The following is a 68,744-nucleotide window of genomic DNA, read 5'->3' as shown; positions in this document are numbered from 1 at the left end:
TCTGTGTCAATGGCGTCTTTAGAGTACTTAGAATGCATATGCAGTTATTAATAGAAAGATCTGTAATGTAATGTTTCTGATTTCTTTTAGGGCATTTCCGGAGGCAGGCTGGGATTTCCTTTCCAGTTTGTTTTTCTCAACATACATCAGAAATAAAACAAAAACAAACAGACAACAACTACAATAACAACAAAACAACAATACATATAAAACTAATATGATAGATCGAATTAGTTCTATTTCCTTCAGTACACTGATTTTTTCAATCCATTTAGGGGGTCACATAGTTTTTCCTTTATTATTCCACTTACACCCATCCCTAAATTAAATGGTAATTCCCGAAATAAAACAATAGCATGATCAAGGTTGAGCAATAATGGAGGACTATTTATCCGTTCAGAACAACTGCAAGAATAAATATTCTGAGAAAGATTGATCTATATAACTAAACACGGAAGATACGTGTTGATGCAAAAGTTCTTAATCCTAAAAACTTACACAAAAATAAATGCTGGACTACTGCGAGTAATCAGAATACCAGAAAAGGCAATGCAGAAAAACGCTTTTCTATCTGCTTACACTTATGCCAAATGAACTACACTCTATGTATTGCTTATACTTATGCCGAATGAACTACACCCTATATTAATTTCAATTAGAACCGGAAGTAAATCAGATTAAAATCAAATCTACACATTCCTACTTGTAGATCTGACAGTCACCGATTCAATTTCATGCTTTCGTGACCTTTGGAATTTCCAGTAAACTTATTTTTAGTATCCAATCAGATACAATATTGCAAATTTGTGTTGGGGGAATTATCATCAGCAAGGACATGTTCTGAATGATGTGCGTCACTTTCAGAAATGGGAAGATTGTGATTTGATTGGTGATCCACAAGTCAACAGAACATGGCCTCTTTTTGGTGTCAATCAGACCTCCAAATCAGTGGCTTCACTGGGGGGGGGGGGGGGGGGGGCGGACCGCACCGAGTGGCACCATCAGAGGGGGCAACACCAAAATGACTGTCTATACAATTTTTGAATTTTTTTTTCAGGAAGGAGGTCCATGGGGGTATCACTATGAGTTACCGCACTGGGTGACACCAACTCTAGTGACACCACTGCTCCAAATAGGATTAGACTTTAATCAGATGAGTTGCACGCATTCGTCTTTAGTCTTCAGTATACTGAAGAAAGCAAAGATGAAGGTTTCACTTTCACTGCCTCTTTGTTATCCCGAACTAAAAAGATTATCAGAATTGCCACTTTGAACCATTTCTGTGCAAAATATCCCATGTCCGAAAATACAGAATTGGACGATCTAGGTAGATTTCGGTGTTAAGGCGATTTTATAGCTAGTAACTTGCAAATAACACATTTTAAGAACACGCTTCAACAGAGAGATAAACTGCAAAATTTAATACATTACATATTCCTCACTGTTGCAGTAACTTTTCTATCGGATAAAACTATAAATAGTTTTAGACATGTATATTGTGACCTTCAAAGAGAAAGACACAAGCTAAGGACAAAATAAAAACAAACAACCCAAAGTGGGATAGTTCCAAGTTTTCTTCTTTCTATTAGTGTTGTTTCCACTGATGAAGTCAAACCAAAACAGGTCAACACGCAGATCGTTAATATTCTATGTATAATACAATATTGAAAGCATGCCAATTTTATATCTAAGCCCTTTTGAGCAACTGTTCCATAAACTAGTGACCATCTTTGTTTCTCAATATTCAACAAATTTCCATTTCGCATGACTTACTGTACTCACAAACTGTTGTCGTACCAAAGTATCACAATAAATCTCACATTAATCGTTTACAATCCTGTGTATTGATGTTAAGATAAGGTACTGTTGGCTTCTTTCATTGCGTGATGGTTTGAAATAACAAATTGTTTGACTGAATCGATAAAACCTTTATACTGGATATGCTTAAGCTCATAATTACTATATTTATTAAATAATGTAGGCCAAATATTTTCAGTGGTCACTAGATATCTTTATTGGGCTATGTATTAAAACAAGGTATTTAATCCTACAAATATTTCATTAAAAAAAATTAAACAAATACCGTGCTGAATACATTGATATTAAAATGCTGATCCAAGCTCTGATGGATGTCGGAATGGGGAACGGAAAGTCGAAACATCTCTTACAAAATAAAAAATCTCCTGATCTGAGTAGTTTTCAGACCTTCTCCTATCTTCCGAATAATTTTTCAAACACATTTTACTCCCCAGTCCGCATAATTTTGTATCAGTTGATTTCGTTTCATGTAAAATTTTACAGCTCCGCACAAAATATACACGTTTCATTTACTGCGTAACAAAATTTGGAATCGACTGTGACATTACATTCAAGGTCTTAAGGACACCAAAATTTCCGAGAACGGTTGGTGACGTCAATATGTATTTTTTGCTACTTTAAAAACTTGATTCTTTTTATTTTCTATCATAAATAGTGTTTGATGATGATAATTAAAACAAACAACAGCAAACAAAAAAGCAATAAAAGTGTGTATTATGTTAAAACTGGATTAGAGGTATTTGTAACCTGAAACGTTTGTCAAAGTAGCTGGCATAAACTGCGTTGCAAATCTGAACGTTACCGCAATATCCTGTGGATGCGGGGTTGGGAGGGGTTAACGGAGAAAAGTAAATGCAATAATTTGCCTTTTTCAAAACATGTAATTTTAAAAATTAGATTGATAGAAAGATAAAAAGTATCAAGTATGTATGACATTTGCTGAAAGGAAAGTTGAATAAATATTATTTGAATTTACCTTAACTTGAAGTCTTCATCAGCCATCACATTTTCATTATTTTTATACATAACAATTATTTGGAAAATAAAAATAGCACTAAGGTACGATATCCCAGACTAAATTATATACATATATATATATATATATATATATATATATATATATATATATATATATATATATATATATATATATATATATATATATATATATAAAGAGAGAGAGTCATCAAAATTTGAAGAACGGAGCGCGGAACAAAGCTTCGTTTTCCTATCTTTTCGACCTATGGCAATTTCTTCCGTAGGGGACACACACACACACACACACACACACACACACACACACACACACACACACGCACACGAGTAGAACATGCATTTACAGGGTTGTATCACGGCGTCGTGCAAATTTGCTGTAAGCAAGTGTTCGATAAATGTCGAAACATGATAATGTGAAAAGGTAACTTGAAAATGGTGCTATACGGTATGACTATTTGTGACTAATGCTAATAATTGAATGCGAGTACAACTGTTACTAGCAAAAACGATGTTTATGTAAAGTAGTTCAGTAAATAAAATGGCATTTCCGTAGTGAACACTTCTAGTTTTCAAACATATTTCCGATTTCAAACAGGAATCCATGATCTGTTACAACTTCGTTTCATCTATAACACGGTCATATAAAAATCAATATATTTTGTCATAGTCAATTACGTTGAGCTTTTAGACAGAGGTCATCTAAAAATCTTACATCATTTTGGCATTAATCGCATTTACAACTATCGCAATAGCGTTATTTTAAACTGATCAGTTGCATTATCAAGCATTATATTCGATGCCACTTCACACACACACACACACACACACACACACACACACTTATAATTTACAAACTGCTGTGCAAAATTAACATTAGCTTTTTTGATTTTCAGTTAGTTTTTGTCAAAGTCAGTTACAAAAAAGAGACAACTAAGACCAACAATAAACACAAAAGAAAGCGTTTAATTTACAAAACTTTGCATTACTATGTCTAATTGAATTATTATTTGAAAAGTTTAGATGTAATTTTAATTAGTTAGCACTCCTATGATATTATAGCAACCTGAATATTATTGATAAAGAAATGTTTTTAATGTAAAGATGTTTAACCGTAGATTATATCAGTAATAACCATAGCAATAATAAAATGCCAAAAAGAAAAATAAAGTAGGTACAAAAGTGTTCCATTATGTAATTAATGTTTATTTTACTTTTTCTATGTGTAAGATGAAATGACATTATGAAATGTGTATACCTGTATATATTTTACGTTCATGTATGCACCTGTTGAATAACTGCAGTCATCTTTCTGAGAGAGAGAGAGAGAGAGAGAGAGAGAGAGCAAGAAAGAAAGAAAAAGAGAGATAATCCATTTTAAATCTGTGTGTGAGTGTGGGTGTATGCCTGAATGTGCATATGTAACTGTGGTATAACAAATCCTGTTCTTACGTTGAAGACTATGGGTCTTTCTTGATGGCATGTGCTACCCTCGTTAAATCAGGCTTATTATTATTATTATTATTATTATTATTAACCGCTCCTGTGTCCTAGTGGTTAGAGCGTCCGCCTCCGATGCGGGAGGTCGAGGGTTCGATTCCCGCCCGAGTCATTTCAAAGACTTAAAAAAATATGATACTAATAACTATCTCGCTTGACGCTCAGCATTAAGAAGTTAGTTTTAGGACTGATCGGCCTGGTGTCAGGATAATGTCACTGGGTGGGACATTATGCTACATGTCTGCGGCATGATGCCCCAGTGTTAGACATCACTATAAACTGTCACACTGCAGACATCGTAGCGATATAACTGAATTTTTTAAAGCTACGTTAAAAAGTCCAAATCACACACACACACACACATTATTATTATTATTATTATTTAACGCGCAAGATAGGGCATATGAAATACAAATATAAAACTAGCTACGGATTTTACATTAGTAAAAAAAGACCATTACGGGTGCGGCTAAGCTAACGCGTGGGAAGAACATCTACTTTTCAGCGGAGATTTGTTAATAATTTCGATGTAGATCATTGCTTTTGTTGGTCCAGTCTTTTGATACTTAGATTTGTTTACCGTATTCATCGTGATTGATGTCGATAGCACTCGCACAGCAACGACGGTATGTTATTTTATATGTTTCTTCCATATCGATGTGTTAGGTGGTTATGGAGGCCACATAAGAGATGACAGCATTTACCTATTGTTTTCGTCCGATGTTTTTCACATTCTTACGTATACTAGGATTAGAGATTGATACACCTATTCTTAAGGTTCGACTGATGGTTTTTCTGCGATGCAAGAGAGACAACCCAAACGCCCCGCGCAATGTATTGAGGAGTTATCGTTCAATGTGTTCATTGCTATCGCATTTTGGTCGTTTTTAGTAGCAGACTTGACGAATTTTATTTTCTCTATTTATTGCAGTATTACATTTTCAGATATTCTGGAGTCAGATTAGTGTAGTAATTGCCAAAAAGTATTCACTAATTTTCTTCACAGTCTGACTGGTTCAGGATATTGTATATTTTCATATATAATGTTCTATTCCTTATACCTACGAGCTGGTGATACATTATTATAAAAAAAACCACAAAAAATAGATCCCCTAAAAGCAAAAAATAAAATAAAAGAAAAAATTAGAAAGAAAAAAATAAACACGAGCGGCTGTGTAATCTTTAGTTGTTCATTTTCAAAACATCACAAGTTTCGCGGATGTAGTACAGTCTAATGCTGATACTTTTTTACAATATACGGTATGCACAAGTTCAAAACTGTTGTCTCCTTAAAATTGATCTAAATATAACATGTATTACGGTCTCATGAAAATGTTTTTATTTACCATGGATTAACGTCTTCTTCTATGCTCATACACATTTCTTTCTTTCTGTCTGAGAAGTTTCTTCTGAAAGTGTTGTTCATGGAGTAGAGCGTGGTTTTATTTAAGTTCCTCTCCATAATATTACTTTTTCTGGACCAATGACTGTTGGCGCTATGTATTCCTTGCCCATAGAGGTTGTTCATTTATTGCAAGGTAATGACTTAGCTGGAGATAAGGCTGTGGTTAATCCAGTTGTAATTGATAGACATTGTTTGGATGATAAAGGTTGATCCTGTTGAAAATGAAATCCCTGATTTATATTCTGTTTATGCAGTTAATAGAGCTATGACAAAAAGAGCTCTGTAGAATGAAGTTGACCTGGATACTATTTATTTAACTGACACATCTGTTGGTCAATCTTTTGATGAAGCCATCTTTGCTCCTGTTGCTGATCAATCAAAAAGTATTGCTCACTGTGATTCTCTTTTAACCGATCTTTCTCTTATTTTGAATCAGGGTGACAAACGACAGTTGTCATCGAACAGGGTAATGATCATGATATCTCCTGTTTGTTTCAGAGATTTATTAACGAAGGTGACTCTACAGGAGGTATCAAGTTGATATGTTTGAAAAGTTGGGTCCTTTTGGGAAAACGGAGACAACCTGAGGGTACCCACTGATGACGAGTGGTAAGTGAGAAATCAAATTGTGTTACTTAAGTCATGTAGACAGGAATGTCTAAATTTATCCCATATCAGAAATGATTGGCATTAATGTATTCACTTATTGTTGCTTGGTGTTAGGGAGTCAGTTCAAGAGTTCATTGGATTTATACCTTTTGAACTTGATTTCGGTCACACTGTTCGTGGACCTTTAAAGTTGTTGAAAGAAAAACTTCTTTTAATCAGAAGAATGAGATATTAAATTGCTTGATTATGTCTCTTCTTATTTTAAATACAAACTATCAAAATCTTGTGAAATGGTAAGAAATAATCTTCAATCTACCCAATGGGCCCTGGTATGCAAAAGGACGCTGTCCATATGACTTTGTTTTCATAGTGGGAATAATGAGTATACGATTGTCAGAAGAGGAGCATAAGTATCTTACTGGTGTATACAAATGGTTGAGGTCGGATAGGTATGTTGGACTGGAGTCCGTCAGTGAAACGTAGCACAGAGAACAAATTTTGTGTTTGATTCTGGATTGAATGGATAGCCAGTGTAGGGTACAGAGCAGCGGGGAGGTGTGCTCTGATCGTGGTACTCTAAGTATGATCCGAACAGCTGTGTTTTGAATTTTTTGAAGTTTCTGGAGCAGATATTGAGATGAATCAGACAGAATTGAGTTACAATAGTCCAGTCTTGAAAGTACTAATGAACACACAAGTGTTTTAGTGGCATCAACTGAAAGATATTTGCGAATTGAGCTGATGCGTCTCAGCTCAAGATATGCAGCCTTGCATATGTTCATGACATTTTGGTGCAATGTGAAAGTATTGTCCAGAGTAACACATAGGTTTCGTACTGATTGTGTGAATTTAATGTTGGTGTTACTGATATTTTTTTTTTGTTGGTATAGAATGTGAATGAGAAAATCTTTGTGTTGTGATCAGAATGGCCTCAGTTTTATCATCATTCATCTGCAGCTTGTTACATGTCATCCATGATTTCACATCAGAAATGCACCTCTCTACAGCTTGGATGGTAGCATCAACTTCAGTTAGGTGGCTAGATTTGTATATTTGGGTGTCATCAACGTACAATTAGTGAGATACTGGATGGTGATCTTTGACACTTGAGAGCGACTGAGTGTATAGACTGAAGAGAACAGGTCCAACAACAGACCCCTGTGGAACACCGCAACATAGATCAACTGGGCTGGAGTGTATTCCATTTGCAGATACAATTTGTGTCCTGTTGACCAAGTAGGACTTGAACCACAGTAAGGCTGTGTCATGAATGCCAAATACATGCTGGAGACGGTGAAGTAATATATCATGGTCTATTGTGTCAAATGCTGCAGAAAAATCAAGGAGGGTGAGGACTGTAATCTTTCCGCTATCCAACGCAGAGAGAACGTCATTAACTACTTTTAGAAGAGTAGTTTCAGTACTGTGGCAAGGGCGATATGCAGATTGTACATTGCTAAAAAGACTTTGAATTCAGATGAGATACAAGCTGGGATAGCACAACCTTTTCTAAGATTTTTTATATGAATGGGAGATTAGAAACTGGGCGGTAGTTCTTTAAATCGTTATGGTCTATTGTTGGTTTCTTCAGCAAAAGCTTTACAATGGCAGTTTTGAAAAATGATGGGAATTCCCCGGATGAGAAAGAGGTATTAATAACATCAGTTAGTGAAGGCAATACTGGATGTAAGCACTCAAGCAGCAGTGATGTTGTAACTGGATCAAGTTCACATGACTTTGGTGCACTCTTCATCAGGATTGTACGTACGAAATCCATAGAGACAGGTTCAAATTCTGTATCCCAACTGTATGGTGACGACGAGTCAGTTGAAATTGTGGTGTCAAGCTTATCTTTAATGATTTGTACATTGACACGGTAGAAATTTGCAAACATGTCCGGTGTAGCAGGCCAAATTAACTCCTGCCCAGATTAAATCCGGGTATAGTTTGGCCCAGGCCAGAGTATACTCCGGGGGATAAAGTGTCCTAGGCTAAACTATGCCTGTGGGTGTAAATTAGCCTGGGCCAGACCATACCCCTTCAGGCCAGAATATGCCCCACTTTTATATTAAATTAATATTTACTTTTCAGTTTTCAACCATGGAAGAATGCCAAGTCTCAGTTCATTTCTACCGAGGCATCCAAAACTGATATTCGTAACCGTGCCTTTTCTTCTGCTTTTATTTTTTGCGTTTTTTTTTGTTGTTTTTTTTTTTTGCTTTGTTTTTTTTTTTGGTGGGGGGGGCATTTTTGCTACTATTCGGATGATTGTTTAATGTAAGTGCAAATTAGCAAAACAGAAGTCTCTTCAACTAAAATCTTTAGAAAAAATATGAGACTTTAGCAATATTATGTTGTTACTTCTTGGGTGTTACCATCTGAAGATATAAATGTTTTGCCACTAACTGGGTACTACCGTCAGAAGATATAAATATTTTGCCACTAACTGGACACTACCGTCAGAAGATAAAAATGTTTTGCCACTAACTGGGCACTACCGTCAGAAGTTATAAATGTTTTGCCACTAACTCAAGATATAAATATTTTGCAGCTGATGTTGTACTTCTGCAAATAAATACACACTTCTATTTATGTGAAATGTCTAATTCATTCTTTTAGCTATGAAGATAATAAAAGCTTGATCTTTTTCAAATTAATTGATAATAGTATACAACTGGCGTATGCAAATTCACCGATGATCCTTTGCATGCATTGTGGGTATGTTAATTAAGTGAAGACATTAAGATTAAAACTTTTGGGTATCCAAATTAAGTTAGTGAAAATATTATGTAAGCGACATGTGAATGTAAATTAAACGAGGACATTAAGTATACAACGTGTGGTCATGCAGATTGAAAAAGACATTATGCAGGCGATGTAGGTATGTGCAATAAGTGAGGACATTAATTGGGTGATGTAGGTATGTGCAATAAGTGAGGACATTATGCAGGCGATGTAGGTATGTGCAATAAGTGAGGACATTATGCAGGCGATGTAGGTATGTGCAATAAGTGAGGACATTATGCAGGCGATGTAGGTATGTGCAATAAGTGGGACATTATGTGGGTAATGTAGGTATGTTCTATAAATGAGGACATTATGTAAGCAATGTATGTTTGTAAAACAAGTAAGGACATCACATAGGCGATAATCCATACGAGCAGCTAGTATCAACCCTTACACTCTGGGATGTAACCGGTTAGGGGTTCATACACTGGGGAGGGTATCAAAACATGTAAGCCCAGGAATAAGTAATTTTATTGTAGTTTTCTGTATATTATTGCTGGTAATTTCTTATCGTTCTGGTCTTTACTTGTAGCAGGAGAACATGAACAACAATCATCACCGCCTTTTCTGAGTTTACTGAGGTATGTTTTAGCTTCAGCTTAAAGAAATAAGAATAACATTGTGATTTAAAAACTAGAACATATTGATGGGAGTGTTGGAAATATAATAGTCAATCAATACACTTGGACTGGAAGAATGTGAGGTATATATTGTATCATGATTCTTGATTCCTTCTTCAAGTTTTCCACAAAAAGCTCAAATTGTTGGGCATTGACACTACCACGATAATGTACCACAGGATTACCACTGTATTTTGTCATTGAGCTCTCGTTTACAGTTATAGTGGTTGTAAAAGCTATTAAACGTTTATGACTTAGTCAAATTTAGTGAATTTCTAGAAATTAACAATAAATAAACTGGTTGTTCTAGTGACAGCTTAAGAAATATTTGATCTATTAGCAACTGCCATAATGTAATCCGCGTATTACTGTCCGTCAGACATAAAAACATTATATGGGTTTTTGTCGTGTTCATTTGAAGTCATAAAGGCTTGACTTGACAGCACTTGGTGTAAAGACCAAAGCATAGAAACAAAACATCAACCATTCTACTATAAACAAGCAACTATATTCAAAAGAGGTATTTTTTACGGCTGAAATATATTAAGGAAAGCATATCCTACATAATCGTGACATGACAAAAATTTACAAACCTGATACCTATGACTAGAATGCATATTACAATACATAAAACTCTTGGACTTAATCTGACCAGTTGTTTAATCTAACGGATTTATGCGACTTTATTGATCTGCAGGGAACTTTATTATCAGAATGAGAGTCCTATAATTTATGTGCATCTGATATTGTTAGGATTAAGTTATAGATTTTCGTTTGTTTGGTTTTTTTTAAACGAAGAGGGGTACGGACAGGTAAATTTAATTAAGAAAATGAGACATCCATCTTATATAAAAATGTGTACCTTACAGTCGGCTGATTGATACTGATCAATGATTGTCTATTTTGATGCAAATGCTGATATTTAATAGCTATATATTGGTCCATAACTGAGATATACGTGTGGTTAAAATGACATCACCAAGTAGATATAACCACGTTCACTAATTATCACAAAAATACTTCTATTCGACAAATTCTCCAACATAAATAATTAATAAATAGTCCCGGATCTATAGCTGAACTAACCTCATTGTAATAAAACAAATGTTATTTAAGCAGGCCCCACTTGTATATTAAATTAATATTTACTTTTCAGTTTTCAACCATGGAAGACCAACTGTATGACCAGCTTTTGAGATTCTACACTGCAACACAACAAAAGTACCCCCAGTGGATTTACGATCTACCTCCAGAGAAACGTGTGAATGCCAAGTCTCAGTTTAGACAAACAGCTAAGCCTTATCGAGCAGAAGGAGGGATTTTTTACCATGGGAAAAGGAAGTTCTCACTAAAAGCCGACTGCCAAATATTTTGAAGGCCTGTCATGACAACTTAATTTCTGGTAGTCATTTTGGCAGAGATAAGACGTTAGCCAAAATCTCTGACCGTTCTTACTGGAAAGGAATGAAGAACGACGTTCACCAACATGTCAAAGCCTGTCAAAAATGTTTTGTCATAAATCCCAAAATCAGCAAGGAGGCTCCACCACTCAACAGTATACCAGTGCCTGGAAAAGTATGGAGCCTAGTCAGGATTGATATGATCGGTCCCCTTCAGGAAACGTCAAACGGTAACAAATATATAGTTGCTGCCACTGATCATTTCTACAAGTGGACTGAAGCAACAGCTGTTCCAGATAAGAGTGCCAAGTCAGTAGCAAATATTTTGCACTCCGTTATTTGCCGCCTTAGCTGTATGGAAACTTTTATTAACGACCAGGGACGAGAGTTTGTGAACTCGATCATCGACAACCTGATGGAGCATTTTCAAACAGATCACCGCATTTGATCTGCCTACCACCCACAAACAAATGGCCAGCGGGAACGTGACAATCGAACACTCAAAGAATCTCTGAGTAAGCTTGTCAATAACCAAGGAAACAACTGGCACCAGTTCATCCCCAGTGTTCTGTTTGCGTATCACACATCCGTGCAAGTCTCAACCAAGTGCACTCCGTTTGAGGTCATGTATGGACGGAAGGCCAAGCTTCCTATAGACATCAAACCCTCAGAAGATGACAATGTGGGCCCCATGCTCCTTTCAGATGATGCCAACTCTGATGTGCTGGATACGTTGACAACCATCCATAAAAAGCTCCGTTCAACAGTCAGTACCAACATCCACTCTGCCCAGGAACACCATAAGCGTGCCTTTGATCGCCGACACAACAGCAACAAAGACATCACTGCTGGTTCCACCGTTTATATCAAGAATCATTGCCGTATTCATCGCATGGTTTCAAAGATGGAACCACGCTGGATTGGACCCTACACAGTTGTGGAATCCTTGACCAAGGGACGAATAAAATTTAAGAACAATAAGACTGACAAGATACTGAGCAACACCTACCACGCCAGCAGCCTTAAGATTTACCAGTATGAAGAGGTTTCTCCACCGCTCCAGTCCCCCGATGATTGTCCCAGTGACTCTGCCAATGACTGCCCAAAGCAAAAGACACTCAAAAGACCACTTGAAGAACCAGACAATGATGACATCTATATCTCAGTGAAACACAAGCAGACCAAGACTTTCAACCCACTGCCAAGTTCAGGAAGAAAGTATCTTAGCACCACTCTTGGCCTTACGTTTGGTAAGGTTGTGTTACTATGGACAAACAAGGGACCTTGGACAACCACGGCGTATATATAAAACCAAAGGTGATGGGAACTGCTACTTCCCTGCCATCAGCTACATCTTGAAAGGATCAGGAAACAACCACTCCCTTCTCAGAGATAAAGTCATCCACCACATGAACACTGACGTGACAAAAGAACTACAGGACTACTTGAACCAAAATTTGAATGAATGTGTAAACACCTCTGGCATCTCTCGTGATGGAGTCTGGGCAACAGATGCAGAGATCATGGCCACAGCGAATCTACTGAGTTGCGACATCGCCATCCACACAAAAGTCGGTGACTCCATGAATTGGTTGACTTATCCAGCAAGCTTCAATCTGCAGTCAACAACAGAACATGCACTTTATCTCGAAAACAAGCATGATCATTTTGATGTTGTTATCAGTGTTTCACTTTGAACATTTATATTATAGCGAGGACTTGCCAGTCTTAGTAGTTGAAGTTTCAGGACGTCATGACTTTTATTATATTATGAATAGTCAAATTAATTGAACATTATGTTACAATTGCATTATAATGTTTTAGATATGTGGTTTTATTTTAATGTATAAACACTCTTGAGAAGTGTGGTAGTAATTTTTGATCTTTGTGGAAGTCTACTATTTTTACTGATTAAAGTTTTTCTGGTTGACGTAATAAAAGTCTATGTGTTTAGAGTTTTAAGATTTTAATTCAGTTCGCTTTCTCACTTAACTTACCTGACAAAGCTGAATCCTCAATAAAATGTTGAAAAATTAAGTAATTCTTGTGTTTATCGCTCAACACTATTGATATCATGGGGGTATACTTTAGCCTGAGAGGTATGAATTGGCCTAGGCCATAATATACCCCAGCGTATAAATTGGCCCAGGCCATAATATACCCGGGTATAATCTAGCCTAGGCCGCTTTAACCCCAGGTATACTCCGGACTGGGGGTATACTATTGCCTGTTACACCGGAAGGTCAACTGGAGAGAAGGTAGTTCGAAGTGGTGTAGATTTGTTTCTTGACATTAGCTTGTTAGTAATCTCGAAGAGCTCTTTGCAGCTGGAACTTTCCATGATCTTAATAGTGTAGTGGGCTGATTTCGCTGCATGGACTATATTTGTGACATTCTTCTTAGCGGCTTCATAGATTTGCTTATGAATAGTGAGTCTGGTGGAAAGCCAAAGCCTCTCAGCTTTACGGCGGTCTCTTTTAGCAGTGCGAAGCTGGTCCCTAACATTGCTATACCATGGAGAACACTTTTGATTTGATACTCTGCACTTGGTAGCTGGGGAATGTTTGTCGAGCAATGAACGCAGGCAGTTATCGAGTTGTTCTGCTGTAGGAGGTAAGCAAGTTGTTAGGCTTGCTTGGATGTCGTGCATTAGTTTGGTTCTATTTATCATACGGAGGTTTCTCTTAGTAGCAGATAAAGGTGGAGGGTTAGGGACTGATACGTCAAGATGGCATATAATGCAGATGTGATCTGATGCAAAGTCATGGGATACAAGGGAGGACCGTAGAATGTTATCATCAGGTCGATGAAGAATCCAGTCCAAAATGTGACCATGTTTATGGGTGGGTTGGTTAAATGACTGTTTGAGGTTGAAAACTTTAATGGAATCTATGAGTTTTGATGTGTTTGGGTTTCCGGGACAGTCAAAGTGAAAGTTGAAATCTCCAAGAATAATCAGGTTGCCACCTATCAAATTTCCATACTCCAGGAGATTCGGAAACTGCTCCAAAAAGAAAGATTCAGCCAGCTTGTTTTTTCTACTAGGAGGAGGGCGGTATAGGCAGAAAAAATGGACTGACCTTTGCTCATGTGTGTGTGTGGTTTGGACTAGTTCAAACGATGTGTGATCGAAACTGAATGTTGTGGTGTGGTTAAGACGTTTGATCATGGAGTTCTTTGTGATGACAGGAATTCCACCTCCGCGAGAGTTACGGGGGAACGACTTGATGGAGTAACCAGTGGGTGTTAGATCCGCACACTTGGGCTCATCGCCTGATGTTTTTAGCCATGTTTCTGTCAGGAAAAAAGACGTCAATATTCTGGTCGTTGATAAAATTAACTATTGCTGTGCGCTTTTCCGGTGGTCCTACTGACTGGGCATTGAATAGTGCAATACGCAGAGGTATCTATTGGATAGTTGACACAAAGGTTGACGAATTAATAGGGAATTGAATTAGGTTATCTAAATTGACGGTCGAATTTTTTTTAAATTGTTGAACCGAAATAAGGGAGATAACCTGGAATTATTCTTCCTGTTTTACGCCGGCCAGCTTTGAAACAACGTTTCTTTTTTCGCTTTTGTTTACATTTAGGTAATGATGAATGTAGTTCCAGTTCGTTTAGTCTAGAGCACAATGTAGTGTGGACAGCCAAGGAGTGATCATTTAAAGCAATTAATGAGGGTCCATCATAGCATAAACGGGTTGACTGGCGAGCATCACGTGATGGCGGTTTGTTCAAAAACAGTGGAGCAAGACAGCTGAGAAAAAGTCTAATCGTTCTCATTTCCAAAACAAGGAGATGAAGAAACACATACGAATTGTACAGCCAATACATAATGAACAAAATAGCGTAGATGAAGACAGGCAACAAGCACAAATATCATGAAAAAGGCACTAAAAAACGGAAAAGCTTCTTCACGCCGGTTAAGCGATAGCGGCCATCATGTTTTCAATATTTCTTGCCATTTATTTACCACCACCATTTATATGTTTATTATATATATATATATATGTTGAAAAATGAATCTGTTCATGTGTCGGAAAATACATAGAACAATTAGTTAATGTACAGAAGATCAGAAAAATATCCAAACTTGAATCATTCGAGCGCTTTCGCATCATCTTTATGCACGCTCTTCAGGTGAATACATTATTTCTTCACAATATTTTTTGTAAATATACAACTTTACGTCATTGTAATATAATGACGTCATTGTTTTTACTGCGAGATATTAATAACGTTCGTACACACACCCACACACACACCCACACCCACACCCACCCACACACACACACACACACATATATATATATATATATATATATATATATATATATATATATATATATATATATATATATATATATATATATATATATATATATATATATATATCATACCTGAACACAAAATTGATTTTCAAATAGCTTCAAATGACATGAAGGTGCAACAGTGCATTGATACAATGTAAAATTTGATTCATACAAATTAAAATCATTGAATTTTTTTTAAAGTCATTATGATACGAAAATGTATTAGCGAATTGGTACAGTGTGTCACTAATTCACTGGTCTACAATTTTTTAGAATTCGTCTGCTTCAGAGATAAAACATGCTATTTGTTACGAACTTTGTGTACTGAATTCAAGTATGACAATTTAAACAACTGTTTGGCTACTGTTTCCAAGATATTTAAGTTTTTACATTTTATGTCTATTTATATTGTGTAGATAGTAAGTTTTAATCATAAATTGTAAACATAGGTATTTTCACGTGTTTATGGTTGCTTTACATGATAATATTGCACCTGTCTCCTTTATGTAACACTTATAATCATGAAAAGGTTATATAAATAAAATTTGTTATGAAACAAAAGGCACAAAACTATTGCATATATATATAAGTACATAGTTTAGTCCTTATTCAATGTCTTCTCGGCGCTTCGCGGCTTGTTTCTTGTATAAATCAGTAGAGCATCTCTTGTCACTGTCCAGCAATAGTCTACAAGTAGTGATGGGCTCCATTTGCCCAGGCAGCGTTTCTCCATTGTTGAATTGTCCTGGTGAAATCGCTCGCCGTGCTCGTCGCTCTCTGCTCCATAGTTTGGTGGAAAAACAATCTAGATGAGAGTGCAAAAGATGTATCGTTAGTGACATGTTGCAATCAAGGATTTTGTATGCTTTGAGGAGGTTTTCCACCAACTCTCTGTAGTTGTCTGCCTTGATGTCCCCCGAGAAGATTTGTTGCCACTAACTTGAAGGGTTTCCATGCCATCATTTCCTTGCCAAGCAGTGCACGGTCAAATACATCATCTCGAAGAAGTTTACGAATCTGAGGACCAACAAAGACACATTCCTTTATCTTAGTTTCACTTAACCTTGAAACGTTTCCACGGAGGTACTTGAAAGTTGCTTGTATTTTGTCCATGGCCTTGACAATGTTCTTGACAATGTTCTTCATCAGACACTGCTTGATGTGCAAGAGTGATAACACAGTCTTCCTTGTTTCCACAAGTGGTGGATGTTGAACACGTTTCCTCCCATGCTCCAATGACTGTCGGAGTGGCCAATCACGCTTGATGTCATGGGAATCTCTCGCACGACTATACCATTCACAGGAAAAACAGCAGCACTTTGTGTATCAAATCTGCAGAATAAGCTAGAGAGCAAGAACATTCAAATCGTCACAAAGCTGTCACTGATGTTGTTCATAGTTTATGCACCTCAAACGTTGTTTCATATTTTCATAATTTTCCTTCATATGGACTACATGACCAGCATGAATTGATGGCACAACATTGCCATTATGCAGCAAAACAGATTAAACACTCGTCTTCGATGAACAGTCTCCATTCATCAGAATCATGCTCGATTTTGAGGGCAGCCATCACACCATCGATGTTATTGCAGGCTACAAGATCACCTTTATGAGGAAGGATGGGACAAGACCCTTTTGACGGTCAGGGAACATGGAGACCCTAACATCATCTGCCAGGAGATTCCACTGCTATAGTCGGGAGCCCAACAGCTCTGCCTTACTCTTGGATAGTTCCAAATCTCTGACCATGTCATTCAGTTCACTTTGTGTGTGGTTCAGAGGAGAAGAATCGAAGAAAAAATGGATCATGTGACATTAATGGTTGAGAACCAGACGTTTCATCCTCTTTCTCGTCTGACTCAAGTGAGAATGATTCTGGTGCATCAGGAACATGCAGTCCTTCTCTGTGGGGTACTGGGCGGATAGCTGATGGAATGTTTGGACAATCCACAGTCCACCTTTTCTTCTTTGACACACCTTTCCCATTTGCAGGCACCATACAGCAGTACCAATGATCTGATGACTGTCTTCAAAAGACATAGATATCCTTTTCCTGTTTAACTACTGGCGAAGATTTGTTGCACAAGTATTGCAGCATATGTGTGGGCCCACATCTTGTTCTGATCTCCAATTTTGCAGCCTAAATAAAGGTGAAAGGCTTTGTTAACTATAGAGGTGTTACTGCGCTTTTGTGATGCAAAAATCACTTCACCATAAACATAACAGAAATTATCTGCATTGTTCACAAAAGTACGAGGCATCTCTGCTAACTTTGGCTCAACAGAAATGTATCCCTTTGTTAAATCAAACACTGCCAAATAAAACTGATTTCTAGTGCTTAGTTATAACTGTACCATCTTTGACTTCATAATGCAATTCATGTCATGTATGACACCATGCCAGCATCAGATTGCATCATTCATTGTTTTGCCTAACCCAGTCATAGATTTGTTCATAAATCCAGTCAAAGATGTATGCTAGTCATTTCTGGTATAAATTTAAATCCCTTCCCGTTATGACACTTATCCTCCGACCCAGTATCATATCTTTAAAACTAGAGCCAGACAACAAGTTTAAGCATCTTTCTCGATCTCAGTGACCCAAAATTAGAAAAGTTTGACCACATTTGTTTAGTAAGCATTTTGACCGTAGACCGGTGTTATCGTGTTTAAATGTTTATAACGAAGTAACTTGAGTTATTAAGGTCTGGATGTAGAGTACATATAAAAAAAGAGTTTCTTTTCTTCAATTAAAGATTCACAATTAGTTAATACTTTATATAAGGAAAATACTTTGAAATTTCCTCCTGACTGGTTATGTATGTGCTAACTGACCTTTAAAAACCTTTGTTCTTCTGTTTTTGTTTGCTGTGTACTGTCGTCTTCTTCCATAGCTCATTTGTCGTCTGACCTATGTAAAGGTTTCACTCTTCACACATATTAATGCATAAATCACATTTCTTGAATTGCAGTTCATGTTATTTTTACCTTTAAATAGCTTACCCTTTTTAAATTTGTATTGAGTTTCCTTCTATTATATTTGAACAAGTTTTGCATCTTCTCATACTACTTTTGGTCAAATTTAGATCCAGTTTTAATTTGTTTCAGATATTTTTATTGTATCCCACTATTAATAATTTCCTTTTTTCCAAGACACTTGCCATTTCCCACTACGTCTGAGTATATATATATATATATATATATATATATATATATATATATATATATCACAAATATGAAAACTTCTTTCTTTGAGGGCAGGTCCTTGCCACCTACAACAAGAGAAGCATTATGAAACCACATCAACTGCTTCCCAATGACGTTTTGGTTGCTACGACAGTCTGATATTACAAATATTCAATCTGACGAGATTTGTCAACATCGTGAAATAAAGTTTTCTGTTCGCTTTCACGTTGTGTTTGCAATGACAAGTGATACAGAAGTTGAGTTGCTTATTTTATTTCCTAGTCAGTAGAAACTTTTTGACAACACCCCATTACTGAATACAGCATCCTCGTGTAGAACTCATCGCAAAGATGAGGTGACATCATGCTTATATGTTGCATAACAACGTTCCTGACCATTGCACACTTTCTGATCATATTCGTTTCGAGTGTATCAACTTCCACCATGTAAGGCAGAATAAAGGTCCAATTGTACAAAAGTTACATGCTTATATACCTAATGGAGTTGTTGTTCAAAAGTTTCGACATTGCATTGTATTCATTTGTTTGTTTATTTTGACATTAATTTTAAGATGGCAACCTAGTTGGTATCAAGCTACTGATGGAAGAGCCATATCGCCATCTAATTCCTTAACATAAAGGGAGTAAGAATCTTAACACCTATATACATGGATCTGAAGGCAGTATTTTATTATCGAATATACTCATCGGATAAACGAATCGACAGGTATGTAAATAAAAGTTGTGCTGTAAATAAGGTACACCACATAAATGAAGCAAATAGATCAGTAAGCGGCACCAAGTTTTACGAAGTACTAGGCTTGGATTCAGCACTGTATTATGCACAATCCACGCCACATATTGTGGCTGTCACATCTCACGATGGACCCGTATGTCAGCAAACTAAAGAATCCTTAACTAGTGGACGTATAACAAACATATTGCAACACTGTATCCATTGTTATCTTATGCTGAAACCTATTGTTTTCGTCAGAATCCTAACAAGCTTATTCCGTGATGTTTATGAAACAAATTAATGGCTCTTGGTTTTGTGTGCGGATATGTTTTTTTCCGAATCTTGTAAATCTATCCAAAGGAATCAGTAACATGAAGGTTAAATCTGGCTATCCGTTTAATAGACAAACGACTTATGAAAATGTTTTCGCCATCGAAATGTTAGCATTAAAGTTATGTTTCCATCCAACCTGACATTATCTTGGGGAAATTTTCTTTCTATAAAGCTTTAACAATGACACAAAACAATCCTCTTGTTGTCTGAAGTATATTCAGTGTAGGATCTAATTTTGACGACACAAATTTATGATATCGTTGCAAACTGGGTACTGTTATTTTTTGGTTTAGAGTGGTCCACTAGAAATCAACAGGCACGACTGGTGTTCGGCATATAACAAACGATAACATTAATCCCTCCATCTAAATGCAAATAAAATATTTTGTTTGTCTTTATCACCATTGTCTGATATAGAGCAACAAGAATGACCTGCTTGTTTAGCCTTTTTGTAAATATATTAATAAAGGTATGGTCTACTTTAAAAGTCGGTGTTATAGTTCAGGCATCATGCCTGCGAGGTTTTGGGAATTGTCTCTTTCGCGTTACGTATGCATAAACTATGCATGGAATGATACCCATTTCCCAGGTGGACTAGGTACCAATAACAGCAGCAATAAATTGTCGAATGGACAGGTGGTCATTCTAGCTGGTATGTATTATCAGATACGACGCGTGTTCAGTATGAAAGACCATGCAAAGTATAATTTGTATACTGGTGGCAAGACAATTTCCTAGCTGAAACTCTCCCTAACTACCAGATCGCTTTTCGACAAATCGAACTGGATAACATCATTCCATCTCTCAATAAATATAACGTTCGATGTTTATATGTAGTAATAGTGTCATGATATTGGCCAACAGGAATGTTCTGTCCGTTTAATCTTTCAATGAATTATTCAGAAGGTCCATGCTCGGTCGAAATATAGGTAGTATAGCTATGTATCTTGCCTGAGCGATTTGAAAGTATCCGACTAGCATCTATCCTAACTAAAGCAAGCAAACCATTTCATATGTTTGTACGGATGACTATGATTAAATAATTATGCAAATAAATGGTCTAAATGAGAGGTCATTCTTCAAGGTCGAAACCATCTGCAGTCAGAATACGGTTTGCCCAATAATTTAATACAATGTTGACAAGACTAAATATGCTGTCCCTCATACCTCATACACACTATTTACTAGAAAACAACGATATTTTCACACATCCGGTGTGTCAAATTTCAAGCAGTCCACTTAAAATTGCAGTTCCATGGTTACCATGGTAACCTTCTGTCATTAGCCGTATGTGTAACTTAGTAAAAATGTTAATCCGCATCTGCCCTGTTCTTGTTGACATTGTTTATACACGGGGACCATATTAATGTTGTGGGAATATATATTAAAGTGATATGCGTGTTAATGCAAACTGAGATAAAAGATTGTTGCAAGTTGTTTTAGATGTGTTTCTACTCGAAGGTCGATGGTACCATATGTAATTACGCCGAATTTAATATTACGCTGAATGTCGGATGATGCATGCACATAGTGATGTTGGCGCTGATAATGCTCAAATAAGGTGATGGTGACGCTGATAATGCTCAAACAAGGAAGCTATGATTAGCGTGCATAAATGACTGTGCCGGATTCCTATAAAACCTAGAATAAGTTTAATCATAATATGAGAAATATTTAAGTTTTAACTAAATCATTATACAATATCTGTCTGTCTTTTGAAAGAAGAAGAAGATGATGATGATGAAGAAACACTATGTTTAAAAACATTAATTGAGAAAAAGATAAGATAAAATGATATAAAATATTCCAGATTTTCCGTTCCAATGATTGGTCAATTACATGTTTAACGGTAAATATTTTACTGTTATGTAAAAGTAAATATCCATTTGAACAGGAACATGTTTAAGATAAAAAGTTACAAATACTATTTAAACTTTTTATATTGTTCTTTCTTCAAACTTATTATGATACGTGAAATTCTATGTAACCATTCTTCTAAAGGAAATAAAGTATACCAGTCTCGCTACTTGAACTTCTTCCTTGTACTACAATTGTCATTAAGACTAAGTTATTATTATTAAAAGATCAGGATTACATGGTTCCATTTATGCAAGATTAATAACACACGTAGATTGGTGTTACAACAATCACTATCTATTATATATATTATTTTCCACCTTGAGCATAAATGTACACAATAAATATTACAACGATGAAATTTAAATACTTACAGCTTAGAGCATATAAAAAGAAATATAAAAATAACAATAAAAAAAACAAGAATAATTATATTTGCTACGAAATATGTTCACTTTAAAACACAAAAATGGTTATATATCATCATATCATGTGCAGAAGATACATTTTATTTAACATGACCCAAAATGGTATAAAGATACTACAACAACCTGGAATGAATGCATTACATCGAATATGATAGCGCTTGAAGAGTTATCGCCAAGGACATTATAAATATTAATAATTGATAAGTTCTATCACAAATTCATTATTATATAGTAATTTAAATCAACTAGCATTGGTGTTCCGAATGAATTTCAATCTTGAAAATGATATCTACCAGTAGCGTGGAACAGTGTTGATGTGCAAGCATTCTATGTGTATCATAATGAGATAATATAAAATGTAATTGAACGAATTCACATTAATTCCAAATAGTGATGCAGTCCTAAATGAATGAGCAATTTGTAATTCCAGTAAAGACTGACCATGTGATAGGAAATGATTGATTCTTTGGTAGACACTATTTATATTAACAACAATTAAACACATGTACAGTCCATATTGAGAGTCATTTGACATTAAAATAATTTCTAGAACATTCTAAGCTGTGCACAAGGCCAGGTCTTTTCCCAAAATGTAGTAAAGAGATATATAATATCAGGTTGACTATGTTTATCTCAAGGGTAATACCAATATCCTGGAGATATGAACACATGTTTACTTCCAAGTAAAAGTGCGTTTAAATATAATCTAAATTCATAGACAAGAATAATTTGCAATATGATGTTTACTAAAAATAGTCCTTGAAGACCCAAATTCCTACCCTCAAATAATGGCAAAGGTCAGTCAAAAACACAAAGTAAATATACATAGCAGTAAGAAAAATAATCTTTGAAGTTACTACATAGGTGACATATTCCATAATATTCTCTGTCTATAAATCTGCAATTCATTTCAAGCAAAATACATTTACAAAGCTGGTTAAGAACTAATGCTCCATGAGCTTTTGAATTAAGGTTGACATATGCCCTCTGTGACATCTGTCTTAAATCGTCCGCCAATGCTGCGATCGGCTCCCCAGTCAAGCGCATATGGGATTCCAGTTGTGACAACCATCTACTCTGTTGTCTTGTATTGCTAAATCTTTGTCCCAATTATCGAACTAACGCTTTGTAAGATCTCTTTTCCTCTGTAGATAAACTAATGTAAAATGTTCTGGCTGGTCCTCACAAGCTGGCTGCCAAAGGTAGAACTTTTCCGATTCTTTCCAATGCCCAAGTTCTGCGCAGATTTCAAAATCGTAATTATATTCTTCCCAATCTTCAGTTCCACTAAATGGTTCTCGCTTAATACTAAAAACAATACTTGTTCTGCTATTTCTAGGTCCACTGGCGGTTAGCCTTGCTTCGTACTTCATTACATCTCCCCCAACTTCGTTATCATATATTGCATCACAGCTGTCGTGGGAAACTTATTTTCTTCGACATATATATCTCCTTGGCAAATTTCTATCAGGTCTTCGTCTTCCTGTCTAAATTCACTTTCTGGGTCGCAACTTTGTGCCATTCTCAAAACAATGAACACTAGAGTATCTACCGGTATTTCGCCCTCCATTAGTATCTCAAGTAATTGTGGTTTATATATAACACCCTTAATGTTGCCACCACACTTCGAAAATGGACTTAGATTCGATCCTGGATGTCGCCTAGAACTATGACATCCCACTTCCGACACCAATTTTAACAGATTTGGGTGGGTATGGGCTAACTTGTTTAAATGTATCAATACATTTAAAGAATACTCAAAGTCAGGCTTTTTATTTCGACTATGAAATTGTGATAATATGCTTAATACAAGAAATATTTATATGTGACCGTTTGGAGAAACTTGAAAGCAAACCATTAGGCAGGGTTACATTATTTCAATATTACAAGAATATACATTGAGACTGTGGCTTTCTAAATGTATATTTATTGTCTCCTCTATTCTTGCATTCATTCATTGAATAACTTTAGTGTTATTAACTTGCCTTTCTCTGGTGTTTTTGCCTGTATAAGTTCTGGATCACATTCGCTATATTCCAATATGTCAACTTTATCTGAACAAAAATATCGAATAAATTGTCGTATTGATAACAAATATAGAGTGGATACTCTAACATACTTGAAGGAGTTCAAAATAAGCCCGAATCATCTATTGATAACAGCAAGTTCTGACGTTCAATTCCAATAATTATTTAAAAAATTAAATACGTGGAGGAATATCATCTTCTAGGAATTATACAAAAGCCCTGTTTTTCAAAATGGATAACAAACTACAAAATCACTAAACAAAAATCAGTGCCAGAGCTTGCATAAAACATTTTGATGGTAGCACAAACTATCATTCCATGTAAATTGTGCATTGTTCCAATAGTTACATGTTGCTTGAAGCAATTTCATATGCTGGGTATGCATCTGTACAGGATTATTTCCTCATTCAAATCCTTTTATTATCACAAAAGATAAAAATATAAACCAATTACTGAAATATATGTTACTGAACATCTACACGACCTATATAATGTTTGTTAGAAGTATTAATCATTCAAGTAAGAGATCTACGGTCGATTGTTGGAAGTTTGCATCAAATATTTTGCTAGCTTTCAATGTCAAAATGATAACTGTTTATTGGAATAATATAGTGCCTTGCTTGATAGGTCAGGCTTGCGACTTTCTGAAATGTGTAATCTATGATAGAACATGACTTAGCATTTCAGCAAAGATAAGTATCAGTTTGGACGATCCTAACGAATATATGTTACACAAAATCCTACAATTATATCTGTCTGATATGTTTTAAGCTTGGAAGCGGTATTGGTTTGTAGACGACACTTTGATTTGCATGATTCCCCTAAGATATACTTGCTATGTATATTTACACTTGACTCTCATGAATTTGCACTGATAATTGTTTGTCTTGAATTGTTTTCAGGCACATATTGCTAAATATACCCAATTATAGCCATACGAATTATTAACGGCTGGTATAGTACTGCGAATCGGAAAAAAGTTAACAAAGCAAAATTATATTGTCATTGTTAAACGATGTTTCTTGCTTGTTTACATTGCTGGTGTTAGTAAACACAAAACTCAGTGACTGAGATGGTGCAGTGTGACGCTGATCAATCATCAGTCAATGCAAATTGGCTGAAGAGCGAGGGTAAACATCGTAAGGGTTTTGCAGCACGCGTTTAACAATAGGTATTAGCTACTTCACAGTTTGCTTCAAACGGATATATTACAATACATGATCTACTTAACCATGCACCATATATGTGAAGCATATATTAGTTTCCCGTTCTAGTCCAACCTAGTCGTTTAAAAAGCCGCTGAATATCTGACAAAAATATACGTTTATTTTAAATCATCATGATGTAATAATACCTTAAAGTGGGGCATCGTTATGTTTCCATCGAACGAACACCATATGAAAGTTATTAATGCACACCTTTCGTTTTCTGAAGGGATGTTCTATTGAAAAACTTGACGTGGCATATTCAGAAATTTGTTGCTAACAAAGAAACTCTCAATATGATTTGCTTAGGCATTATTTCACATTATCAATTAATTAGACTCTGCAGTATTCACTCAAGACTAAACAGGTCCACATTAAAAAATCCTTGTGGCTTCTGCCGATATATAACTATGAGTTCGTAAATAAAGCCTGTTTCCACAAGAGTATGATATAATAATAATGATAATGTTAATAATAATAATGAGGACTTTGTATTGCGCCTAATCTTTAGAAGCTCTACGCGCTTTACAACATTAGACAACACATAGAAGATAAAAACATATAATGCTATGATTACAAAAACAAAGTCCATGAAATTAGAAAACATTACAAAAACATGCTGAGAATATTTAAGGTAGGAAACATTATTCAGTCTTTTAGTTTGTTCTTGCAGTCGAAATAAGTGAGTTTTGAGAGCCCTCTTGGATGTGATCACTGTGTCTTTGTGTCTAATTTCAGTGGGCAATTCATTCCACGTTGCTGGGCCCTGGTATGCAAAAGAACGCTGTCCATATGACTTTGTTTTCATAGTGGGAATAATGAGTATACGATTGTCAGAAGAGGAGAGTAAGTATCTTGCTGGTGTGTACACATGGGTGAGGTCGGATAGGTATCTTGGACTAGAGTCCGATAGTGAAATGTAGCACAGAGAACATATTTTGTGTTTGATTCTGGATCGAATGGATAGCCAGTGTAGGGTACAGAGCAGCAGGGAGTTGTGCTCTGATCGTGGTACTCTAAGTATGATCCGTGCAGTTGTGCTTTGAACTTTTTGAAGTTTCTGTAGCAGATATTGAGATTAAACAGACAGAACTGAGTTACAATAGTCCAGTCTTGAAAGTACTAATGAACACATAAGTGTTTTAGTGGCATCAACTGAAAGATATTTGCGAATTGAGCTGATGCGTCTCAGCTCAAGATATGCAGTCTTGCATATATTCTTGACATGTTGGTGCAATGTGATTACATATGATATATATATATATATATATATATATATATATATATATATATATATATATATATATATATATATATATATGATTTAGGCATTATTTACAATCTCCAGCAGGTATTGGTATGACAGTATCTCTAGGAAAAGTGTACAAGATTGTGTGGCATATTTATATAATATTTTTCAGGAATGCATTTGGAAATGAACCTTACTAGTGTCAGGAAAAGCATTTACAGGAAAGACGCCGCTCAGTGATACATATACACTAAAAGGGAAATTCTAATCAAGTTGATACGCAGACTGAGCTACATTGGTGCATCTGCTAACCAAAATATGCTTCAATCCACTTAGAATAAAATGATAATGGTTGACGTATTAAATACATTCTTCAGCACAATTTAAATTGTTCTGTAATAACTATACACATAAACTAAATAAAACATAAGTGTGTTAATAAAGTGTATTTAATATATCGAAACCTTTGTTTGAATACCACAACCAACTTGCATCCAATATCACATTGATTCGATGTCTCTCAATCTTTAGAAACGTATGCTATAACCATGCTAATTTCTGACACATTGGATATGACCCAGGTGTTCGGTATAGTAAGAGATGTGGTTCGTTGCAAGAAACAATCGCATATAGGACATATTTATATGTGCTTTTCGGTTTTATACTGGGCTGGAATGTTGCCAGAGTAAGTTATAACTCATCTAAACATCCTCCATGCTAGTCTGTTTATGTGTAACGAGTGACCCATATTAATTTAATCTTTCGACTCGTTTGATAGAAATCTTAAAAATTGTACCAAATCGTTTGAAGATTGAATTACAGTGATGTAAGGCTGTATTTCTTCGACTTTTAGCGTACTGATATAGATGGCAGCTAGAAACATCAGCATCACTTTGTGCCGAAATGAAATTGCATGAATGACACCCTCCTCGTTTGACTCGATAGACACCAGGCTGATGCTGACACAAAAGTCTATAATAAACTGACAACTGTCTTCGGCAGTCAAGTTTTGCTTCTTGAATATATTATCAAAATCCTGCTTGTTAATCATAATTCCATCTTTGTTGTCAATGAAGATCTTAAAAGCTATTTCGCCTAGAAATTTTACAATCTTTCCGCAGTGAATTACGAAATGCTTATCTTTGAGCACGACACTGTTTTCAAAACCAAATCTATAATCATCTACACTGGAAACAAGTGAAAGAACTTTTCCTTTTATTTGTTTCTCTAAGACATCAAGCAAAAACTCTGATCTTTTACTCGGTAGGATGCAATTCATTTTCCACGCTTCTACGAGGAAGGGGAAGAAGATAGGCTCTGTCGTAAACTCGTCTAATTCATTTGATTCGATTGATCTGAAGAACCCATCAATCACTGCTTGTGGAAAACGATCATCTTTTAAAATCTTTTGTGCACGCTTTATCATCTCTTCTTTTTTCAAGCCTTTTAAATGAATTGCGCGGTCAACTGCAGTTCCTTGATAGTACCTGCCCCATATCGAAGGGGTCGATGTGATGATAACTATTGCGTGTTCTAGAGCCTTATCAGATAAAAGTTTCTTCACGTTGGTAGAATCTTCACTATATTCGTCAAGACCCTGAATGATGATAATCGTGTTATGATCCTTGATGTAATCGTAAACATCAATGTGAAATTGATCAAACATAGAAATATGTAGATATGAAAGCAGTTCATTGATATTTGCAACTTTCTGGACCTTACCCAGGGATATATTGAAAAGAAGCTCATATTCTTTTAGAAATGTTATATTATCATTCGACGTCTGATCATTTGGATCATGCGCCTTACACCACTCTTGTGTAAGTGTATTACACCACGTCGTCTTTCCACAACCTACCTCTCCCTGAATTAAGATCCTTTTTAGAGGGTGTTCATTTCTTTCAAAAACATTTCTGTATATATTGATATCCATATCCGGCTCCCATCTAATAGCGCCATCATAAATCTCAGTTTGTAAGTTTATTTGACTATCAGCCTTTTGAAATTGTGTTCGATCCTTGTAAATACGAACCAGCTCCTTGGTCAAGGATTGTACCGCTGCAGATATAAAAAGGCAACATAATATAGCCCATTGTAGATAAAGTACTATGTAAATAAAGTATGCAATCATCTAACATTTATATGCATCAGCTAGAAGAAACTCGTACCAAACATTATTAATTTGATGAGGTTAGGAGCAGATTCAATGTTTAAGATCTCTGATACTGGTAGCATAATATTCTTGGAGAGAAAAGAATATAGAACAGGTAATTGATGTCGTTAAATGAAACATAGTCAATTTACACTGCTGTACTAATTTTTAAATGCCATGCAGAAATGCATATCCAGTATCCATTTATGGCTATTTTATGCATTCCCTAGGGAAACATATGTGACAGATTAGACATTGAAAATAATGAAAGTTCGCATTGCATGGTTATTGATTTCTGTTTGCATATTTAGAGTCGCATGCAACTTACCTGCCCAGCTGGCATGGAGTAATATATGTGAATTATGTTCGCTAATAAACAATAGGATTTTATCTTAACATTATTTTGTATTAATCTTTCAACAAAATATCTAACTATAAAGCATAACAATACAGTATATAAAGGGCATTTAAGTCAATCGACTTTGAATGAACTAAATTCATATAAACATATCTGAATGCAATACATTTTATTTCATTTTTTTCTCTTTTTTTCTAATTCCAAAATATAGCGTGAAGTGTTCTGATTCATTGAAGTTTTAAATGTTTGGTTTTTATCCAATCCATGAGAGGTGATTTAAATTTTTGGAACATTGATTTCAGAAACATCTCCATGTTCGAAAATTATTCCTATATAATGAGAACACCTAAAGGCTATTTGCATAAAGGAACGCCAGTTCTTAAAGAGACGATCTTCATATTTGCGCACATAGAACTGAAATGGCTGGGAGGGGTCAAAGTTGCATATGACTATGTTGTGTTGCTTACAGAAAGTGTGTTTGTGTGTGATTAGGATTTTTCACGAATCTTTAACAATGTTTCAGTCATATCGCTACGATATCTGCAGTGTGGCAGTTTATAGTGATGACTAGCGCTGGGGCATCATGCCGCAGACATGTAGCATGATGTCCCACCCAGTCACATTCTCCTGACACCAGGCCCACCAGTCCTAGCACTAACCTCTTAATGCTGAGCGCCTAGCGAGGCAGCTGTTAGTGCCATTTTTGTAAGTCTTTGTTATGACCCGGCCGGTGTTCGAACCCACGACCTCCCGCTCCCATGATGGACGCTCTAACTGCTAGGCCACCGGAGCGGTCGCTTACAGAAAGAATACGAATTCATGATACTGTATCTTCAATCAGTCAGGAAATTATTTGTTGCACGTTGCTGGTGACAAAACAAACATGTGAGATAAATATTTTACTAGCTTTCTTCTTTGTTGATTGCCTCCTTTAGATAATCAAGGCCAAAGTGAAAAAGATACAGGTTTCATCATGATATAATTTCATGTAATATTGGGAATATATTTTTGTATTCTTTGTCATTTTTTCTTCCAAATGAGGCAATACACAGCTTGAAACGCGTGTATATTTCGAATAAACGTCAGTCTGCTTCTTGATGTGGGTATCAGGTATGGTTGCTTTGAGAATAAATGAAATGTTCGTCATTTCCGAAGTTTGTGTTTTGAAACAAGCTCACATTTGCTACGAAAACGAAATAATAATTGTGTTGTTACATTCGTGATATCAAGAAACATAACTAGTTTAATTTGCAATTCTTTATTAGTACACATATAGCATAAAACATTGTACGGCAAAAGAGATAAACATTTAATGGTGTATCTCAAGGTAGGAATTAAGCTTTTGAAAAAAATCTGATATTTGAAGTTTTGGGACCTTTTTATTATAAAACGTCGAACAAACGAAAACATAAAAGGGACATCAATGAATGAAACTGGTCGAATGCTTTAGAAATTATTCAATAATTCTAAGGTCTGTAATTTACTGATATAAATGATTCAATCATGCTACCATAGAATGTGGGGAAATATAACGAACTGAAGACGAGGATATGGATGCAATAACGTAGGCGCAGATGTTAAAATTTATTCAAAGAAAAAAAATATTTTAAAAAATCATGAAAGATATAAAATATTTAGACTTGTCTATCATGTTGGCAATAAGAATTTTCCTTTATTTCGTTATGTTATATTTTGATAGAACATGCTGCTGGAAGAAATATATATATATATATATATATATATATATATATATATATATATATATATATATATATATATATATATATATATATGTACTAACCTAGAACATCCCGAAGAAGAGGTATGCGATCTGTCAGAAAATAGAAAATGCACAGTTCTAATACGTGGTAATCCAAACAAGCAAACAAACCGTTAATACGTAAAATGTAATATGACAAATGTATTTCATAGGAACATCAATGCAGTTGAATTAAGGTGAATCAGTCAAGACACTTTGCGTTGTTTATACTTCGTTTATGTAAGATGGTTTTTTTTGCATGCCGGCTACTACTAATAAAAGCAAATACAATTACATCAAAATGAAAATAACAGAATGAAAAGGATTATCATGTATCGGCCGATCAAGCAATTTGTTAAAAATTCTGAACTGTATTTTTTTATAGTGATGATATAACAGATAACTTAATTGATGAAATGAAACAAGAAATAATTACTTACCGCGAACATTCTCTTCCAGTTCGTTGAATTCTGTCGGAAGATAAAACATAGATAATTATAACATATTCTAATAATTATTTCCGGCAAACAACTTTAATCGTGCATTAAGAGTCTTCAGTTACTTTTGATATCAATATTTGATCTTTGTTTTTTACTCTCTCTTCTTCTAAACTAGCGCTATTAATAACTGACCTATATTTGCAACATTATGTTACTTCTAGCTCTTAACAGGAGTTAATGGTGAAACATATAATGATTGCTTTTAAAGTTTGAGAAAAAGTGCCACAGCTTATATAGATTAAATCAAAACTTTAATTTGCATATTTTTTTATTCACAGATGCAAACAATAACACACACACACACTCTAAGATATATATATATATATATATATATATATATATATATATATATATATATATATATATATATATGTATTCTTGTAATTCCACACTTGCTTTTAAAAATTAGAATAATATTCATTGGAGATATTACCATAGATAAAATGCGATAGTAGAATGATCGTTACCTTCAGCGTCCCTTTTGGTCTTCTGTAACCGTTTTCGGAACCAAACTGCCGGGAAAACAGCTGCAAAAGTGAAAAGTATCGCCAACGATATGCCGATCCATGCTCCCACTGGAAGTGAAGCCTTTACTTCAACTGTTTGGGTTGCTGAAGGAAAAAATGGCAAACAATATATATTTAAAAGTCGCAAGTGAGATTTTAAGATTGTTTGGTTTAGTTAATCTTGATAACCGATGAATGTGAAACAAAGTATTATAAACATTCGTAACAATTGCTATTAAAATCCTTCTATAGTAGGTTCGATACTACCAGGAAATAATGTCATTAAAAAGTATTTAAAATTCTAATATGGCACTGTGTCTACTCGACGTCGAATTAACGCTTCGAAAACTGTAGCTTCTTCTTTAATTTTTTAATGTCATCAGGGCAAAATAATAAGTATTGTTCCCGATTGGACATATTGCTTTTGAGAAAAAAAGACGATTTAATTTCTCATTAGGTCAAACATTTGTGAAACATTATGTTTAATATTAAATACAGGATCTCATGCATGACCCATATTTGCCAACAAAATCTCATCTTAGCATTTAATTTGTGCTGCAACTATAAGTCAGTTAGATTTCACGACAGCTATAATAATAATGTGTACAAATAGGTCCATGATTTAGTTTTAAGTTAAGACTAGATAGGCTACGGCAAAGCTCTAACTAAGCTTAATGGTGATGTTCAGTCGCATATATTATACCTTAGAACAATGAAAGAAGCTACTGCTCTGTTTCAAACCAAAATGTAATTAGTTTTGGCCTCAGATGTACTCACTGAGGTGTGTATTTTATATCATTTCATGTCTAAAGTGTTCTGCCAATATCAACCGCAACTGCCATACGCAAGTTCATAGCTGACATACAACTATTAGGATTGTTATATCGATGTACACTTAAGGTTTAAGTGTCTAACGATTGAAAATTGATTTATGTCGTTTCTTGTGTTCATATAACGTTGTTTGAGATAGTTTGTGAATAACACACACACACACACACACACACACACACACACACACACACATATATATTATTTCGTAAAAAAAATTTCTTGTGTAATAACATGGATTGTACGATACAAGTCACTGCTTCTTTTTCAGACATAAGAAACCTAATTTAAAAAGAACAGAAAGACATTCTTACGTTGTTCTGTCTGTACTGTGTACGACATACATAAGGCTTCCTTGTCACCCTTAAAGCAATTGGCAACAGCTGGTCCAACTAAGCAAACTTTATACATTCCGCCTCTGTCATCGTCACCAAGAATCAATGTCACATTCCTCACCTAAAGTTTAAACAAAAAAAATGAAACTTTAAAGAAGGGGATACCTTTTGACTCACGTCTCTAAAGCCACATCTTCACAATTATTCTTTAAAAAGATACCTTAGTTCAATTGAACAAATCACATTATTTATTGTAACATCGGCAAAAGATTTTCCAATTATGCTGTACAAAATATAATGTAGTGGGCACTGTGAAAACGGCCATATGCGATGTATATTATTCGAGACAATACTATATATATTGTGTCTTAATATATCTTAATTGTGTCTTGAAGACATCCTCAATTAAACATACATAGAGTTTGAGGAAAAGGGCTTTAGTAATTGTGCCAAATAAGAGAATATTGCACATTGAGAATATATCCAACGGACAATACTACACAATACTACACATTCATGTTTCATCGTCAGTGTGATTTGTATCAGTTTGAATTACATAAATGTACGTACTACGTATGCTATAAATAGGATGCAGTAGTATCAGATCATTTTGAAAGCAGTAAGGTGTATGCCATTTTCCAATTATTAGGATAATGCAGAATCCTGAGGCAATTTTCCCAGAGCGCTTTGATTCATTATATTCTTAATATCACTAATGCAAACGCAATACATTGTAAATATTTACCCCATTAGTAAATATAACATTACATACGAGTGGAGCAGGAAGAATACAATATTAAGCCGACAGGAAAGTAAGAGTGATTTGAGTCGATCATTTTTGAATTTCATGTCAGTCTTTGTTGCTAAACTTATATCAGTACCGTTTACCATTTCCCATCTATCGCACAAGCTATCAATAAGGGAGCACATATTAATTCAAAATAAATTGTACTCATACAACTTGAATTTTCCATACATGGATTAATGCATTATAATGTATCCTTCCACAATGTAGTGTAAATGCACAGTAATCACACAAATACAGTTCAATAAAAGCCAGACATTCTTTGTCACAATGTTTTTGCTAACTGGTAGGGGATAAAATGAGACAAGGCAAAATATGCACCCTAACAAGACCTGGAATCATCTATTTAAAATGCAGTTGTATAGTATATCATTGCCTACATAGCTTAGACTTACAATATTAAATTGCATTAAATAGAACAAATGAATTCATTAACTATGTATTAGTGATTTGGATGCCCGTAATTTCGATATAGTGAAATAATACCGATTTTTCTATGTTGAAACATAATAATCTGAGAAGATTGCTATCCAGGTCGAACTCAAAGAAACAAACGTTACACTTAACTGATTATCCATTTTTAGACTGATTACTAATTGTACAGATATACAAATATTACAATATCCAAATATGAGTATCACGATCACAAGTTTCGAAGACAATTTACCTCTTTATTTCTTGAGATATTCCAGTTCATTATCGGTGATGGTTTTCCGCATCCTTGCTCAGAGTACAGAAATGCATGAAGCTCGTCATTGGTGGCGTTAATATCAGGTTTACAACAACCTGTTTCTTTCAAGGGAGGAACTGTAAAGAAAAAATAATTACTTATTCAGTCTTTTGAAAGCCACGAATTCAATGAAAATTTAAAAAATAAACAAGAGAAAATAAACAAATACAACAATAAAAGCGACCAAACTAAACAATACTACATTCAAACAATAAGTTATTCTACTTACGTTGGTGCTGAGTCAGTTATTTTCTCCTTCATTAGCCCTTGCATCTCCTTAGCAATTCAGATTTGAAAGTAATGCAAAGATCACCAAAGATATAACTGTGCTAAGGTCATAATGTACATATATTTACAGATAAACATTTGCAAGTCTAATCTCATAAGCCACGATATATATATATATATATATATATATATATATATATATATATATATATATATATATATATATATATATATATATATATATATATATATATATATATATGTGTGTGTGTGTGTGTGTGTGTGTGTGTGTGTGTGTGTGTTTATTTTGGATTTTTAACGTAGCTTTAAAACAAATTCAGCCATATCGCTACGATTGCCTTCACTAACTGATGTTATTAATACCTCTCTCTCATCCGTGGAATTCCCATCATTTTTCAAAACTGCCATTGTAAAGCCTCTGCTGAAGAAGCCAACACTCGACCATAACGATTTAAAAAACTACCGTTCAGTTTCTAATTTCCCATTCATATAAACAAATCTTAGAAAAGTTTGTTCTGTCCTCGCTTGTATCTCTTCTGAATTCAAACAGTCGTTTTAGCCATGTACAATGTGCATATCACCCTTGCCACAATACTGAAACTATTCTTCTAAAAGTAGTTAATGACATTCTCTCTACTTTGGAAAGCGGAAAGATTACAGTCCTCACCAACCTTGATTTCTCTGCAGCATTTGACACAATAAACCAGGATATATTACTTTACGGTCTCTAGCATGTATTTGGCATTCATGATACATCCTTAATGTGGTTCAAGTCCTACTTGGTCAACAGGACACAAATTGTATCTGCAAATGGAATAAACTTCAGCCCAGTTATTCTATGTTGTGGTGTTCCACAGGGGTCTGTTCATGGAACTGTTCTCTTCATTCTATACACTCCGCCAATAAAAAGTGTTATAGATCATCATCCAATGTCTCACCAATTGTACGCTGGCGACACACAAATATACAAATCTAGCCACCCAACTGAAGTTAATGATACCGTCCAAGGTGTAGAGAGGTGTATTTCTGATGTGAAATCATGGATGACATGTAACAAACTACAGATGAATGATGATAAAACTGAGGCCATTCTGATCACAACACAAAGACTTTCTCAGTAAAATCCTTTACCTCAAACAACAAATAACAGTAACACCAACATTAAATTCACACAGTCAGTACGACACCTAAGTGTCACTCTGCACAGTACTCTCACGTTGCACCAACATGTCATGAACATATGCAAGGCTGCATATCTTGAGCTGAGACGCATCAGCTCCATTCGCAAATATCTTTCAGTTGATGCCACTAAAACACTTCTATGTTCATTAGTACTTTCAAGACTGGACTATTGTAACTCAGTTCTGTCTGGTTCATCTCAAATATTTACTTCAGTAACTTCAAAAAGTTCAAAACACAGCTGCTCGGATCATGCTTAGAGTACCACGATCAGAGCACACCTCCCCGCTGCTCTGTACCCTACACTGGCTATCCATTCAATCCATAATGAAACACAAAATTTGTTCTCTGTGCTACGTTTCACTGACGAACTCGAGTTCAACATACATATCCGACCTCACCCATGTGTATACACCAGCAGGATACTTACGCTCCTCTCCTGACAATCGTATACTCATTATTCCCACTACGAAAACGGTCATATGGACAACGTTCTTTTGCATACCAGAGCCCAGCAATGTGGAATGAATTGCCCACTGAACATAGACACAAAGACACAGTGATCCCATTGAAGAGTGCTCTTGAAACTCTCTTATTTCCACTGCAAGAGCAAACTTAAAGACCTAATAATGTTCCCAAACTTAAATATTTTCAGCATGCTTTTTATGTTTTTTAATTTAATGGTGTTTTCTTGTAAGAATATCATTATAAGGTTGTTTTTTATGTTATAGGTGTTGTCTAATGTTGTAAAGCGTTTAGAGCTTCTAAAGATTAGGCGCTATACAAAGTCCTCCTCATTATTATTATTATTACTATTATTATTGCTATTATTATTATTATCTCTGCAGTGTGGCAGTTTATAGTGATGGCTACCACCGGGGCATCATGCCGCAGAGATCTGGCATCATGTCCCACCTAGTCACATTATCCTGACACCAGGCCGACCAGTCCTAACACTGACCTTTTAATGCTGAGCGTCTAGCGAGGCAGCTGCTGATACAGTTTTGTATGTCTTTGGCATGATTTGGCTGGGGTTCGAACTCGCGACCTACCGCATCAGTGGCGGACCCTCTAACCACTTAGGCCACCGGAGCGGTCCATATATACGCCACACAACATTTTTAACAGCAAACTCCTTCCCAAGCTGAAGGAAACAGACGGATCCTTCAATTTTGATGTAATAACCCTTCCAGTGTCATAGATTCGCATCTGTCAGATACAATACAAATTGTTGATGAACAAGGAAGTAGGAATCTAAAACAAAATGTCATGCTAGAAGCTTGAAATTATCCAAAACGATTGAATGTTTTTTTATTTAAAAATGAGCTAGAATTATTAAAGGTTATATATGTTATTACCAATGATAATACCACAAAATTATACGCCCATTGTATACGTGGTACAAGAAAAGTCATTGATTTCTTTATATTTGTATCTCTTTATGCCTATGACATTGCAATCTATGATCATTGTACCCTGTTTATCGGGCGCACCTACTGACCCCAAGGTTGCATTAAACTATACAAATAATATAATCGTATAATAGTCAAACCAATGATCTATCTTTACGTATGTATGGGAACAAATATGTTATAAACTTTAAAGATTTTGTTTTAAAATTTTGATTTCCCTAGTACTAAATGGAAACAAATTAAGAATTCTGAAATATTTTACTATTACAATTTTAACTATACTTCCTGATCGAGCAAGTAATGAGTTTGTAAATCAGATGAAAATTTTCAACGATGTATTGGGTAATGTAAATATTAAAAGACGTAATATAATTCATATTAACACAATTTCCTTATAAAAAGCTTAAAACCGGAAAACCATTATTTAAGATAATGCTTTCTGAAAAGATATAAGCAACATTAGACGTTTTAATATATTACTGGTTTCATTTCATATCAAGTTTATATAGTATCACGAAATGTTTAAATTCAAAACATGGCAAATTTTTGTTATTAACAGAACAGATTTATATCAGTGAATAACAAATCAAGAGCATATATTATCGAATATTATCTCTACTAGAATTTAACGTTCATAAGACTAATACGATATTATGAGAATGATAGCAGATAAAGTCAGATAATATTGTTTCTTTTGTCCGTAATTTAAATTGCTTAGAACAGAAGATGATATAAGCCAATAGCGCAGAAGTTTTCTTCTGAAATCACTTGAGTCTCCATAGAGAAAACGCAAAATGTACTTGACATATATGACTTGTCTCTTTTTGTGTATTGTGCCTGTATCGCTTGTATACGTTGATCGTTGACGTGCTATTATAAACTTAAAAACGTTGCTTAATTGAAAGTCGGGGTCATTAGACTTGTCCATTACAAAGCCAGACCAGACCAGCATTTATCATATATATATATATATATATATATATATATATATATATATATATATATATATATATATATATATATATATGTGTGTGTGTGTGTGTGTGTGTGAGTGTGTGCAATTTTAAACCAGGTGTTTTCTTCATACTTTTATTTTTGTCTCCAGCATTTTGAAATTATCAATGGGACGCAAACCATAAAACGAAATGTACTATAGTACAGCATTTATGCAAATATTTTGCATTCTTGTATTCAAACTTCCGATGGCAAGCCATATGAAACAATTTATGATTGGCTTATACATGTCGTTCTTTGCATTTTCTTTATCGTTAGTCCACATGGCATCGTCTCCAACTTTGATTGGAATAGGGTGACATTTCAAGTAAGACGTGTGCCTTACTAAGGCCATATTCAACCAGCAGCCAGATAGCTGGTCATTTAAAATTTTATCCACGAGTACCTAATTGGTTAAGGTGAAACTTGTCCTTAGTGTAGTATTAGCTGGTACCACATATACTAGCATACTTCAAAGATGAGGAAGGACCCAATGTGTTTAAGACGGTATACCACAAAGATGTGATCATTGTTATAGTACAGTATTGCTTATTGAAACTCATTAAAAATCAGTAATTGACTGATGGGACCAGCATTTCGATTATGATGATTCATACGCATTCTTTTTCTAAGAAGCACAATAATAATAATCAAAATAATTTCATTTGTTCTCCGACTTCAAGATATAGTAAGTTTCTGATGTTGTGTGTAGCCCATAGTATTGGGATCACCCACTACAAAGTCAATAAAGGGAAATGCATGCTTTCATTCCACGTTTATGGTCTGCTTAGTTTACGAATGATATCTATGCTGCAGCAAGTTAAACTGTGCTAGTCTTTGGGTTTCTATTGTATATATTTTTAAAGCTCTTATCTTGAATTATTTGATTTAATATATAACACATTTCATGAAGCTATACATTAGTAAGGAATCGACATCTTGCCAAGAAAGGGAAAATATTTCTTGGAGTGCTTTTTGTATTATCTTCAGTCTCAGTCAGTTTATATTTGTGATCCGTGAGACATGTACGTTGGAATATGAATTAAAATATCTTATATATTGTCAATTACGTAGTTTGCTGTTTGATTCGGCTTCCTATAAACACTGCTGATAAGCATACATACATCTCCATACTATCACATGAGAGCATGACGGAAAGACATGAGATGATTATAAAACGATGTACATTTATTTTTAAGTCTTTATTGAAAGTGCACTAATTTGAAACATTGCGTCATTATTAACTAAAGAAAATATAATGAGCGGCCTGATCAGATTTTTATCAGGTAAGTATCGTAATGCTTTTTCTATAGTCAGCACTAGTCGTAGTCTAAACCATTGAGTTTACGAGAAGTTACGAACATGTCTTCTAAATTACTGTTTAAATGATCAGAATGGTATTACAATTTATTACCATGTAGGTGCGACACTTACCGTAGATATTGAGGTTCAGAGCTAACCTTGGATCGGGCTCTGAACTGAGTGGAAAGCTGGGTATTAATGTGTAGATTCCCTCGTCACTGGTTGTTACACGTCTTAGAATGAGAGAATCGTGTCCATTTCCAGTCAGTATGACTCTATCTGTGTAATCAGGTTCTATTTTTAGCCCATCTGTGTCTTTCCAGTAGGCTATTCTTTTCGCCGTCTTGTTCACACCAGTGAACCAAGTTTTGGCCTTGATATACTCCCCAGGTTTGAGATCATATTCCCATGTCAGTTGAGCATCGTCATGTTCACAAGAGGTGATATTCCTCGAGACGTTTTTCCACGAGAAAGCTGAAAAGTAATAAGATTTGCACTAGTATATGCAATGTGTGTTTCTTGCTTTTTGATAAGGAGCCGTATATTTGATAGAGAACGTTTGTGCGATTCGGTAAACTTAGTGGAAACCGTAAATCTAAGACCACTATGTCCAGAACTAACACGAAAATATAAAATGGAAGAAAAAAAAGACAAAAAAAAATTAGAAAGATATGTGCCTTCACAATTTGCTGCATATCTTAAAGCTAGATGCTTAATTTATTGTCTCATATTGACACTGTGCACCAGATGCAACCGAATTTGAACAATACAATTCATTACCATGCAAGTAACAGCATACCAAAAGACTTGTTATATCAGTGAATTTGAGACTATATAACCATTGATTTCTTATGGATTTTTATAGTTCCTAGTCGTCACAGGGAACTTACGTCTAGAAAAACAAATTCATTTTCAAAGATCTACATAATACATACGCTGCATAACGGCCTGGACTCGTGAATATAACAAAGTTTAGAAATATATGGCTATTTTGAATTTTTTGGCTGGGTTCATCCGCAAATTCAAAGATACACCATTTATACTGGGAGCTACAAGATATATTTATATTGGTAGATACAATCAGAATTGCCAAATACATTTTTACGGGCATTTTCGAATTGTCCCTTTTTGTTTTAGAAGTCCATGCGAACGGATTTTATAATACGCAACAAGGGATCAAATGGACACTTTATAAACTGTATAAGAGAAATATTACTGATCCACTAAGAAAGATAACACAACTTGAAGAATGACAAGTACAAAAACTATCAGTGTGAATAAATGAATGAACCAATGAATCAACGGATCAATCAATGAATCAATCAATCAATCAATCTGTGAGTGAATGGACTTTTACAATTGCATATATAGAGGTGGATACATCAATTTATGTTCGGTACAAAACAGCTATAGAAACTAAAGAAAATTTAATGCAATCGTCAACGAAATAATAAATATCATAAAAGCCTTCACGTAAAACATCGCTGATTTAAAGTCGTATTTTAATTTTAATTTGATTTTCCTTTCGGTTTATTTCTCAAACGTTGCTTAGATCACACTTACTCGAATGGATTCATTCTGGTATTTTCATTATTGTTATTGAAGATGTTCGTCTAAAGTGGACGATGTGGACGTGATTACTACATGACAAACGAAACTTTGAAATAAGCCAATGCATGAACATGATATACGCAATGTTCACATCAAACGTAATAGATACATCATTGAAAATACCATTCTGAGCATTTAAACAGTTATTTAGTAGAAATGTTCGTAACGGTTCGTAAATACAATGGTTATGACTACGACTAGTGCTGTCTATAGAAATAGCATCGTAAAGCATGTTGTGGCTAAGCGCAATAAACTCAAATCTATCAGAGAAGTACCATTTTAAAGACAACATACTATATTCAAAAAACAAATGCAACTGAAGGTTTCGGTAAAAATGTAAGAGCGTCAGAGTCAATAAGCGCAGACGACTAAGAATTCTTATTTCCGCTGGCTGAATGGACTGTCACACATCAGCTGTTTTTCAATTTTCCATGTTAACTGCATTGACTCAATGCTTCGAATTTTGGCTAGCTATCGTAACTATACTAAAGTAGATGTCATTACCTAGCTGGTTTCCCTACAAAAATCATGTAAGTAACAAATGGTAATAAAGTGGTAAAATATATACTTAAAGTTTTTCATTTCATCAAAATTTATTTTCTAAGTTAGTTCTGCAAATCTGTTTTAAATAAGGTATATCATGGTTCCTAAAACTTGACTACACATCACAAAATTGTATTGTAATTTCGATTACATTTCCAACTGCACACAAAATGAAATGAACGATTTATTCTATAGCGTCTTTTGGACAATTTAAATTGAAAGAGTTCATATTTTTACCACTTTCTGGTTCTAAACAATCAATATTATAACAGATGCAGCCGATTGAAGCGTGGTCCCTCTCTGCTCAAATCAAATGTGCTTCGTGCGAAATTGACTCCGCAAATAATTTGAGTCCATAACAAGCAGAAAAGGAGTATTGAGTAGAATCTACAAAACTCCATCTATTTCAGACCACCTGGAAAAGTTGTTGCAATGAGCATTTGTTCATGATATGACTGTAAATTGCAATTTTAAGTAGACCAAAACGACAATTCTTTTTTAAACTAACGTCGAACAGCACGCGACGAAGTTCAAAGGTCACTGTGCAGTGCTATGCTGTTATTGTGTACTGATGACGTTACAGTTGTGAATTCATTTTGGAACACTGCAGAAATTCAATTACTTTGTTTCTTGTAGTGTGTATTTTTATAGAGAAAAAAAAAAAAACATGAGTATATAACAAAAGGTTTATTGTATTTGTATTGGAAAGTATGAACCCCTTTTATTCGTAGGAATACTGCACTCCCGAAGTTGTGCAGTATTACACCGAAACACTCGTTCATGTTTGCTCATATAAAGGCAATAACCTATAAATATATACAAGTTTTGATTAGATTGAGCCTTGTGCTGTCAAACAGGGGGCATTCATAGTCTTCATTTAATAGTATGCTCTTGCGTTAAGAATCTATTTGCTATTTTATATTGCTATAAAAAAAGAAAAGCAGTTATTTTTTGCAAAAACAAACAATATTAATATTTGTTTAAAATAATATTTTGTATGATGTCCCTAAGATTGTCATTCTGAAAGAGTATTTACGGACGATGATCTTCTGGATGCAATATCAGTTACGGAATTAAAACTTCATAACATGTGCTTTATGATAGAACTTTGATGTACAAACACTTTTTGAGAAAGCAAGTGCTTGAGTGAAAGATAGCTGACATACTAATTGTAATTAGTCCTGTCAAATATTGTATTGGTGGTGGAGATGATGGAGATAGAATGATAATGAGTAAAAGCAAGAATCGTTTCAAGAAGTTCATCTTCAGTGCGTTAAAATGAAAAATGTTCCTAACGGAACATGACTTTGTGAAAAATGTCAAAACCTAGTTTGCTTTGAAATGCTTTTAGAAATATAAAATTATATATTAACGATAGCCTTTTAATTTGTGTCCCGAGGTCTACGCGCTTAAAATAAATAATAAAAAAAGAGCGAAAAGCAACAAGCTTGGTAAAATGCAACAAATAATTTATTTCCTTAGAATACAAAGTGAAAATTTAATACAAATACGGTACTACGAATTAAATCCCAAATATACCTAGAATTACAGACACAAAACCAAGAAAATTAAAGTCCTGAACAAAATTCAGCAGATGTCCGAATTAAATCCAAAGCTGAAGGCGATGTTGTGTATGTGGTAGCTCGTAGAGTGTTGATGTGCCATCAGTCTTTGATAGAATCATAATGATATAATTCAGGTTTGAATTCACTATAGATTCCAGTCGATGTCTCTGCCGAAGAGATTTATCAGAGCACATTTATATTTTCAGAGACAATAATCACTTGAATTCAGTAAATTGAAGAAAAACGAGTATATCATTAATTGAAATACTAGACACAACTTATAGTACAACTTGATTGTGATAGGTCTTAAAGCACAAATGATGGTTCGCTCCTACAATGAAATTATGTAGTCCTCCACTTGACCTCAGGTCACAATTAGAATTGGCTAGCAAAAACAAATTATTACCTAATAGAAAATATCCTTCTAGAATAATCCTGATGTCAAAAAATAAAAATAATAGTTATTATTAAGAACCTATTGCTAATATTAACAATATAAAACTGGGACTAGGTCTAGCTTGTGCAAAACAAAACTAGACCTAAACCCAAATAAACATATTTACTTCTATTAAAAATAATTATGATTTTAACCTAATACAAATATATAATAATTTAGCTATGTATTATTTGTTAACATAATAAAATGAAAGTCAATTCAGGTCAAGCAGAAAGTAAATCCAATTTTAAAAACTTTCTTGTGCAACGTAGAATGTTACAGTACAAAAGCAAACAAACAATGCAAATTAAAACTACATACCAATTTGAATGATAAGCAAAATGATTGATTTCAGCCAATGAAAATTGAAAATAATTACATGTTTCGTCTTGTTTCTGTATTCATTATTTTATGCGTATGGTTATTGATGAATAAACTTGTTTATAACAGAATGACACTGATGGTGAAATTTCAATGTTTTTGCTTTAGGAATAAAGGGAGACAAATCACGTATCATGTTTCGTGCGGATGACATGCACAAAAAAATTGCGATGTATTACGATATCCGTATGCATAAAATGAGACGTTCCTTCATAATTATGTGGGAGAAACAATGATGTTATTTGCCCGTTTACTGGCTATGGAATCGAAATGGCGCACATAGAAGTACATACCCTTTGTGACGTCGAGTGAAAACAATAGACTCAAAAATTAAACGGATATACATAGATAAATAAATACGCACATAAATAAATAGCGTTTTCCATGTATATGCTATGGTTACGACTTTATGGTCATAAACTAAGTAACACAATGAAGTAAAAACCAACAAGTTTCGTAAAACACAGCAAAGAATTTCATTATCAAACTTATAAAATGAGAATGTTAGAGGAACTTACACTATTATGAAGTGAATCCAGAACACTGCTGATAAGGTTCTGTGAAAGTTCTAACGAATGAAAATGTTCCGTATAAATTTCAAAACCGGAAATGTACTAGTCCGCCAAGAATCGTGAAGTTGTAAAGTCTTGAAGTTATCGATGTGGCATCGTCCAGAATAATATCATAATCCGATAATAAGAACTTTTTACTTCCACTGAGCTGTCCAAACAAATGGTTTTCCGCTCGAACATTTTCAAAGTATAACATCAAAATACGTCTGCAGACTTACAAGAGGAACACAAGAAACAGTATTTAACCCCAAATAACGTATCTTGTTGTTCATTTTACCTCAAACGGGTCTATTTATGTTACCTAGGCCAACCAATGAGAAGTAACTGAATTCTTCAAGAATCGTCTAACTACATCAGTCAATGAATATTTAAGCCAAAGACGTCTTTAGGTCTTATTTTTAAGAATATTATTAGTAATTTTGAACGCACGTTATCATCTATTTATAGATCCTACGCAATTGTATACTCTTTACAGACAAAGGTCAGGTAGGCAAAATCATATTAAAGATATTCTGTACAATTTACACCAAGGAATAAAAATTTCAAAACCTTAATAAGATCATGTACCAATTGGTACACAATTAGATATAGATAAGAGCATTACTGATTTATGAGTTGATTCATTATTCTTAAATCAGAAAAATAGCAGGGAAAGAAGAAGTTAAAAAGCAATATGCAATCGATATATTCCAAGGTGATTTTAAAGATTTTGCCTTTACGTCAACTACCTTACACTAGCTGTAATGTATGTCAACTTGTACCTTTTCACGTATCCAAAAACATACATAATACAAATAAAAAAATTATATATATATCCAATCAGAATATTAGCTTATTACACTTTCTTACAGATCAGATTCGGAAATAATCCGTTCATTACGTTATTTAAAAACTGGATATTAGATTAAATACTGACTGAAAAACACATTTACCAGATCGGTGTAGCAGCATGAATTTAATAACCCTTCATCTTTCAGCTTTGGACACACGAAGACGCAGTGATGTTTTTATAATGAGAGAGAGAAAGAGAGAGAGAAAGGGAGGGAAAGTGAGAGAGATTCTAAAGAAAGGGAATCCTTGCTTCATAATGTTGCCGTTTCCAAGAGTGAGCTTTGTTTCAATGCAGATTGAGAGGTTATATCCAACAAGAAAGGGAACGATAATCACAGATTCATAGTATAGCATTCTGGTCACTTCTAGTAGTATGTTTCAGTAGACGGCGTTCAAAGAACTCACATTTTCTTTTTTGTAAAACATTTCGCTTGCACTATTTATATTTACAGTATAACCGAAATAATTAGATTTCCGAATAAGCCCGTCTCCTATAAAAATTTTGTCGTGTTATAAATATTATTATTTAAACATTGTCTAAACCGATCCCCCGCGAAGCGAGTGAGTACTGAAAAAAAACAACAACAAATATGGTACAAATATAAAAACTACTTGAAAATTACCCATCGCTGGTCTGCTGATGCAAAATGTAATTAATGACTGTAAATAGCTATCTTTCATAGTTATTTAAGCATGTGTATTCACACAGACTGATTTTAGAAGATAGATCCGCTGGGACCTAAATGATACTCTCTAAAACCACTACAGAGAATGAGTTTCACAGCAATCACCGAAACGTTCAAAACAGCTTGCAAAATTCATTAGGTTCAGCGGGCTATAGTAGCGATTAATTTATAAACTTTGTAAGATTATCCGTTAGTTCATCCACTCAGTTTTCACTAAAGTGCTTTAAAAGTATCTTCTGGTATGTAAAGTATCTTGTAGTAGCAAGTGAGCAAAACTAAATGAAAAAGCAACCGTGAATCACATATTGCGACTATATGGTCTTAACGTAAGTAGTAGAAAAGAGTGAAAAGCAACAAACTTTGTACTATTCAAGAAATACTTCATTTCCTTATAAAAATGAGAAAATTTAATATAAAAAAGAAATATATGGTAGTGCGAATTAAATCCCAGAAAAATCATAGAATTACAGACGCAAGTCCTAATAATACATGTTCTGAATAAATGTTAGTGGAAATCAAAATTAAATCTAAAGCCGAAAAAGTGTTGATGTGTCTGTAGTAGCCTGTATCGTGGTGTTGTACAAACAGCTTTTTCTTGAATCACAGTAATATAATTCCAAATTGTAATTTAATATAAATTTCAGTGAATATCTCTGTTCAAGAATATTGTTTGTGATCAGCACTCTGTATATCCAGAGAAAAATCACTTGAATTAATTTGAAGAAAACATTCCATCCCAAATGAATTACTGACATCACAATAAAGCAACTTGATTCAGCTCGATCCTAAAGCACGAATAATACTTTTATCAGTAACAAGATTATATAGTCGACTGTCTGAGCTGAGATAACAATTAACATTTTTTTCTTCTTAACAATAAGATTACCTAACGAATAATAAATCAATCCTAGTTATAATTAGCAGTGTGTTACCTAAATAATAATATGAAATATGCAGTAAACAACAGATAGATATGGCAACTCATAACGAATTTTCACTCTTCACAACAAAACAAAATCAATAATTCAAGCCAGATAGAAAATGAAATTAATTTGGACATGTCCAGCATACGATGTCACATTATCAATACCATATAACGATATTAAGAGACAAATAAAAACCTAAATAAAACGATGTAAATCAAATATACCACCTCATAAAGAAAACGAAATCTTTATGCAGTAAAGCTTTCTTTTATCTATTAATCAAGTGTACATGTCATAAAAGTTTTCATAATACGAAATCTTAGGAATAACTCAAAGTATACATTAAGTAATGTTATATTTATATACACATGAAAGCATATATGCTATTAGATCAAACTCCATTTTCATAGTCTCTGAGTTTTGTTCTTCATCTTGCCTATGAAAGTAAGTGGTTCTGTTGCAATATGAATATCAGAGCCAAAGATACCTTTTCGATTGTGGAATAATTTCTCTGGTGCTAATTTAATTTCTTAGAAAAATAGTACAGTGGATGATCTACACCTTTTTTGTTATCTTTAGTCAGTTCTGTATCAACCCCAACATCACTTGTTTCAACAGACATTTTAAACGATTTGCTGAAATTTTGAGCTGAAAGAACTGTTGTTCTCTTAAGTATGGCCTTCAACTTATTTTTCACACCAAAGAAAATTGACTTTCTTGCTCAATAAATTTGACAGGGATTCAGCAATTATAGAAAAATTGGAACAAAATTTCCGCTAGTATCAATCCATACCCCAAATAGCATCCTCTGCTTTTCACAGACAGGCACAGGAAATTCAGACATACCACTGACCTTAGCATATATAGGAATAACGTGTCCATATCCCACAACATGTCCTAGAAATGTAACACAAGGACGATAAACGTACTTTTCAAAAATTGTGAAATTTGCATCAGCGAGTCTGTTAAAGAATTTCAGAATAGTCTCTAAGTCATCATTCCAGTTTCGTTGTAGATGATGATATCATCGACGTGAGCATCACAGTTATCTAGACCAGATGTAATCATGTTCATTAAACGTTGAAAAGTACGAAACGAAAAAATGTCATTCCAAAAGGCATCGATTTATATTGATCAAGTCCATCTGGAGTCACGAATGCCGAAATTTCATTTGCCCTTTCCGTCAGAGGAATTAGCTAAAATCCTTTCATAAGGTCAACCTTGGTGACCTAGTCGCATTTCTAATTGCATCCATGCAGCCATATATTATTGGCAATGGGAATGAATCTATTCATCTTTGTGTAGTCGGTGCACATGCAGAAAGTATTATCTGGTTTCGGTAGAAGCATACATGGTTAACTTCAATTACTTTTATTCATTCTATGAAATCATCATCTTGCAAATATTAAATTTCTTTTTTCTAATATTCGTGCTTGATCACGGGTTCGAACCGGGGCTGAGTCAAACCAAAGACTTACACAAATGGTACTAACAGCTGCCTCGCTAGTCGCTCAGCATTAAGAGGCTAGAGTTAGGACTGGTCGGCCTTTTATCAGAATAATTTGACTGGGTGAGACATCATGCTACATGTCTGCGGCATGATGCCCCAGTGCTACACCTCAATATCAAATGCTACACTGCAGACAGCGCAGCGAAATGACAGAAAAATATTAAGGCTACGTTAAAAAAAACTCAAGCTATTCCTGTTTGAAAGGAGTCATCGTCTGACGATGCTATTTCACGAGTGTGTTACCTACAATTCCACCTTCGTGTTATATTTTGTTTATTCTTGTAGTAATATCTGGAAACAAGTGCGCATATTCAGGTAACGTCTGTTTTGGTTCAGGATTTTCTTGTTGCTGCAGATGTGTGTGTATCCGTTCCAGATTATTTACAATTTATGAATTCTTAAGATTAGTTACACGAAATTCATTACAGTCCGATTGCATTCCATCACCTAAATCCTCGCGGTGTCGGACAGGTACAACTAACTGATTGCATGATTAATCTGGCTATCTCTATCAACATACTTTTTAATATATTTATAAGTCAAAGTTGTTTTTATTTTCTCCTCACATGAATGTTAATGATATAATTTAAATGAGTTACTTTCTTTTCAACTGTAAAAGTACCATTATACTTAGAGTGCAGAGAATTTTGTGGTATGGAACAAGAAAGCCAAAACTCTTTCACCTGGCTCAAAACTCATTTCCGTTGTATTTTTATCATATTTTAATTTCATTTTATACTTGAAATAGTAGATGTCTAATTCATGCATAACCTGTTGGAAAATTCCAGACATAAAATTTGAACCTTCATCAAATTGGGCAGATTTCGGCAGGCCAAACTGAATAAAAATACATTATCTACGCTTTCAATATTGTTTTAGTTTTGGTATTCCTCATAGGAATTGCCTATGGTGATCTTGTGGACGCAAACAGTATGGTCAACAAGTATTGGTTGCTGACTTGGTCTTAGGTAAGTGACCGAAACAATCTATCATATATTTGCTAAATGGTTGTCAAAAATAGAGATAGGTTGTAGATTAGCCTTATATATCTTTTCATTTGACCCATGAGTAACATGGAATCATTCGGCATGAATGGTTAATAATTTTCCATAACAAAATCTGACTTGGGTTCGTTTGAGCCAACAAATGTAATTCGTTATGCTTTCAATACATGACCCTGACCTTGACATCTTAGAAAACGTTGCATTTGGATTAGGTATATCTTGACTCTGCTGCTTATTTTTTATTTTGTAGCAATCAGAAATAACGTGCCCCTTGCTGTACTTTGTACACGTACGAAGAAATAAGCATTTCTGATCAATCTTTCCAGAAACTTGATTTGTTAAACTGTAGGTAGTTTGAAATTTGCAAGTGCTCTTGTTAGGCTGAAATTGTTTTTTACTAGAAGACTGCTGAGCGGCTGATATAGTGACAAAATAAACATTGTTAGTCAAGGAATAATCATAAGCTGTACGAGCAGCATTTTCTAAAGTTTCGACCTTATGCTCATCAAGAGAAGTCTTAACTTCACCAAAGACTCACTTCTTGAACCCTTCAACTAAAACGTGTTTGAGATTTTCGTAATCTTTACTAACCTTCTTGGCAAAACAACACCTATTAAAATTGCCTTTTATCTCTTGCAAGTACGACACGAATTTGTCTAATTTATGTTTTTAGATTTCCTAACTTTTTTCAATTAGCATCAGGCACCACCTCATAACCATTCAAGTTACATTCCTTAACCAGATCGTTATCTGTGAATTCATTTAAAGGCATTCTGTATTTGATAATTAAGATATATTAAGACTGCTAGCATTCTATAGTATTGACATATCAGCAAACTCATGATTGAAGTTCATTTGAAACCACTGGAATTCATAAGGAATACTTTATACTTTTGGACTTTTGATGCAACTTTTAGGACTATTCAGGATTTTAATTCATATTACTGTAAATTCCTACCAAATATTTACTTTGCATTCGGGGAAAAATTACATTTTAATATTTTACAAACTGTTTGCTATTCGCACTTTACTTTAACTTAATTAAAGAGCATATATTTGTAACTGGATCCAGCAAGGGATCACGTGTGTCAGGGATTGATTAAGATAAATGCAATAAACTGACAACGAACAGTGCATTTCAGTGATATAATACTTATTGCAATTGCTCACAACCCCAACTGGAGTTCCAAAGCCAGGAAAGAAAAGGAATCTTACTGGATACGCCCCCTAAGAACATTAAAACCAAGCGGCTTAAACCAAGAAGACTAGAAAAAGACAGCGATGAGCAAAAAAATTATCTTTTGCACCCGACATATTTAATTTCATTAATTCTCTAAATTTGGTTAATAACATATAATTACTACTATAACAATGAAATATCTTGGATATAATTTGAGCTTACATAAATTTATATAAAACAACAGATGTCGTTATGACTCATGGATTTCTAGGTCAATCAAAATATTTTCCAGCATCCACAACAAGTTGAAATAAACTAGCTGAAACATAATAAATTTAAAGGTTTAATTCCTATATAAACAACCATTTAAAGTTTTGAGTGCACAATGTTTTTATGTGTTTTATTTGTTTGTCTTGTCTATGTTTTGTATTTGCCTTTGAAAAACTCATTAAGAGTCGAAAGCGCCCAAGCAAGTTAGATACTAGTTTTGCACTGTTCGTTGTCAGTTTATTGCACATATATATATATATATATATATATATATATATATATATATATATATATATATATATATATATATATATATTGTAATAACTTTGGAATATGCGCATTTGGTTATAGCGCCCCGTTTTAAGGAATTCTTGGATTTTTGTGATTACTTGTCTGATTATTGAAATTCGGTGCAATAGAGATATTCCTTTGCCCGAAATAATTAGCCAATTACTAGGAGCAAACGTCCCGGAGTAAAATGTTAGTCAGTTTCCATGATGGCATGGTTCACTAGTAGTAAATTCAGGTTATGTAATACTAAAGTCCCTACTAAAATCTAGTGGTGTACATTGGTGGTGTGACTGTAATGACAGTATTTACGGTAGGAAACCGGTAAATTACACTATGGGACCAATAGGAAAGGACTCGGCAGATACCGTTTATGTCGCCATGGTGGCAAATGTAGTGCAGTTATACTGGCGAAATGTGCCCGAAACCTTGGGTTGACTCGCCTAGGGGGGCGGAATTAAAATAGTTCCTTGTGTTAAGGGGTTAGTTGTATAGTTTCTACGGCGTAAACTGCTGACGGTACGGAAACCTAATGAAGAGAAACCATGCAAATGTGCGGTTGATATATATTTGGCAGGTTGTGAGATATGTGGTCTTGCATTGATTAGAGTAAAATTTGTATATAAAACAGACACCTCGGACTTTCTAATTTACAAATGAAGTTGTATGGAAGTCTTTAAAAATTTGGGGTAAACTTATGACTTGTAGCGGGAATCGCGCCAGGGTTTGATACCGCTCGGTCAAGTAAAGACCACTGGCTTGAAACAATAAAGATATATATATATATATATATATATATATATATATATATATATATATATATATATATATATATATATATATATATATATATATATAAAGTTAACGCTCACCCATGCGAATTCGAGCCATTCAAAAATACTAGAATTACATCTTTTAATTAGTTCTGGGAAAGAGTGAAGAAGACAGGAGAACATAAGTGTGCCTTCGACACAAATTAATATCGGTTGTAAATTAGGAAGACGTAGAACTTAAGTTTTTAGATACAGCATGAAAATCCCTTGAGATATATGATCCTCTACACTCCGTAGTGAATCGTCCTTATTGGCATAGACAGATCTCACTTCAACACTTACCTACTCGCACACATTTATCAATTATTTCTAGCGTCAATACACAGGAAATAATATATTAAACCTACCATTGCGCACAATAGATGAGTTAGATTTGTGCGTAAATGACGTCAGAGACATGTGATTACTTTCCCAGTCGATTTATCAAAGTTTCCTTGTTTTTTCGATGGACTGCTAATACAGACACATTACTTTCTCCAGAACCTAATCTGTTCACATTTTAGTGTAAAGAAATTAAAAGATATGATTTACAAGGTGTATGATGTTCGGATGTTTTTCATTTACCAAAGTAGTTCCCGTATTGCTTTGATTATGTGTCCCTGTGTATAGCATGCGCACTGCTTACGTTCTGGTTTGTGGACCAGGTGCATTCAAGCCGTATAATAGGTTCAGGATCTCTCCTTGGATAGAAAACTACCTGTATCATGTAACAGTAACCCAAGTAGGCAGAGATCATTTTGCATTACACCACAAAGGTTCGAAATAAACCAGTTCGTTTCTATGCATTACCAGCAACAAATAGATTGAAAATGAAAATCGAAGTTGGTAGCTTGTTAACACGTATTATGCAAAGAGAAACAATACACATTGATGCCTTTAACTTTTTCATTCGGTCACATTAGAAACGTGCGAAACACATCATGGACATTGGTTCAGTTTGAACAGTAAATGGTGTCATATTTTAAACAGCGACTTACTTTAACTGAAATCTTAGGAGCTTGAATATACTCATGATTTAAATATACAAGGTATTTGGGAGTAAAATGAAATATATAAATCATACGAAATACCGTAAGGAGGAGCAATCTTTTTGGGTATACCATGTACTAAACTGAAAGAGCGTCTGCATTAAGTCATCACCTGTCTTATATACAGTTATGAAAGTAGGCATGTTGAATACCTTAATACCAAGAACGAAAGGACGTATGAATTACCAGAATGTATGGCTCATTGCAATTGTTGTTTTTTTGTTTTTCTTTTTTGTTTCTTTTTTTTTGTTTCATTTTTTGCTTTTTTTTGCTTTTGCTCTTGTAATTTTCTTTTCAAGTGAGCAAAATACACATGAAACGGCTCGCATAATCAAGACTGTGAAATAAAGGAGACGCACAATTCCTATAATGAAAGCAAGGCCCAGACAAGGACTGCCTAGATATCTACGTGTAAATGTAAATTAAGATATCAATGTAAACGGAAAGAAGAAACCACATTTTTGAAGTCATTTATCTCTTTTATGCTACTTAGTTTAAGACAATAGATTCCGAACACTATAATAGCACTAAAGGTAAACGGGGACCCGAGTGGCCGAGTGGTCTTAAGCGCTCTCTGTTACGGATCACTGCTATCTCACCTCTGTCTGCGTGGGTTCGAGTCTCGGATTCGGCTAATGTGGATATGTGAGAAAGCTTGCCAGTAGCTTCTCGTGGGTCGGTGGTTCTTTCCGCGGTTTTCCCGGGTTCTTCCTCCACCATTAATACTGAAAAATGGCGTTAAAGCCTACAACAACAACAACTAAAGGTAAACAAAGTAAACTAGCAAAACAAACTCTTTAATGTTGCTCTCTTCCCTATCCACACATGTGTTTTGAATGAAGCTGATACCCAATCAAAGCATGGCAAACTGCGTTAATGGTGTAACCTGATGCGATGTCTCTTTCAATGCAGAAACTATTGCAAAAAAGGGTGCGAATAATCACCATAGTCAGGAAAACAAAAGAGTAAAAACGAGGAATTACCAGTTATGAGAGGGTATCAATTAAGGTTTAGAAATGTACAACGTATATTACTATCTCATAATTTTCTATTTGGGAAAATAGTCAACGGCATTTTTTTAAAGATAATAATATTAATAAATACGTAAACCTTTATTTTTCTTTTTGATACATATAGAGGATAAGGTAAATATATCAAGAGAAACAATTTTGAAACTCTTGTTATTATTTAAAAAAATTAAATTATTTTAACTTGATTGTTTATCTCATAAGAGTAGGAATTACTTTATCGACCAAAAAATGCATTTAATTACTTCTCTGTCAAAATGCAAATAGTAATATCTTGTTTTATTTTACCACGTTAACTTAAATTTTGGGCAATAATTTGCCCTAATGATTGTAATGTAAATGTGTTCCTTTCGGCAGGGCCGGATTACTCATTAAGCACACTAAGGGCACCAGAACAACAGGGTGTCAGAAAGGAAAAAGGATTAAAAGTTTTCTGCTTTTGTTTTTGATTTAGCTTTTAATATTGCTTTTTTTAGTTTCACATGTTTTAGTAGAAAGGGGGGATGGCATTATATGTTCAGTGTTTAGGTCCTGGAAGACCTTAATCCGGCACTGACTTTAGATCATGTAATACTGTGTGTACTACTTTGCTGATTGCTCGCTATATATATATATATATATATATATATATATATATATATATATATATATATATATATATATATATGTTGTTGTTGTATGATTTTAACGCCATTTTTCAGCACACGATAGGCTATACATGGCGGCCAGTATTAATGGTGGAGGAAGTACCCGGGAAAACCCCGGAAGGAACAACCGACCCACGAGAAGCTAATGGCAAGCTTTCTCACATACCCACATTGGCCGAATCAGAGACTCGAACCCACGCAGACAGAGGTGAGATGGCAGTGATTCGTAACGGAGAGCGCTTTAGACTAATCGGCATATATGTATCTATCTATCTATCTATCTATCTATCTATCTATCTATCTATATATATATCTATATATATATATATATATATATATATATATATATATATATATATATATATATATATATATATATATATATATATATATATATATAATCAAAGCCTTGCTATTTCAGGTTACCGAATTTGAATAAAGACTACTTCAATCTGACATATGTACATATAAGTAAATATACATCTGTTCACAGTTTAGAAATCTGAAATAGCAATGCTGTGATTATGACAGTAATGTTATAATTGTACTAGATACATACCTAAGGCAAGTTCGATTATGACAGAGTAATGTTATAATTGTACTAGATACATACCTAAGGCAAGTTAGATCATGACAGAGTAATGTTATATTTGTACTAGATACATACCTAAGGCAAGTTCGATTATGACAGTGATGTTATAATTGTACTAGATACATACCTAAGGGAAGTTCGATTATGACAGTAATGTTATAATTGTACTAGATACATACCTAAGGCAAGTTCGATTATGACAGAGTAATGTTATAATTGTACTAGATACATACCTAAGGGAAGTTCGATTATGACAGTAATGTTATAATTGTACTAGATACATACCTAAGGGAAGTTCGATTATGACAGAGTAATGTTATAATTGTACTAGATACATACCTAAGGGAAGTTCGATTATGACAGAATAATGTTATAATTGTACTAGATACATACCTAAGGCAAGTTCGATTATGACAGTGATGTTATAATTGTACTAGATACATACCTAAGGGAAGTTCGATTATGACAGAGTAATGTTATAATTGTACTAGATACATACCTAAGGCAAGTTCGATTATGACAGTAATGTTATAATTGTACTAGATACATACCTAAGGCAAGTTCGATTATGACAGTGATGTTATAATTGTACTAGATACATACCTAAGGGAAGTTCGATTATGACAGTGATGTTATAATTGTACTAGATACATACCTAAGGGAAGTTCGATTATGACAGTAATGTTATAATTGTACTAGATACATACCTAAGGCAAGTTCGATTATGACAGTGATGTTATAATTGTACTAGATACATACCTAAGGGAAGTTCGATTATGACAGAGTAATGTTATAATTGTACTAGATACATACCTAAGGCAAGTTCGATTATGACAGTAATGTTATAATTGTACTAGATACATACCTAAGGCAAGTTCGATTATGACAGTAATGTTATAATTGTACTAGATACATACCTAAGGGAAGTTCGATTATGACAGTGATGTTATAATTGTACTATATACATACCTAAGGGAAGTTCGATTATGACAGTAATGTTATAATTGTACTAGATACATACCTAAGGCAAGTTCGATTATGACAGTGATGTTATAATTGTACTAGATACATACCTAAGGGAAGTTCGATTATGACAGAGTAATGTTATATTTGTACTAGATACATACCTAAGGCAAGTTCGATTATGACAGTAATGTTATAATTGTACTAGATACATACCTAAGGGAAGTTCGATTATGACAGAGTAATGTTATAATTGTACTAGATACATACCTAAGGGAAGTTCGATTATGACAGTAATGTTATAATTGTACTAGATACATACCTAAGGGAAGTTCGATTATGACAGAGTAATGTTATAATTGTACTAGATACATACCTAAGGGAAGTTCGATTATGACAGAGTAATGTTATATTTGTACTATATACATACCTAAGGGAAGTTCGATTATGACAGTAATGTTATAATTGTACTAGATACATACCTAAGGGAAGTTCGATTATGACAGTAATGTTATAATTGTACTAGATACATACCTAAGGGAAGTTCGATTATGACAGTAATGTTATAATTGTACTAGATACATACCTAAGGCAAGTTCGATTATGAAAGTAATGTTATAATTGTACTAGATACATACCTAAGGGAAGTTCGATTATGACAGAGTAATGTTATAATTGTACTAGATACATACCTAAGGGAAGTTCGATTATGACAGAGTAATGTTATATTTGTACTATATACATACCTAAGGCAAGTTCGATTATGACAGTAATGTTATAATTGTACTAGATACATACCTAAGGGAAGTTCGATTATGACAGAGTAATGTTATAATTGTACTAGATACATACCTAAGGGAAGTTCGATTATGACAGAGTAATGTTATATTTGTACTATATACATACCTAAGGGAAGTTCGATTATGACAGTAATGTTATAATTGTACTAGATACATACCTAAGGGAAGTTCGATTATGACAGAGTAATGTTATATTTGTACTATATACATACCTAAGGGAAGTTCGATTATGACAGAGTAATGTTATATTTGTACTATATACATACCTAAGGGAAGTTCGATTATGACAGTAATGTTATAATTGTACTAGATACATACCTAAGGGAAGTTCGATTATGACAGAGTAATGTTATAATTGTACTAGATACATACCTAAGGGAAGTTCGATTATGACAGAGTAATGTTATATTTGTACTATATACATACCTAAGGGAAGTTCGATTATGACAGTAATGTTATAATTGTACTAGATACATACCTAAGGGAAGTTCGATTATGACAGAGTAATGTTATATTTGTACTATATACATACCTAAGGGAAGTTCGATTATGACAGTAATGTTATAATTGTACTAGATACATACCTAAGGGAAGTTCGATTATGACAGTAATGTTATAATTGTACTAGATACATACCTAAGGCAAGTTCGATTATGAAAGTAATGTTATAATTGTACTAGATACATACCTAAGGGAAGTTCGATTATGACAGAGTAATGTTATATTTGTACTATATACATACCTAAGGGAAGTTCGATTATGACAGTAATGTTATAATTGTACTAGATACATACCTAAGGGAAGTTCGATTATGACAGTAATGTTATAATTGTACTAGATACATACCTAAGGCAAGTTCGATTATGAAAGTAATGTTATAATTGTACTAGATACATACCTAAGGGAAGTTCGATTATGACAGAGTAATGTTATAATTGTACTAGATACATACCTAAGGGAAGTTCGATTATGACAGAGTAATGTTATATTTGTACTATATACATACCTAAGGCAAGTTCGATTATGACAGTAATGTTATAATTGTACTAGATACATACCTAAGGGAAGTTCGATTATGACAGAGTAATGTTATAATTGTACTAGATACATACCTAAGGGAAGTTCGATTATGACAGAGTAATGTTATATTTGTACTAGATACATACCTAAGGGAAGTTCGATTATGACAGTAATGTTATAATTGTACTAGATACATACCTAAGGGAAGTTCGATTATGACAGTAATGTTATAATTGTACTAGATACATACCTAAGGGAAGTTCGATTATGACAGTAATGTTATAATTGTACTAGATACATACCTAAGGCAAGTTCGATTATGAAAGTAATGTTATAATTGTACTAGATACATACCTAAGGGAAGTTCGATTATGACAGTAATGTTATAATTGTACTAGATACATGCCTAAGGGAAGTTCGATTATGACAGTAATGTTATAATTGTACTAGATACATACCTAAGGTAAGTTCGATTATGAAAGTAATGTTATAATTGTACTAGATACATACCTAAGGCAAGTTCGATTATGACAGTAATGTTATAATTGTACTAGATACATACCTAAGGGAAGTTCGATTATGACAGAGTAATGTTATAATTGTACTAGATACATACCTAAGGGAAGTTCGATTATGACAGAGTAATGTTATAATTGTACTAGATACATACCTAAGGGAAGTTCGATTATGACAGTAATGTTATAATTGTACTAGATACATACCTAAGGCAAGTTCGATTATGACAGAGTAATGTTATAATTGTACTAGATACATACCTAAGGGAAGTTCGATTATGACAGTAATGTTATAATTGTACTAGATACATACCTAAGGGAAGTTCGATTATGACAGTAATGTTATAATTGTACTAGATACATACCTAAGGCAAGTTCGATTATGACAGAGTAATGTTATAATTGTACTAGATACATACCTAAGGGAAGTTCGATTATGACAGTAATGTTATAATTGTACTAGATACATACCTAAGGGAAGTTCGATTATGACAGTAATGTTATAATTGTACTAGATACATACCTAAGGCAAGTTCGATTATGACAGAGTAATGTTATAATTGTACTAGATACATACCTAAGGGAAGTTCGATTATGACAGTAATGTTATAATTGTACTAGATACATACCTAAGGGAAGTTCGATTATGACAGTAATGTTATAATTGTACTAGATACATACCTAAGGCAAGTTCGATTATGACAGAGTAATGTTATAATTGTACTAGATACATACCTAAGGCAAGTTCGATTATGACAGTAATGTTATAATTGTACTAGATACATACCTAAGGCAAGTTCGATTATGACAGAGTAATGTTATAATTGTACTAGATACATACCTAAGGGAAGTTCGATTATGACAGAGTAATGTTATAATTGTACTAGATACATACCTAAGGGAAGTTCGATTATGACAGTAATGTTATAATTGTACTAGATACATACCTAAGGCAAGTTCGATTATGACAGTAATGTTATAATTGTACTAGATACATACCTAAGGCAAGTTCGATTTGAAGGGCAAAAACATTATATAAGAAGACGCCCGACAATGCCATACGCGGCATCACATCCTCCATCATGAAACGTTTGACTGAAAGAAATGTAAAAGATGATTAGAATGGTACATTAATGAAACTTGTACTAAAGAGAAATTGGAGTACATTGCACAAGGTGTTCGCAAATATTGTCAGATTACATTTACCTATCACAAGCGACACATGAACTTGCTACAGAACCAAGAGATAAAAGCAACAAGTAAACAGTGAAGCCCTAGATCACATTTCGGTGCCGCTAAGAAAGATGAGACCGATTTTTGTTTGAGCGGCGATAAATTGTCATTGTCTTATTACCGCTGATATAATGATTATCATTGACAGGGCATCTAAATTAGAAGAAACGCAGAATACATATCAGATTGTTTTGTAGCTAGTTATGGATAGATACGACTGTATTACTGGTTTATTATATAGTGGAAATGGATGAAATGTGATATGATTTTCTGGTCTAGGACAGTGGTTCCCAAAGTGGTGGTATCGCACTCTGGGCGGTGGTGGTGGTGGTGGTGGGGGCGCTAATGCTGAATAAAGCTTCTTACGGGGTATGGTAGGCGCTGAGGATAATCAAGAGAGCGATGGCCCGAGAAGTTTGGGAACCACTAGTCTCGGATATAATTAAATATAGGGGGCTTCACGGTTAGTATCTCCCCTTGAAAATACCAGAGGGCATATCGGTGCAACTCACTTCCGGATAGTTTAATCAATTAAGATGGCAGATGTAGATCAAGAAAATGTGATAGACCGCTCACATTATGCAAGCAGGACCGATCTCTCACTAGCTTAAAAAGAAATTTTATCAATATTTGATCACTTATTTTTACATCTTTTATTTTTTTTCTCACTAATTTGCGCTGCTCCCAGCTTTCAAATAAATAGTATCTGCCCATTTCAGAACTTCATTATCTTTCCATTACTACCTTATGCTCTAGTTTGTATTATTTGATTGTGCGAAAGTGTATCGCTACATAAAAAGTTCTTGCAATTTATCTCGCTTGAAGAATATAGAAAATATGTTTATTTTGTACAGATTCAATCATAGCAGTTAATGGAGAGTGAACGACAACGAGAAAAAAACTCTAACTTCTTAAGTTGTTTTTTATATTGATTTAGACTGTTGCTTTTCTATTAATGTTCATTATATTTTTCATGAAATAACTTGAGTTGTTTCAAAATGAACAAATGTCAACCACGCTTGAACAGACAGGCGCACGTACGAGTCTCCTTGATGATTATTTTAATTTTATTTCCTTGAACGGTTGGAAATTTTACAGTATACAATTTGGAGAAATATCAATGTTAGACACACTATGCATGTATAAGACATGTGTGGGTCTCACCTATCTGCCTGTCTGTCTGTCTGTATGTCTGTCTTCTTTCATCTGGTGCATGGGTATGTATATCTTCGAATGAACGTGTTTTTTCATACGTATATTACATACACATACTTCTGGTTAAAAACGAGTATGAAATGATGCTAAGATAGAAAGAGTGACTGATAGATAAAGACGACAAATATGAATATTTGTGAGTAGCCATTTATTATTGACTTGTAGAGTATGTTCTTACAAGCAGTCTCTTTTTTAAATCATACTGTTTGCAATTTTACATCCGGTCACGTGGATTAATATTAATTTAAAAGGCGAACCAAAGTAATATGACGGAATCTGTGAAATAATTGGATCTTTAAAACTTATATATTTGATGCAAGGAAAGTTAAACAGAATTAAACTAATTTTAAGAAGGCTGTTCTAGATGAATTTGCTGGCGGCAATCAAAAATGTTGTCTAAAGACCCCTGCAAATTTGAGAGTTATTACGTGTCAGCATAAGCAAAGAAAAATCATGCTAAAAGTTATTGCATGTACCGTCCGATATTTGATGTTTCAAAAGTCAAAAAGAAAATGAAACAACAGGAAAACGTCATTGGGCATGTTAATTAATCTGAATATTGTACGATATTTACACCCAAATATGAATAAATATTCCGTCTGCATTAATTACACTCATTTATCGTTATGATAGCTAATGTAATTATTGCTTTGTTAAGTTCCTCTGAATACAATAAAATACTGTGTTCCATTTTTTTTAAAATAAACTTTTCTGGTTTAAATGATTCAGCATTACAAATCAGCATACGTATCGAATTCTTGTTGTAATGTTCTTATCGAACTTGTGTTATAACTTTCTTAACACGTGTTATGAACGAACTATTAGCCTTTTGAAACTGACTGAGAAAGAAGAATATATCAACATATGAAAAATGCGAATTGTTAGGATTGTTTTCGTTAAAGTTATATAACCAAAATTGTGCAATAAATGTTTAAAATCGGAGAGCAAAGTGAAATGTTCCTACAAATGTATCTGAAATTATGGATAATGAATTTATATTATCAGGTATGGACAGGGTATTTAATTTAATTATTTGATATTTAAGTATGAAAGTAAATATTATATAATTATCTGATATAATGTAAGCATGGACACTGAATCTAATTATCTGATTTAATGTCTATAATTATTCTCCAAGTATGAACAAAAGATGTTTGACATATATAATTGATTCATTGGTTTAACCATAATGACATGTAGTACAGCTAAGATACTTTTCTTTGTTGACTTTATGTTTCGCTAACCAAGTGTATAACAGTGAACTATCCGGAACTGGAAAAAACTTTGGGCATGCGCATTTGAGTTAAGGGAGTAATTTTAGGCGCTACGATCAGTAACTCCGTTGCAACCGTGAAACCCCCTACAGAGCGAGTCACAAAGCTCGGTGACTTGCCACACCGTTATCTGATGTTCTTCACGGGAGGTAATCGACCTCACCTTAATGGTATAGAATCAGTGCCGGATTACCAAATAGACAGAGTACGTACTAGCCTATTTGGCCCCATGCCTTTTATGGGCCCCTCGACAACTGATCAAAATAATATTGATTTGATCTTGAAATATTTGTTTTTAAAAAAATCTTGAATAATAATGTGAAATATTGTTTAATAATATTCAATAATTTTTGTTTAATAACATAACATGTTAATTTGTTTAATAACATTAATAATTGTTCATATTTGTTTTGTGTAATAAAACTGGTTTATTAAAATTGTTGGTTGGTAAAATTAAAAACGTATTAGGAGATGATTTGCGAGGGGTGCCCCAAGATTTCGTTTGCCTAGGGGCCTCCACAGGGTATAATCCGGCACTGTGTGTTGTTTTCACAGACGTTTCGATTGTGTACGCAAATACCCACAATGCAACAAGCGCATATCTTGCGCCGCCTTTTTGAGTCCCTAAGAAACCTTTATCAACACGAGTCATCACGTATATTCAAGATAATAATGTGATTAAATTGTCGACTAGGATATTTAATTAATCAAAATGATACATAGAGCATTCTTGAAATGATGTGCCCCTATAGCACGAAAATAAAAATAAAATTAAGTTACCTGGCTTATATCGAAAGACAGAAGAAGGAAGTTGAACCGTAATCGAGCATATTGCTGTCAAATATAAATGCAGTTATATTTTTTATACAAGCAGAAAATATTGTCTCTTAAAAAATATTTTGCCAGATGTCCCTGAGCTTGTCACCTTGAAAGAGTACTTCCGGATAATGATCTTCGGAATACAATAACAGTTACGGAAATAAAATTTCATAGCCTATGTATTATGCCAGAACTTTATTGTACAAATGCTTTTCGCAAACACGTGCATGTGCAAAGAGAGCTAACAAACCAGTTTTAATAAGTGGGGTCAAATATTGTATTTGTGGTGGAGATTATGGACGTAGGGTGATATTAAATGTAAGCGATAACCGTTCAAAGAAATTTCATCCTCAGTGTATTAAAACTAAACATTTGCCTAACGGAGCATGACTTTGTATTCAATATCAAAACCGAATATTCTGGAAATACTTTTAAAAATATGAAAATATATATGAACAATTGGCTTTTTAACTTGTACTATAATATAATGATTGATTTCAGCCCATGTAAACTGAAAATCATTACAAGTTTCTACTTTATTTGTGTATCCATTTGTTTATGCACCTGTTTATTGATGGATCTTCTTGTTTATGAAAGATTAACAAAGATTGCTGAAATTTCAATGTTTTACTTTAACACAAAATGAGAAAAGTCACGCATTTGGTCTCGTGCAGTTAATATGCACAACAGAATATAACGTTATATTATATCCTTGACCATAAAATGAGACATGCCTTTATAATTATGTGGGATGAACAATGTTGTGAGGTGTGTGGCTAGAGAATCAAAATGGCGGATATGGAAGTACACACGTTTTGTGACGTCACGTGAAAACAACGGATAGAATGATAAAATACATTTTAATATAACATTTTTATAACGCGAGATTCTTTCAAATTGTTACTTTCTTATTTTTGTCGACTTATTTTTCGATCAATGCTTATTTGGATTATATTGTGACCGCATAATCACTAAATGTGCGCTTGAATAACAAGCGAATTATCTGGGAAGTATACGCTACATGTAATTTTAATGTTGCAGGCAGATATGGTCAATGGAAAATAACTCGGGGCTCGTTCACACAACCGTCTTTGTTCACCCCCTCCCTCCAAAATGGATGGGAGACTCAGATTCAAAGATAAACATATAATTGATCTAAAAATTGCGATTTGAACCCTAAAAATACGATAACGTGTATATATATTTGAAAATCGTTTCTAATTTAACAACGAGCAGGAAATGACACAGCAAGCTGAATACAATGAAAACAAATTTGAATACTCTATATTACTAATATTAGTACCCTTACTCCTACCTCGTGGACAGGGTACTAACATGAGCATATACGTGTCAATGGAGCAAGCCGGGTGTGAATCACACCCGGCGCTCTTTTAGCCCAATAATAATAATGATAGTCTCTCGAGTCGAGGAAGACAAGTTGTGCGATCTCATTTAACGGTGGACGCGCATGTGGCTCCTGAGTCTAAATTCCGATGCACACAGGCGGTTGCAGGTGGGGCATGGGACACCGGTGGCTGGTGGTATTTGTGATACAGTTCTGTGACGTCTCTCCCGAGTTGTAGCAAGACGCTGGCGGCGGTCATCCTCAAAGGTGGAACAGGCTTTTCTGGTCAGCGCTCGCCAATGGCTTCTGTCTAAGGCAGCGAGCTGGAGCTGGCGGGTTGGAGGTCTGTCCATTTGATGTTTTTCTTGAGGCTGTCTTTGTACCTCTTATGAGGGAGGCCTTGGTTTCGGTTTCCCTGGGCTAGCTCGCCATAGAACAACTTCTTTGGGATTCAGCTTTGATCCATGCGGATGACATGGCCAGTCCAACGAAGCTGGGCCTGGATTTGTTTGGCTTCGATGCTTGTTGTGTTGGGTCTGTCAAGGACTTCCTGGTTGGTGATTCGGTCCTGCCACTTGATCCGCATAATGGATCTCAGGGAGCGCTGGTGGAATTGTTCCAACTGACTGATATATCTTCGGTAGAGTGTCCACGTTTCACAGCCATACAAGAGAGACGTGAGGACAACTGCATTGTACACTTTCATCTTTGTTAACAGGCGTATGTCCTTGTGCTGCAAAACCTTGGCTCGAAGTCGTCCGAGTGTTTGACTGGCTTTTTGGATCCTCGCAGTGATTTCTTTGTCCAGGGAGCCGTCACTAGATATTGTGCTGCCAAGGTATTTGAAACTGTCCACATTCTTCAGCTGCGTGTTGCCAATGGTGATACAGGGTTGTGAGGGAACAGTGGTTGGGGCGGGCTGGAAGAGGACTTCTGTCTTTCCTAGGCTGATTGTGAGTCCAAATAAGTTGGAGGCTTCAGAGAATCTGTCTACGATTGCCTGTAGGTGAGTCTCTTCATGGGCCATGAGGGCACAGTCATCTGCAAAGAGTGCTTCAATTATGAGTCTTTCTAGCGTCTTTGTTTTTGCAGCTAGGCGACGGAGATCAAACACTGATCCATCCAGGCGATACCAAATGTAGATGCCAATGTCAAGGTCACGGATGGCATGGAACAGTACCTGTGCGAAGAAGAGGTTGAAGAGTATCGGAGCAAGTACACAGTCCTGTTTGACACCATTAGATATTGGGAATTTCTCAGAGGGTTCACCGTCTGAGAGAATCTCTCCAGTCATGTCAACGTGGAGGAGCCGAATGAGGTTGGTAAACTTCTGAGGACAACCAAGTTTCTTGAGTGCTACCCACAGTGCGTCTCTGTTGACTGTATCAAAAGCCTTTGTCAGGTCCACGAAGACAGCATACAGATTCATGTTCTGCTCAAGGCACTTCTCTTGGACTTGTCTCACTGCGAAGATCATGTCAACGGTGCTGCGGTCTGGGCGAAAACCACACTGAGACTCGGGGAGGTTATCTTCTGACACTGCCGCAATAAGCCTGTTGAGGATGATGCGAGCAAGCATTTTGCCAGCTATGGACAGCAGGGAAATGCCTCTGTAGTTACTGCAGTCCACACGAGTGCCTTTATTTTTATTTAGCCCAATAATAACAATTTAAACATATTCCTTGAATATAATCCAATAAATTGAGTAGTACTCTTATTTAATACCGGAAATATGGAAAATCATTGTAGAAAGAGTTGTAAAATCTTGTTTACCTTTTTTATCCGATATTTTTGTTTAAATCGTCCGCCATATTAGTTCAAATAATGATTACTTCCGTTCTCAGCCTCGTTTGTTTGTGTGCCATATAAGGACATTTAGGCCTTATTTGGAAACGTAAACAAGTCGTAGTAAAAATTTGGCGTGGTTTGAATCAGAAATTCTGCGCATTAAAAGTAAATACGGTTTATCGGCAACTTTGAAATTTCACCAAGAAGCGATTATTAGCCACTTGATTGATACTAACATAGCGTAGAATATCCAAATATGGTCTGGCAAGCCTTACGTAGAATAGTGGTCACGACGAGAGTCTCGCGTTATCTGTCATGGCGAACACGGTGAGGTTAGTGTAACCATGCCAATTTATTTTATCGTGTAAGGGCTTAATAAATTCAACATAAGCCAAACTTCTTTCACAATATGATTATACTTATGTAGTAGATTTCTACACTGTTTGTTTTTCTGACTTTAGTGATTTTTTTTGCTTCATTACATGATATGGGATCAGTTCGTAGCCTGAACCACAACAAATCAAGATGAGGCTACGACATTGTAGCTAGAATACTCTAGTGCAGTCTTTACACACTTGAGGGTGGTGGCCGAATCGGTCTAAGGCGCTCTCCTCTGCCGACATTCAAACACATCACCTCTTTAAGCGTGAGTTTCAGTCTTGGCTGGACCTAAGGGGGTATGTGGAAAAGCTTTCCAATAGGTGCCCATTTGTCAGTATTTCTTCCTGGTTTATCCTCTACCATATATCATGGCCACCATGTTGAACCTATCCTGTCCTGAAAAATGGCGTGAAAATTCCTACAAACTGAAACTGAAACTCTTCACTTCATCACAGTTCGTTATTTACATATTTAACTCTCACTCTGGCACTTGCCTATACTCTATTTCCAAAAAGGATAATTAGTTGATAGCCGACTAAAAACAAAATTACCTGTACAAAGACGTCAGTTCAGTTTTGCCCGATTGATCGTGAAGTCCTGCGATTGATAGTTTTCTTTTCGATAAACACGTTGTTCACATTCATTTCGAGAATTACGTAGGCCACATGTCAATAAAACTTTAAGTGAAAGACCACTGAGCTTACATACCTCTCATAAGATCCACAATAGACCTTCCATTTACTTTGTTCACCCATGCATCAGATTAAAAAACTCAAATACGGGGAAACGAAACTGGGTAGTTTATGTACGTGTTCTGCACGAAAGAACCACAATGATCAATATATGTGCACTTAATCCTCTTAGCTGGAATGTGACGCGCATTTAGTTTATTTTGGCAGAAGCTCATTATTTTAACACAGCAGTCATCTTGATACTTCGGTAGAGTTTCAATGCCCAAGAAATTCCTCCTCCTCTTACCTTTTCTCTTAACGTTAATGTTTTGATGGAGAAAGGAAAGTGTTGAGTAAATTATGTTTCTCCGAGAAGAAAATTCTCGATAACATTAATATCGATTTCTTCCACCTTTTCCCGCAAATATGAGCATTCTGTTATACGTCACACTGATTTTAAACTGGTACCATACAAGATCTTACCAGGGTTTACTCTCTCTCTCTCTCTCTCTCTCTCTCTCTCTCTCTCTCTCTCTCTCTCTCTCTATATATATATATATATATATATATATATATATATATATATATACGCATATAAGTAGTTAATGGGGATCTTATAGGGTCTATGGGATTTATCATTACAAACACCCTTGGGAACATATAGGGTCTATGTAAATTTAACATGGAGAAAAATCGTGGGAACATATAGGGTCTATGGGAATTAACATGGCCAAAAACCCTGGGACAATATAGGGTCTATGTAAATTTAACATGGACATAAACCCTTGGGACTGTATAGGGTCTATGTAAAATTGAAACAGGGAGGGTCTCTATTTTTTTTTAAAAAAATAAAAAAATAAAATAAAAAAATAAAATAAAAAATAAAATAAAAAAAGGGGTAGGCAATTCAAAGACTATCTCTTTTCGAGAAATATGGCTGGCCCTGAAAAGGGCCTTTGGGTTTTCTTCTTCTTCTTCTTCTTCTTCTAATTTCTTCTTTTCCTCCACCAAGTTCTTATTTTATCTCCTACACTCTTCTTCTCTTTCTTTTTTTTCTTCTCCTCCTCTTCTTTCTTCTTCTCTTCCTCCTCTTCTTTCTTCCTCTTTTCATTTTCTTCTTCTTTTTCAATCTTTTCGTTCCATTTGCTTATTCTTATTCTTTCCTCTTCATCCTCCTTCTCCTCCTTGATCCCTTTCATGACACCACTAAT

The 68,744-nt window shown here is 34.6% G+C and overlaps 1 protein-coding gene across 1 annotated transcript; it reads right to left on the bottom strand.

Annotated features, from left to right (window-relative positions):
* Positions 1 to 21,977: 21,977 nt before the first annotated feature.
* LOC149798654 (uncharacterized) lies at positions 21,978 to 67,585 on the bottom strand. The gene is made up of 9 exons (XM_089957498.1): positions 67,414 to 67,585; positions 59,807 to 59,902; positions 39,711 to 40,052; positions 34,381 to 34,520; positions 32,888 to 33,029; positions 31,707 to 31,850; positions 31,180 to 31,209; positions 30,782 to 30,811; positions 21,978 to 28,528 (listed from the first exon to the last, which is right to left on the bottom strand). Exons 2-9 carry the CDS (start codon positions 59,889 to 59,891, stop codon positions 27,225 to 27,227), a joined length of 2,217 nt encoding a protein of 738 aa, XP_089813624.1. The 5' UTR covers positions 59,892 to 59,902; positions 67,414 to 67,585; the 3' UTR covers positions 21,978 to 27,224.
* Positions 67,586 to 68,744: the final 1,159 nt, after the last annotated feature.

This window comes from Sinohyriopsis cumingii, chromosome 5 (genome assembly GCF_028554795.1).
Source record: "Sinohyriopsis cumingii isolate HCF-2022 chromosome 5, ASM2855479v2, whole genome shotgun sequence".
Lineage (NCBI taxonomy): Eukaryota > Metazoa > Mollusca > Bivalvia > Unionida > Unionidae > Sinohyriopsis > Sinohyriopsis cumingii.
Note: the sequence above shows the minus strand (reverse complement) of the source record. Positions and strands in the feature narration are given on the sequence as shown.

Excerpts from the sequence above, each read along its gene's own strand:
- LOC149798654 (XM_089957498.1), bottom strand. The coding sequence starts at position 59,891 with ATGATGGAGGATGTGATGCCGCGTATGGCATTGTCGGGCGTCTTCTTA. Across the intron at positions 31,851-32,887 it reads CACAGTACAGACAGAACAAC|CAACCCAAACAGTTGAAGTA; the intron begins GTAAGAATGTCT and ends TTTTTCCTTCAG. Across the intron at positions 30,812-31,179 it reads ACTGGAAGAGAATGTTCGCG|ATCGCATACCTCTTCTTCGG; the intron begins GTAAGTAATTAT and ends ATTTTCTGACAG.